Here is a 72,089-nt window from a genome sequence, read left to right as displayed (position 1 = left end):
TCCCACATATCACATGATTAAGAATGATTGAAAGCATTGCTAACCCACCAAATATACCGAAAAGAAGTCATAGAAGGACTTCATGTTAAAACACTTTGAAAATACTAAGTTTCTTATATAAACTAGGTCCTTAGGTATTTCTCATCAAAACTAAGACTCACATCACATATCGCTATTCGTAGAAGGCACGCCTTAATAAGTTACCTCAAAAACAAGTGAAATGAGAAATTGTGATCGCATCATTTCCCTTATTGCATCACATTTCAAGCATTTATAAGAACGCCGCAAACTTGCCACCCGTCAAAATTGTGAAATGCGATCAAGAATTGGACCCACTCCCAACATACATTAAAAACAAATGTTTTAAGTCTTCCGCTTAATAAAAGGGTTTTTACATAGAAAACCTAACAAATGAGCTATGTCTTAGGAATAATAACAAGCGGATCACACCTCACATCTCGCATAAACATAAGAGATGATAAGAAAAGAAAAAATACATGATGTCATAATGTGATCTGTGATATTGCTTCACAAATTGCAAAATCAATATTATCGCAATTTGAAGTCTCGCCACTGTAGAAGCTCTTTTCCTAACTTATTATGAAGAAATTTATGATCATCAAAGCTAAGAGATAACGAACATTAGTGGGAATTTAGTGAATGTTAATGGCATTTATGTGTGAAAATCCATTTAACGTGATATGATATCTTCTTACTTGCATTCAAATAAAACTGCTTTAATCATATTTACAAGCTGTCTGTATTATTCCATTTCACATTCATTATTATCTCTGTATATCCGATAGTTTTTGTTCTTCTCCACTTTTAGGAACAATCCATAGAACAAATCTTTGGGAGCAATGGTGAAGAAAGACAAGGCAGTCGCGTCTGAGAAATAAAAAATGACTCCTCTATTTTCGGATACTACATGCAGCAGAGATGGAGGAACCTCTATGTGCAAAACCATGTATAATATCTTAGAAGAAGAGCAACCAAGACTTCTCGAAACAAAGATCACAGTTGACGGTCGTGATTCCTCAGATGCCTCCATTTTGAGACAACATGCTCATTTTTGCATCGCATAGTTGCGCGCCCAAAGATAATCCCTTATACATATATGGTTAAATGGGTTATTGATGAGGCCAATATCTCAGACAAAGAATTCAGGACCAAAAGTCAACAGGTTATGGGATCTTTTCCACCAGACAACCTACGGCTTATGTACCACTTACCAGAGCCACAAGTCATCTACAAGAAACATTTCCTTGAGAATTTTTTCAAAGAGAATGAAGACCCAGCAGACTACACCCAAACCTAATCAAATAATGATGGAAAAATCAAAAAGGACAAAAATGGTATGTACTCTACTATGTCTATTTCTCCCCCTCATAGTTTTGCATCAGCCATGCTATGTAGGATGTTTGGCAAGCCCGATACAACTAAATTTTCCAAAGAATGGTTGCCATTAATAGATGCAGCTGTAAATGCAACTAAAATGAATTGGGTCCAAGTTTTGTCTGATAATTTAGCAAAGGAAATAATTGATTATCGGAGGAAAAGGAGTGTCTCAACGAGGGTTTACCCTCCATTTTTTATGAGTTCATATGTAATGGATGCAATTTGTTTTGGTTCAAAATTTCCTATGATGGGATGGAAGTGGACTATCCAAGATCCACTTCCCATTCATATATACCATTAAGACATGTGGGAGTCTCAATTTCAACCACATTTTTACAAAAAATTTCATGGAGTCATGCTTCCTATCCACAAATAGATTTACAACCGAGATGCCCCCAGGTTTTCCAAGGAAGTCAAGGTAGATATCCTCCCAGTGGACAGATGGTTTGGAGAGGAAACATTCACATATATTAGAGTATTTTGCAGCATTACCCTGCCACATGTCCTCCCATAGTATGTTCTTGACAAACTGATGGCCAAAGAGATAGCCTATCAAACAGCTAGTGAGGGTGGGCTGAGCAAAGCATTAAAGGAAGCAAAAAAGGCCATTTGGCCTATATTCTCTTTAGTGTGGAGCATTTGCACTACAAGATGTGGGCCATGCATTTAAAGAAGCAGATATCATTTTATCTCTACAATTACCTAAATTCCTAGGAAGGCAGTATGACCCATTCGGCACTACCAAAGACTTTACTACCATGGTAAAAGTGAAGGTATTCAATCACAAGGAAGATCCATTTGATGACATCTTCCTACAAAAAGAATCATTCACAGAAGTGAAACACATGTCATCACTACTTTTTTACCAAGAAGAGCGTGAGGCCTTTCATCAATATAGAGAAAAGATATTGTTAAAGGTCTGATTGGACCAATTGAGCATAGAACCAATAAGGGAGCAGACTCCCAGCGTAAGCCTAGAAGGAAGCTCCAGAGGAAACTCTAGAGATGATTCCCAAGCAGAATCCCAAGAGAAATCTACCAGGGAGTCAGAGCACTAAGAACAGAAATCACAAAATGGGAGAAGCTAGAGTAAGGAGTCAGAAAGAGATATAGCCCAATAATAGAAAAGACAGTTGAGCAAACTTGAGTTAAAAAACAGGCTGAAATTCATTCCACCTCCACATAGCCAATAAAACCCCTAGTGATTGACTTAGAAAAGGAATGGGAGTACTTTAATAAAAATATCCATGTAGAGAAACAAACGACAAAGCTACAGACTCCACAGTATAGAGAAACTCATGAAATTGCAGTAGAGAAAACCGTAAATACTCAAGAGGTAGAGCACATTCCTGTCACTCCTACCTCTGAAATTGTTTTGAGGATTGAGGAGATTCCTCCTTTAGATGTATTCTACAGTCCTGCCCACAAAGTCATTTTTAAAAGAAGAGGAAGTTGGATGCTACAACTGCTACTACTCCCGATAATGAAACGATGGATATTCTCTGGAAAGACTCACACATCGACCCGTCCACAAACTTTACTAGGTTGTCAGAGTTTGTAGGATCCTATGCTACAATGACTATCGATAAAGCAATAGAGGTTCAAATGTTGCTAAAGGAAAGGGAAAATAAAATCTTGATGTTAGAACCACAGCTACAACAAGAAAAATTGAACCAGCAAGCAGAATCACAGTTATCTAAGCTCCAACAATAATTCGAGAAGATGCAAATAAAACATCAAGCTAGCTTAGCAGAGAAGGAAGAGAAGATACAAGGAATAACTCATCTGCATAAAGATGATCCAAAAATTGACTAGTTTATTACTAAAGTGCTTAGCCTTAACTCCCAACTGATGCACCAAAAGGAACAATTACGCCAGAAGATATCACAGTAGAATTCCTATTGTGAGACAAGTGAAAAATTGACAAGTCAAGTCATTGAGATGAGACTCGAATATGATGAAATCTTCAAGAGAGTTTACGACTTCATTACCTGGCAGAATTCAAAAGATGGGAGAAAGGTCAACTTTCCTAAACTGGAGGAATCACACAAGGAAATTTTATTTGCAAACTAGGATGCTATGCTTAGATAGGTAGAAAATGCAAGAATAGACACAGAAGCAATGAAAAACAGTGTTATCGAGAACGTCAATGAAAATTTACATAGCGCCAACCTTGTAGCAAAGTCCATTCCAAGTTTTCTTCCAAATGTTAAACAACCTGAACAACAATGGAGGCATGCAACAGAGGAGAAAGGAGAAGCAATTAAGAAAATGACCAGGTTAAATTGGGAAGCATACTAGTGACATTTAGTGAAACCTCACAACCAGTGGATGACCCTATGATGTCTAACCCCTTCCACAGAGAAAATGGTGACAGCACTGTCCGACACCATGTTCACTGGGCAGTTGGAATCTCAATTCAGTGGACCATCACAGCTTAAGCTCATGATGGACATTTATGATCCTAAGGATCAAACGCAAAGCAATTAGTCCCCATGTTCATTTCTACATTTGATTTATTTTGCATAATTTGACGAAGGTTATTTAAACCTCCTCAAATATTTTTGTAATAATCTATTTTTTATTTTGTAGTTTAGTATTTAAACCCCTCTCATGCATTTAGAGAGGGGTCTAGAAATTTTATCAAAAACAATCTTCAAAACATGCACTTCTATCCCTTTGAGGAAGTTCTGGTGAAATGAACGGAACAAGATTTATTTTTATCTTATCTAGCATCTTCTACTAAAATTACACCTTTGTACTCTTAGATGGTGTTGGACTGATTAGAAGTAGATCAATATTGTTGAATCACATGAGTAGGACTTATTACAAATGGTAATTTTATCTCATAATTTTGTTTTAGTTATGTATTAAGCAATAATTTCTCTTCATGTTGTTTATGTATGAAAGTTTGAATCTTTGTTATCATTTATTGCACTTTTCTATGGTGATGGCCTAAGTTTTATGCTGAATACATGAATAATTTCTTATGCGATATATCTTTCACAATCGTTTTGGCTAACTATTTATCTGAAATGACTATTGTTAAATGATTTCATTTATTATTGCAATTGAATGATATTTATTACCAATTGCTTTCAGACATTGTTGTAGGTCGCATACTTCAAATTTATTTCTAGGTATAGTCATAGCTAGATAGTTTTTAAATTAGGATATATACATGTGATTATTAGTTTATAAGATATTACTTTTAGCTTAAACATTACTCCAAATATCACATATCACCCCCATAAGGACTATCATAAATTAGATTGGGAAACTCTTCCCATTATCCCCAGTTGGAGCCAAAACACCAAACAGAAAAGGAACTGCCAACCAAGGGCCAGACCAGGTGGTTTCCCCCATGTTGTAAGAAATGATTTTCGAGGCTTCAACAGGTTCGTACAAACTTGGAGGCGACAATGTTGTATACACAAGTAGATGTGATGGGTCCTCTCTTTGTCACTGCTAAGCTAGCGATAGACCACTCATGGTTTTTCAAACTAGACTTTTATTTATTCTAAAGAAGCTTGATTACTAGTGAGAAAAAAAAAAATTGCACTAAAGGAAATCGTGTCTACTGTAGCAAGGAAAAGACTGAAATCAAATGCTAAACACACCATTCATCTAACTAACTTCTAAGAGTTTTTGCTTCAAGAGAATGCTAAGTTAACGTATGTGCAGTCCTACTGTCCTAGGCATGTAATTTGGAACATCCAAACATTGTACTGTTGTGCATGTAAATGAACAAAATAACTATTTTTTCCTTTTTGTCTTTTTGTGTGAAAATGTTAATGCTAACTTATCTTGGGGGTGTGGCAGGTGGATTAGGAATGATGGTGAATGGTTAGATGGCTTGGGAGGCAAGTAGAGGTCTTCTCTTAGCTCCCTAGGGGAATTTTCTAGAATTCGGCCTCAAAACAACCCACTACAGTTCAACCTACAAGATGTCCTAATGTGTCCTACAGGATGTTCTAATGCTCCTACAGGATCGCCTGTATTCCTACAAGACACAACTGAGAGAAAGAGGATGGATTTGGAAGGTTATGTAAGGCTTAGGGAAGGTGAATAGTGGGTGAATTGAGGCAAGGGAGTGCCCAAGACTCCTTCAGATCTCAATACAGAGTTGTGAGATTGTTGGATTTTCTCAATAAGCTTGAAGAAGTATTCTTATGGAATGATGGATTTGGTGAGGGATTTAGTTAAAGAAAGTGATAACCATGGATGGATGAGGTTAGGATGGGGTTTCTAGTGATGAAATCTCTCTGCACTGCTGCAACTCCTGCACTACATCAATCACTAACATTTTATCCATGAATCATGTTAAATAAGAAAGCTTCTCAATTAACCAAGGAAAAACAAAATTTTATTATCTAGTTACCCGTGCTTGGGAAAACTTGCAGAATAATGTGAAAACTTTATGAGGTCTAATGCACTGTTGAAGACATTAGAAATGAAAATTAAATCCTACTCTTAAAAACTAGTAAAATGCTGGCCTAAATAACAAAAAACCCTAAATTCCATGAGAAATCAGAATTATGTTGTTTTAGGGCTGCATAGGAGTTCTTTCCTCAAACCATGGACCTTGAAGGGAGGAGTGAGGCCATATCCACCCACTAACAACTTTTGGATATTCCTTTACCTTCATAAGCTACTACTACAACAATGCACAAATGGAAGCAAACTAATCAAATCCACAACTACTTGTAATGAAATAATGCTAAAGACAATTCGATCATTAATCTATGAAATCAACTAAGCCTACAAAAACAAGAAGAGGAGCCTTTGCTACTAGGGTTAGTCCCTAACCCAAGAGCTTCAAACCTTTAAGTCAACTCAGTGCTGGATCAAGGAAATGCTCATTCTCATTATCAAATCAAAAAATTACATACCAATGTCTTCCACAAGTCTTGAACTCAAAAAATGCTTAGTGCTTTTACATAAAAAAATTGAATCCTAATGAGGCTTTAGGTATTCTTATTTATACAACTGAAGTTTCTAATGACTTCCTTAAATCTAGAGAGGCTCAGCTCCCAAACTCAAGATGAACTAGCTCTTTAACTATCACTGGCTCGATTGCATATTGATCTTCCTGGCTCGACTGCTTGCAACTTCGAGCTAGTGTGATTTGATGGAGGAATATTTGAATGAGTGAGGAGTAAATGAGGAGGATATATCTCCTACATACTCTCCTCCTTGTCTCATTTGAGTTTCTTCCCTTATTTAGCCAAAATTTCCATGATTTGCTCTCAAAAACCTGCAATCAATGCACATTAGTCCACTAGGCATAATATCTCACTTTTAGTCATCTCATTAAGAAAAAAATAATCAAAATATGTAAGAAATTATGAGAAGAGTTGATTTAAATAAGCTAGGATGTGTATTAAGGTCCATATAGTTACCCAATGATGAGGCTCATTAGTATTTGACCCTTCTTTTTTATTTTTAATATATAGCCTTTTATCTTTATTTGAGCAGAGGTGGTATTTTGCATTTCTCAAGGGATCACGCCAATAAACCTATATTTTGTAATGACTGTGAACTAGAAAAGAAATTCATGGAGCTATTTTGTGACACAAATAACAAGACATGTAAAACTATTTCACGTTTATATTTTAGTAGATTGAAGAGAAATTATTACCATTGTGTATCCTACAACATAAGATGTTTTCATATTTCTCATCTTTGGGTGCACATTTCTATTTTTTTTTTTTTAGTTTCTTCTTTTCAAGTTTTGTAAATGCATCTTAAATTTCATGACTAGACATGATAGAAATAAATCTAGAATGATACATTATTCCAAACAAGTAATCTTTAGTATTAGTCTCTAGATATTTTAGGAGTTATGGTTGCTTATACTTATCTTGACAATTTGTTCCAATATTGTATTTGTAATGTTTATTTTGATTAGAAGAACTGTAACTTGTTTCCAATATTGATTTTTATACAATATATATCATATGTTTATTGTATATATTATCCAACACCATGGGAGAACTTCAAAAGTTGTGTCCAAGGAAAGTACCTGCAACATTCTCATTTCTATCCTCATAGGGTGATGAGAATATTATTTCCTAGTTCTTATATTATTATTTGTCATGGTAATAAATGTTAATTGAATGATGTTGGACTTTGTAAATATTTCGTTTTGAAACATTATAATGGTGTGTAGGGATTGCATCGATTTTATAAGACAATTCAAGCTACTAGTTCCTTTTCTATTGCCTTACAATGTTTTCTTTGCAACATATGGTGAAATTGTTAGTCTACCATATATTAACACAACTTTCCAAATAATGAAATCATGAAGAAAGTGACAACATATTGATTCATCTAGTCAATTTAAAGGTATCTATGTGTTGAAATCCTCAACAAACCTTAAATTTTAGGTGTTTGGTTTTTCTAATTCTATTTTATTTTTCTTTGTGACTTAAGATTATAATCTAGCCAACGATTTTAAACGATTTTATGTTTTTAACTTATTTGTTTAGTAAATTTTGCTTCTTAGATTGTGTTTGAATGTTTACAATTTATTGGTTATTTGATATTTGCCTTCAATATAGTTGGATGATTAGTGTAGTTTGTATGATTATTGAATTTGTTTTTATTATTTTGTGTTTACATGTTTTGTTTGGAACTGGTATGTTATTGTCTATTATGATAGTTTAATTGAAATGTTTTAGTTTGATAGTTATGGACGATTCATGAGTTTTTTCATTCAATAACATGTATATTTTGTAGATGAAATAGTCAATGTGTTTATGTTTAGAATGAAATGCATAGAAATCAAACAATAAATGAATGTTCATTCAATTGAGGGGTCTTTCCTGACTATTGTGTACATAAATAATTGTTAATGTTGTTATTACTAATTGCTTCATCATTAATAATTGATGCACATATTATTAAATCAATATTATTGTAGGTTGTGTGATGACAAAGTTAATATATATTTTCCATTTCACTAGTTAATGCTTATGGGACAATGTGAGTCAATAGTCAATATAATTGATGCATTGACATGTTTTTGCAACATTTTCAATGGTAAAAATGGATTTGGAGGTTTATGAACATGGGTAAGTTGGGGATAAGGAGTTATAAGAATTATAAAGGTGATCCTAATCAGTAGTTGCCTTGCTAAGTGTGATAGTAATATACTAAAGCATGCATTCATATCATAAAACTAATAGGAGACTACAGGGAAATTTAATTGCTTGAATCTTGAAGTTATATTCAATTTGTAAATCTAGGGTTGTAAAATTAGAATTAGTACATTATATGTGCATAACTAGTGCATAAAGTATTCTCAAACTAAGAAATAACTTCTATAATCTGATGCTTCTAAGATATGCATTTGATATAAAACTCAATTACTTTGTAAATTGACAGACAATAGAATTTTTTTTGGACCCTTGAGTCAATTCTAACAAGGAAACTTGATTGGTACCAACCATGATCCTTCATTTGGTGATAATGGAAACTACAAGTATGAAATTCATGATGTCTTAAGAGGCACTCTTTTTCTTCAACCTCAACGTCTATCTTTCATAGGGGAAATCCACTCTTTGCAATTAAAAGATAAAGTTAATCAGGAAGAAACTGAATTATATAGGAGTATATGGAACCATTGGTTTTATGTTGACAAAGACACTTGATTGGTGCTAACCACAATCCTTAACACTATGATTCATGATTTCTTGTGAAGCACCTTTGTTCATCAACCTATATGCCTCATAATAATAGGGACGACACACTTTAAAATGAAAGACATGGAACAATTTAAGAACTAAAAATGATACTAATTTTAAATTATGATCTACAAAATGGAAATGCAATTCTATTGAGCTATTATAACTAAAAATAAAACGAACTTGCAATGCAAACTTGGTATGGAGCTTTTCATACTGGTTTGCATTGCAAATAAAACTTATAATATAAGTACTTCACTATGCATTGTAACTTAGAACATCATTGTTATTGTTAAGAAGTGAACTACATGTTCTGATTATAGTCATTAGAAATGATTCATAGTTACTTCCTATCAAGTTATAATGCATATTGGTATATAATCTCCCTAACAAGGTAATTTAATAGTTCATGCATATATTATACGTCCCATAGATGAATGTGGCATCATATTTCTAATAAATAAAAGGAAGAATAGTCACCATATTTCTATTACCTAGTTTCTACAATAAGTGATATAAAATGACCAAATCACTCATGCCAAATCTTGCTCAAGTTATCACTATGAGCAATTAAAACTAAAGGAAAATGTGATGACCCAAAATTTTCAAACTTGTACAACCTAGTAAAGACATGGAACAATTTAAGAACTAAAAAATATAGTAATTTGAAATTATAATCTACAAAATGGAAATGCAATTCTATTGAGCTATTATAACTAAAAAGAAAATGAACTTGCAGTGAAATCTAGGTATGGGGCTCTACCTACTGTTGGAAATAATACTGAGAGGGGGGGTGAATCAGTATTATCAGATCAATAAAACTTTTCAAATACTCTGAAACATATACGCGACTTCAGTTAAGTGAACCAGCATGTACACGCTACTGTGTCTAAGGAAACCAGCGTATAACCAGAAAACTTATGATTCAGTTAGTTTATCTTCAGTAAATGCATCAGGACATTATTGACCATATTAAAAGTAAACAGATGCAGTATAACAGATCATCACACAAAAGCCACACACATGAACACCATGATATAAGGTGGAAACCCAATGTGGGTGAAAACCACCTGCTGCAAGTTGTCTCTATCTTTCTTTAATAAGAGCTTCAGTTTACAATCTTTTGTACTGGTGCAGATTTATACCAGTACGCAGGCTACAACCTACAGAGGGCTACAACCCTCTCTTGTTCTCCAAACTTCCTTGGAAGGGAGCTCCAACCCCCTTTGCTCTTGTACTAGCTAAGATACTAGTACGTAGGTGCAGGCCTACAATCTTCTTTCCTTCAGGTACCACTTTTCATACATTTTCAGACTGGATATTCCTGAAGCACAACATTACAATCTGAAGACCACAATTCATTCAACTTTCATAGCAGATTACAAAACAACCAATACTTGCATCAACAATCTCTGAATCACTGAACCACTGATACCCTGTCAAACCCAGTCACCAGAACACAGAGCAGACTACAGAACACTGCAATAACAGTCAGACCCAACTGCAAACCCAAAAATCAAGCTTCAAAAGATATACGCTACTTCAATGAGAGAAACCCGCATATACATGCTCTTTTAACGAAGACAACCTGCGTACAGATCTAAAAATAAATTCTCTCAACTTGCAGCTGTACCAGACATTAGTTAGATCCAGAACATAACATTGCGTCAGTATGCAGATCTAGAGATACGAATAATCACCCATATCATAATAGAGCAATTCAAACCATTAGATCCCGATCTGTCCTTAGACCTAGTCTTCCATCAACCGATGTGATCTCTCCTTAGCTTAGATCAAGCAACCCAGAACCTGCATATGAGATCTCTTTCTTTATCAGATATTCAAGACTTTTTCAGTATCATTGCCTAATGATCTTCTTCTCCTTATATAGCCTTAGGCCTTGCTCAATACCAAGGGCCAAACCATAGAAATCCAATACCATCAGCTTCAAAACTAGAGATCAACACGTCTGTCAAGATACTTTGGTCCAAAGACATAGGCTCAAGTACCGAGGACTAACTACCACGGACCAAAGGGAAGCTTCTCGACATGCACGCCCTTTTCTGTTCATGAATCTGCGTGTATACGCGACTTTATATATATCGAACCTGCGTATCCGCGACTTAGTCTATATAGTACCTGCGTGTATACGCAACTTTTGCTTAATGAACCTGCGTATATGAAAATTCTCTTCATACTTGTAGTCTGGACTGAGATCTGTCATCAAAGAGAGTTGCCATCAAGGACAACACCTGGATCGTAGCTCCACACCTGTGCCAAAATGCCAACAATCTCCCCCTTTGGACTTGATGGCAACCCCAAGATCCGTAGAATCATTCTCCCCCTTTTTCATCAAGGGCAAAGGGCTGTGCTCCCCCTGAGTACATGCTGATATTTCTGCTTGGCTGTGCTGAAACATGCTCCCCCTGACTGTAGGCAATATCTGCAAAAGATGATCTTCAAAAGAACCAAGACTTATACACCATAAGGGACCTTCCTATCACCAAAAGACTCAATGCATACATCCATACTCCCAACTAAGAGGGGATACATCAGAACCAACCAATTATATTACATTATTCATCCCAGGCATAGTGGGGAAACCAACAAAGGCCGTTACATGACCTTGACACCATAAAAGAGATATCACAGAAGAGATACATGACATAGAGACAACAAATCTAGACCAAGACTCATGAAAGTCACAAGCAGCATCTGATATACATCTTTTAGATCAGCAACCAAGATTTCCTTCTGAGCTCCTTCTCCTGAAACCAACAACAGTTGTGTACTAGAACCAAAAGCATCTAAATGCCAACAATGCTTTATGAGACTTTAAGCTGCCCCCCCTGAACCTGTGCCTGCTGCACCCGCTGAAACTGTGCCTGAAGAATTCTGTCATACCCATCTCAAACCTTCTCCAACCGGAGTCTGCCCTTGCTGTTCAGACCTCCATATACGCGATTTCTCCTGCATAAAACGGCGTATGCACGCGGATATGCTTTCGGCAGAACGCGTACACCACACATGCTACTTTCCCAACATAAATCGGCGTATATACGCGGATATTCTTTACGTAACTTGCGTATACCAACTTTTCTGTAGAACAGACAAGCTTCAACAACAGGATGAAGCATCAACTACTCCTAGCTTTTGTCTGAGATATTCAAAAGTTTCCCTGGGCAGTGGTTTTGTGAGAATATCAGCAACTTGTTCCTTAGAAGGAACATACTCCAGCTTGACCTTCTGCTCAAGCACTTGTTCCCAAAGAAAATGGTACTTGATTGGTATGTGCTTGGTCTTTGAGTGCATGACTGGATTCTTTGAAATGCTGATTGCACTTGTATTATCACATAAGATAGAGACTGGTGGAGTGCACATGATTTGAAAATCCTGCAAGGTCTGCATCATCCAAAGAAGTTGTGTGCAACAAGATGCCGCAGCCACATATTCTGCTTCAGCTGTAGATAAGGCAATCGAACTCTGTTTCTTGCTGAACCAAGATACTAATCTGGAACCCATGAAGAAAGCACCACCAATTGTGCTTTTCCTATCATCCACACTTCCGGCCCAATCTGCATCTGTGTAAGCATGAAGAGTGAGATCTGTATCTCTAGGATACCATAAGCCATAGTTTTGGGTCCCTTGAAGATACTTGAAGATTCTTTTGACTGCCTGAAGATGAGTTTCCTTTGGGTTGGCTTGAAATCTTCCAACAATTCCTACTGCATGCATAATATCTGGTCGGGTACCTGTCAAATAAAGCAAACTCCCAATCATGGATCTATAAGTTGGTTGGTGAACTGCTGCTGATTCATCATTTGCACTGAGGCTGCATCCTATAACCATGGGGGTACAAACTGGCTTTGAATCTTCCATGCCATACTTCTTCAAGATCTGCTTGAGGTACTTGGTTTGAGACAAGAAAATACCTCCTTCATTTTGTTGGATTTGCAATCCAAGAAAGTATGTCAATTCTCCAAGTAATGACATTTCAAATTCTTTCTGCATAACAGAGGCAAAGTTTTGACTCATAGCCTCTTCATTGTTGCCAAAGATAATATCATCTACATACACAACAAGTATTAGCAATTTGTTATTTTCAACTTTCATATAGAGATTGCTATCTGCTGATCCTTTTGAAAAACCTTGTTGGTGAAGATATTTGTCCAACCGATAGTACCAAGCCCTTGGAGCTTGTTTGAGACCATAGAGAGCCTTTTTCAATCTGCATACAAGGTTTGGATCATTCCCAAGAATGAAACCATCTGGCTGCTCAATATATACTTCTTCTTCTAAGTCTCCATTCAGAAAGGTTGATTTCACGTCCATTTGAAAAACCTTGAAGTTTTGAAAGCTTGAGAGAGCAAGGAACATTCGGATGGCCTCAAGTCTTGCAACGGGAGCAAAGGTCTCTTCAAAATCTATTCCTTCTTGCTGCGCATATCCTTTACAAACAAGTCTGGCCTTGTTTCTAATTACTTCTCCATTTTCATTCAATTTATTTTTGAAGACCCATTTAGTCCCTATGACATTTTTATCTTTTGGTCTAGGAACCAATTCCCAAGTATTGTTCTTTTCGATCTGCTCAAGTTCTTCATCCATTGCTTTGACCCAACATTCATCTTTGCATGCCTCTTTCACATTTTGTGGTTCAGTGGAAGAGAGTAATGCCAAATAGCTTGAAGCTTCTGCAATTCTTCTTCTTGTTTGTATTCCTGCTTCTTTCTGCCCCACAATCTGAGATTCTGGATGATTCTTTTGAACATATCTGGATGGAGTCTTCTCTTCTATTCTTGTCTGCTCCTCTAGTTCTTCTTGATGCTCTTCTTCTTCTTGAGGTTCTCCTTGAGGTTCTTCTTCTTCATCATTCTGCCTTTGAGGGTAGCCTTCATCTTCTTCAATGTCTTCATGATGAACTTGCCTAGGAATATATCCCTTCTCATCGACCACTACATCAATGCTGTCAACAATTCTGCCAAGTCTTTTGTTGTAGCACTTGTATGCTTTGCTATGTGGAGAATAACCAAGAAGAATGCCTTCATCTGCTCTTGGTTCAAGTTTTCCAAGTTGCTCATCAGTATTCTTAATATAACATTTGCTCCCAAAGATTTTGAAATGCTTCACCGAAGGGGTCTCACCACTCCAGAGCTCATGAGGTGTTTGAGTGTTGTTTACTCGGACATTTGTTTTGTTAAGAATAATAACCGCAGCATGTGCAGCCTCACCCCAGAAAGTTGCGGGAGTACCTGATTCATCAAGCATAGCACGAGCCATTTGTTGAATTGTTCTGTTCATTCTTTCCACAACCCCATTTTGCTGAGGAGTTCTAGCTGTAGAGAATTCTCTTCTTATCCCATGTTCTTCACAGAAATCGAAGAATTCGTTTGAGGTAAACTCCCCACCTCTGTCAGATCTGAGGCACTTAATTTTGTGTCCTGATTCATTTTCAACCAAAGCTTTGAAGGATTTGAATTTTTCGAATGCTTCATCTTTGTGCTTCATAAGCCCTAACTAGACAAACCTGGAGAAATCGTCAATGAATAATATCAAGTATTCTTCTCCTCGAGGTGTTCTTTTTCTGAATGGACCACATGTATCTGTATGTACTAACTCAAGAGGCATGCTAGCTGATCCTTCCTTCTCTGGAAAATTAGTTCTGGTTTGCTTTCCAAACTGACAATATTTGCATATAGTGTTGTCTGGAATTTTGATATCTGGAAGACCACGAACTGCCTGATATTTGCATGCTTTCCTTATTTGTGAAAAGCTTAGATGCCCCAACCTCCGATGCCATAGCCAGTGTTCATCATCCTTGCTCAAATAGCATTGTTGTGGTCCTTCTTCAAATATGTATAGATTATTTGGAGTCCTTCTTCCTTTGATCATTGTTTTACCTGTATCAAGGTCACGAACACAACATCCATTTGATCTAAATATTACCTCTGTTCTTTGATCACACATCTGACTGACACTCAGAAGATTATGCTTCAATCCATCAACATACAAAACATTTCCAGCTTTGACCTTCTCTTTTAATGGAGCAACACCTTTTCCTTTTATGGCTGCAGAGATGTCGTTTCCAAAAGAAACTTTCTTCCCCTTTTCTAATGTGGTATATGACTCAAGTTTTTCTTTGTCCCCTGTCATATGCTTCGAACATCCGCTGTCAATGTACCATAGACTTTCTTGACCTTCTGCATAAAAGGCTATCCCACATCTTTCTGGTTGCGGTTCCTTTATTCTCCATGTTCTGACATTTGAGGTTTGTTCCTTCTGAGTTGTCTTCCGGAACCTGCTCCTGCATTCAGAGTCTTCATCACCAAAGTTATTACAAATAGAGCATTCAACTTCATTTTCAAGAACTGAAAAGTTGTTATAAGTCCTTTTCATGATTCCAGTCATTCTCCCTTGCTTTTGAGCTTCTCTAGTCATGATTGTCTTGTAGGCAACACATTGAGCTGCTTTGTGACCGAAGTTATGGCAAGAAAAGCATTGGCCATTGAAGAAACTTCTGCGATAATCAGATCTATCATCCAACCGATTGTAGCTTCTATTCACATTCATTCTTGGAGCAAATTGGGAAGATTTTACCTGAGGCTGATTGTAGCTTTTGTTTGTCCTTAAGGCAGTTTGTCCCCGAGTTTCTTGATGGTCTTTATTTGAGGTAAACTGTCCCTGATTCACCTGATGACTTTTATTTGGCCTTTGCTCGCTTCTCCTTGCTGCATCAAGATAGCTTTTAGAGGTAGATGCTTGAGATGTTTCTCCATTATATCCAAGACCTGTCTTGATCAGAGGAGATCGCTGCACATTGATAATCTCATCCAAGGTTTCAGATCCTTTAACAAATTTAAGATTAATCGCTTTTGTTTTCTCAATCTCCTTTCTAAGACAAACAATCTCACATTCCAATTTTTCAAGATGTTTTTCCTTTTCATCAATTTGAAATTGTAGAGTATCAATAATCATATTCTTTTCTTCTATACATCTCTTGAGTCCAGTAATTTCATCATAAAGGTCATCCACATTTACAGCATCCATATAATCATCATCTTCAAATGCCATTAACAACTTATATTCATTACCTCGTTCATCTTCATCACTGTTTGATAGACCATCGCTATCTTCATGAGTGTAGTAGCTTTTCTTATTTGCACTCTGTTTCTTGTTCCATCTAGCAGGTTCCTTTCCCTTGTCATTCTTATCTTTGTGAGGACATTTGGCAGCATAATGACCTACTCTTCCACAAGCAAAACATTTAAAAGGTAACTTACCTCTGAACCTTCCAGAACCCCTTTGAAGATTTCTGACGAAATTTGATTCTTCTTCTTCATCTTCTGGCATGTGACTTGTCTCATAATAATCTTCTTTTCTTGAAGCCTTGAAAGCAGCCTCTCTTCTGTCTGATGGACCTCCTTTTCTCATTTCATAAGCAGTTAGAATTCCGTGAAGCTGAGACATAGTAAGAATTCGTAGATTTTCCTTTTCTTCTATTGCAGACACTTTAGATTCAAATTTGGGGGACAATGATCTTAGAACCTTTTCAACCACAATCGCCTCTCTTATTTCTTCACCCAAATTTTTCATGCAATTAACAATCTCATCTACCCTAAGGAAATAGTTAGCCACACTTTCATCATTATACATTCTGAGAGTCTCATACTTAATCCTGAGAGTTTGAAGTTTAGCACGCTTTACCTGTTCGTCTCCTTCATAGCTCATGATAATTTTGTCCCATATTTCTTTTGCGGATTTATAGTGCATTACCTTCATGAATTCCGATTGGGATATACATCCTAATAGAGTACTGACTGCTTTCGCATTTGTTTCATACTTCTTTTTCTCGGCTGGATCTGTAGGGGTAGTTGAAGGAAAAGTGTAGCCTGTCTCTACGATGTCCCAAACTTCTGTACCAAGACATTGAAGATAGGCAGTAACTCTTACCTTCCAATAATTGAAGTTTGACCCATCAAAAACCGGTGGCCTGATTGATGCTTCTTTCTTGTAGTTGCTCATGATGAATGATCTTCCTTCAAGCGATCAAGCTTCTCTGAAGGACCGGCTCTGATACCAATTGTTGGAAATAATACTGAGAGGGGGGGTGAATCAGTATTATCAGATCAATTAAACTTTTCAAATACTCTGAAACATATACGCGACTTCAGTTAAGTGAACCAGCGTGTACACGCTACTGTGTCTAAGGAAACCAACGTATAACCAGAAAACTTATGATTCAGTTAGTTTATCTTCAGTAAATGCATCAGGACATTATTGACCATATTAAAAGTAAACAGATGCAGTATAACAGATCATCACACAAAATCCACACACATGAACACCATGATATAAGGTGGAAACCCAATGTGGGTGAAAACCACCTGCTGCAAGTTGTCTCTATCTTTCTTTAATAAGAGCTTCAGTTTACAATCTTTTGTACTGGTGCAAATTTATACCAGTACGCAGGCTACAACCTGCAGAGGGCTACAACCCTCTCTCGTTCTCCAAACTTCCTTGGAAGGGAGCTCCAACCCCCTTTTCTCTTGTACTAGCTAAGATACTAGTACATAGGTGCATGCCTACAATCTTCTTTCCTTCAGGTACCACTTTTCATACATTTTCAGACTGGATATTCCTGAAGCACAACATTACAATCTGAAGACCACAATTCATTCAACTTTCATAGCAGATTACAAAAAAACCAATACTTGCATCAACAATCTCTGAATCACTGAACCACTGATACCTTGTCAAACCCAGTCACCAGAACACAGAGCAGACTACGGAACACTGCAATAACAGTCAGACCCAACTGCAAACCCAAAAATCAAGCTTCAAAAGATATACGCTACTTCAATGAGAGAAACCCGCGTATACACGCTCTTTTAACGAAGACAACCTGCGTACAGATCTAAAAATAAATTCTCTCAACTTGCAGCTGTACCAGACATTAGTTAGATCCAGAACATAACATTGCGTCAGTATGCAGATCTAGAGATACGAATAATCACCCATATCATAATAGAGCATTTCAAACCATTAGATCCCGATCTGTCCTTAGATCTAGTCTTCCATCAACCGATGTGATCTCTCCTTAGCTTAGATCAAGCAACCCAGAACCTGCATACGAGATCTCTTTCTTTATCAAATATTCAAGACTTTTTCAGTATCATTGCCTAATGATCTTCTTCTCCTTATATAGCCTTAGGCCTTGCTCAATACCAAGGGCCAAACCATAGAAATCCAATACCATCAGCTTCAAAACTAGAGATCAACATCTCTGTCGAGATACTTTGGTCTAAAGACATAGGCTCAAGTACCGAGGACTAACTACCACGGACCAAAGGGAAGCTTCTCGACATGCACGCCCTTTTTGTTCATGAATCTGCGTGTATACACGACTTTATATATATCGAACCTGCGTATCCGCGACTTAGTCTATATAGTACCTGCGTGTATACGCAACTTTTGCTTAATGAACCTGCGTATATGAAAATTCTCTTCATACTTGTAGTCTGGACTGAGATCTGTCATCAAAGAGAGTTGCCATCAAGGACAACACCTGGATCGTAGTGCCACACCTGTGCCAAAATGCCAACACCTACTAGTTTGCATCACAAATAAAACTTATAATATAATTACTTCACTATGCATTGTAACTTAGACCATCATTGTTAATATTAAGAAGTGAACTATAGGTTTAGATTATAGTCATTAGCAATGATTCATAGTTACTTCCTATCAAGTTATAATGCACTTTGGTATACAATCTCCCTAACAATTTGATTTAATACTTCATACATACACTATACCATGGATGAATGTGGAATCATCTTTGTAATAAATCAAAGCAATAATATTCACCATATTTTAAATACATAGTTGCTGCATCGAGTGACAATAAATAAATGACGAAATCACTCATTCCAAAGCTTGCTGAAGTTATCACTATGAGTAGTTAAAACTAAAAGAAAATGTGATGACCCAAAGTTTTCAAACTTGTACAAATTAGTAATATCATTAGCCATTCTATTTGAAATAACATGATTAGGATCTTATAAATCCTTAATTACAACTAGATGAGGTGAAAAATCTATGGTTCTACCTTCACCTAAATGATCAAGCTAATATATTGATACAAGGTCACAGGAAAATACTTGGAACTCGGAAAATCATTGAAATGACAATGATCTACTTGAAATATTCTATATTGTACAACACTAAGAGATATATTAGCACCAACAAATATTTTTTTGTTGTTACAATTATTAAGAGTAAAAAAATTGCCTTACCATTGCCCATACAATAAGATTCTCTATAATTAATAAGCCTATATTTAGAAGAAGAAGTAGAGGTTACAGTGGAGGAGAAACCATGGGAAGAAGTGTTAGAATAAGAATAAAGAATAATTTTGAGATTATTAATTTCTACTTCCAAGTCCTCCTTCTTTTTAAAACTTTTAGATTCCACATGTTCTTCTTTCCCACATGTCTATCAATCTTCTTACTCTTTGATTTTGGTACTTTGTCATCATTAGGAGTAGAAGTAAGCTAAAAGGTTTAGGACACATTATTTTTAGGATATTCCTTCTTTGGATGCTTGATTTTATCTCTCTATTAGGCTACTAGGGCCTTATTAGATTTACTTATAGTGAAATTTTTGCAATATGCAATACCTTGCCTTGTTAGATGTGCCTATAATGAAATTGGGTGAACTTGGTTATCAAGTTGCACCTATCCATATTTCTTTGTGCTATTCATTTCCAACTTATACTTTTTAATTTCTCATTAAGTCTAATAATTAAGGTTAGTTAAGTCACACTTTAAGTTATTGTTGTAACACCCTCCTGCCACACTTACCCAAGCTTACTGGTCTACTAGAGTATATATGTGGTGAAGAGTTACTATGATATGATACAACTCCCTAAGTACACTTAAGGAAATGGAATTGATGTACCAAAAATTTACTGACCTCCCTCAAGTGTTACAAGACCCCTAGGAGCTAACCAACCACTCCAGGTACCCGATCACTGAGTTAACATAAATTTTCCTTGACACGGGCTCTCAGTCGCTCCTATGACAAGGTAAGCGAGCAGTTGAGACCCCTCAACTTCTCTAATTAGCCTACATCACAATGATTGTAGAATATTTCACTCTATTATGTGCTAGCGACCCTAATATCTGAGCCACTTATCTAGGGCTAGGACCTAGTCCTCTACCTAGAACTTAATGAAACTCTTAGAAATGGTAAATAACAAGGACACAAGGCCTATAATGTAATACTTGAACAAGGACCTAACTTGAACCATGCTAACCATGACAAGAATTTCATCAAACACATCATGAACATGTAATCTACAAGTCATAATTACAGATCTAAACATCGAGGTCTCATACTTATCTGAGAATCGTCAAGAAGGTTTGATGCCCTCTCACAATAGTTGCATCATCATTTACTAGGTCATACATTCACTATTTCATTAACTAACTAAAACATGATGCGAGCCATAACTCAAGTTTTTCATAAAACCATGCTTATAACAAACATATAACCAGGAATCATAACAATGTTAGAAGAACCATCAAAATCATATGATAAAAAATACATTTACTCATGAAATACAGGAGAAAAAACTCTTAATAACATATCCAAGAGCCAACAAAGTCAGCGATTTCCATGTACCACCCAACCATAGATTGTGTTGAACCAAATCTTTCCTTCCACTAATCACCCCCATGCCATATTCCAAGCATGAAAGTGAGTTTTCGTGGAATAAACCAATCAAAATGAAACCATGTCTTCGAGAGGCCAAACCACCTCATGACCAGACATCGCTAACCATCACCAGATTGGTCTCTACCCAAGTTGTCCATGGCTCTAGATCGTTTCTTCCAACTTGACTCCAGGACTAGTAACTCAACCCACAGCTACTGCAAGGCTGAAGTATGTTTGTCCTACTAAGGATACAGGACTACTAAATTAACCCACCAAGGACTCCAAAGCGTTTTTCCAACCAAGACTTCCAAGACCAATAACTAAACTGAAGTTTTTCCAAGTCTTCTAGAGCATTTGTCTAGCTAAGGCTTCAGGAACTAATACCTCAACCCATAGACATAAGTAACATGAGCACCAATCAAACAAGAAAAAGGAGAAACCTAGACACCATGGCTATCTAGGAAATGGAAAGGCTAGGGAAAACCATTTTCAATCTAGACAATCCTCCATGCTAATGACATCTCATAACCAAATAACCACACGCATACAGCATGCATGCCAAAACTAGCAAGAAAATATTATATGCAACTCGGTACCTACAAATAAAACTCATTGTAGTTGTTGAACTTGTTGTCCTCTTGCTCCTCCTTTCTCTTCCTTTTCCTTCTTTCTCCAAATCCAAGGTATGCCACAATGCTCCAAGAGTACTCTAAAAAAACTCTAATCATGCAAGAGTATGAGAGAGGGAGAATAGAATAGAGAGATCTAATCTAAAACTAACAAAAGGTTATGAACTGATCCTCATAAGCCTTTTTATTATCGAGGCCTCTATTTTCCTCATTTTTCTCTATTTTCCTTCAATTTCCTCCTCTCATGCAACCTGTTACCTTTCACCTTCATTTTTTTCTATTTTACATTATTTTCATAAATAAAATGCCAATTAATGCCACTTTTCCTTTGTCATTTCCTTTTCAATTTCCATAGCCATTTATTAATCACAATTGATTCCCATCACTATGTTTTTCCCTAACATTCATATTGGAATGCATGTCCCATGACCTTGGTCTTATTTCTCCTTTATTATCTTTATTAGATGGATTTTTAACCAATGTTGTTACAGAACCCTCCCCCTTGGGGAAACACCGTCATCATTGTTCAATGACACTTATAAACCAACAAACACATGCTACCCATGGAGATTTATAACATAGCTCAATACAACATTTACATCATATCCATTTGCTAAAACATGACCAACATATCAAGAACACCATATTGCTTATTGAAGCTTTATAACATAGCTCGATGTAGTATTTACATACTTAATCAAATATATACATAACCAAACACGACTCAAACATATAACAAAAGACATCCACTCAACTAGTGAATAGAGAAGGATACATAGCCCACGTTTAATCATATATCTCCCATGTAGCTTCATCGGTCCCAAAGTGCTTCCACTGCACTTTAACTTTCTCTATTGCTTGATTCCCAAGCATGAGCATCTTTCACTACAAAATTCACTGAGGTTTCGACTAGAATTCTCATTCTGGATCCACCTACAATATAGACCAATCAATCACATGATCAACATATTTAACATACTTCTTAAGTAATCACACATGGAAAAAATCACAAACTTTCACTGTGAGAGGCAATGCAAGTCGATAGGATACTAGTCCAATCCTCTCCTAAGTACGCCACAATGATTCAAGGGTGCTCCAAGAAAAATCTAAGTGTGAATGACTATGAAATAGAGAGAATAGAATAGAGATATCTAAGCTAAAACTAAAAAAAGGTTGTGAATTGATCCTCATAAGCCTTTCTATTTTTGAGAACTTTGCTTTCTTCATTTTTCTCTATTTTCCTTCAATTTCCTCCTCACATGCAACCTATGACCTTTCACCTTCCTTTTCTAATATTTTCCATTATTTTCCTAAATAAAATGCCAATTAATGCCACTTTTCCTTTTCCATTTCCTTTGCTAATTTCAATAGCCATTTATTAATCGCAATTTATCCATGTCACTATGTGTTTTCCCAACATTCATCTTGGAATATGTGTCCCATGAACTTGGTCTTATTTTTCATTTATTATCTTTATTACATATATTTTTAATGAGGCTATTACAGAACCCTCCCCTTGGGGAAACACTTTCCTTAGTGTTTAATGACACTTATAAACCAATACGCACATGTTGGCCATGGGGATTTATAACATAGCTCAATACAACATTTACATCATATCCATCTGCTCAAACATGACCAACATATCACAAATACTATATTTCTTATTGAAGCTTTATAACATAGCTTGATGCAATATTGACATCCATATGAATATATATACATAACCAAACATGACATCAAACATATTCCAAAAGACATCTGCTCAACTAGCGAATAGAGAAGGATACATAGCTCACATTTGATCAACCATCTCCCATGTAGCTTCATCGGTCCCAAAGTGCTTCCATTACACTTTAACTTGATCTATTGCTCAATTTTGGAGCATGAGCATCATTCCCTACAAAATTCACTAAGGTTCTGACTGCAATTATCCTTTTGGCTCCAACTATAATACAGACCAATCAAATGCATGATCAACATATTTCACATACTTCTTAAGCAATGACACATGGAAAACATCATGGAATTTCATTTCCGGAGGTAGTGCAAATTGATAGGATACTGGTCCAATCCTCTCATGAATCATGAAAGGCTCACAATATTGAGGTATCATCTTGGCACATGATCTAATCCTCAAGGATCTCTTCTTGGGCTTGATGTCCAAGTACACATGTTCCTCAACCTAAAACTCCTTAAACACCCTATTTTGATGTTCATAGATCTTCTACCTCCCTTGTGCTACCTTTGGATTTTTCTTGATAACCTGCATTTCTTGTTCCATGTCTACCAACATATTTGATCCAATCAATGCATTATTAACTGGATCACTCCAATTGATGGGATTATTACAACTCTACCTATAAAGTTTCTGAAATAGATTAATATTAAAATATTCCTGGTACCCATTATTATATGCAAACTCCATCAATGGAAGACACTCTTCCCACTTTCCATGTTTATGCATGACGTACATTCCCAACATGTCCTAAAAGGTCACGTTGACCCTCTCTGTCTGTCCATCTATCTGTGGATGATAAGTTGTACTAAAGTCTAACTTTGGGACCCAAACTTACAAATAACTCTTTCCAAAACCTAGAAGTGAAATTGGCATCTCTGTCTAACACAATCTTCCTTCAAACAACATGCAACCACACTATTTCTATGATGAAGACATGTTCTACGTCACTAGCTAAATTCATAGACTTTACTGGAATGAATTGAGATACCTTAGTCGACCCGTCATCCACAACCATAATGGAATCATGTTGTCTAGATGTCCTCCAATTTCAACTGTGGAATCAGAATCAACTTTTGTAATCCACCTGTATGCTTACAGTCTGCTTTTACCTGTTGACAATCCAAACATCTAGACAGAAACTTCGCCACTTCCTTCTTCAAATTCGACTAATAGTAGAAATTCTTCATCACTGTCAATGTTTTCTGATATCCCGAGTGACCAGAATATGAATTAGCATGAAATTCCCTCAAGATAAGATTCTTGAGCTCACTATTGTCTGACACATAGATCACGTCTCTAAATATGACCAAACCATCTGTTGTGTGACGATAATCCACATCCTACTCACCTATACCCTGCTGTTGTAACATGTGCCTAAGCTTGAGGAAGTGTTTCCATAGAAATGGTCAATCACACATATCAGACTTGCAATAGAAAAAAAAAAGGAAAAAAAAAAAAGAAAGATAATATTCGTAATTGTATAAAATGATTTCCTAGAATTATATGATATATTACTACAAACCTTTAATTTATTAATATCGATTTTGTTACTTTTTGTTTTCATATATCATTATAAAAATAGTTTATTAATTTTTCTTGGAAGATTGTGAAAATCCCAAATGATCAACATGTTGATATGCAAAACATGCTCGTAGGAATGTCCAAAAACGTGTATAAGGAGATGGTCAAATAAATGGACATAATTGCATCACAAGTGGAGCCATCTCAACAACAACATGCTTCAAATGTATGTAATCATGACTGACTTTGTACATATGAAAAAATATTTATCATTAAATATTAATTTTCAAGTATTTTCTTACAGAAAAGAAAATAAGATGGAACTAATTCATCACATAAAGTAGGATGACAAGGAAGAAAAGGGTTGATTTTAAAGTTTGTGAGTAATTGGCAATAATTTTTTATAACAATTCAAGGTTTCATTTTTGTATATTTTCAGTTTTTTACAAAAACTATCCTTGAATGTCTTCAAATAGGTTTTAAAATACAAAAAAGATCCATCAGACGAATTGATTGACATTGGGTTAAATACGGGCTGTGATTATATGCTTACATTATTAAAAATTAATTGTGGAATTTGTAAGTATTTATGTTGTTTTACTTCTCTGACTTTATAAATAATAGAACAAACAAATCCTTTATATTACATCTATGATTTATAATGGGGTTTAAAACATGCAGGAAACAAAGTATGGAACTATGCTAGCAGAAGACTTGTTGCAATAATGCATGAGACTTGGTTTTGATGGCATGTGCAAAGTTTAAGAGTCACTTCTTTCTTTGGTACATTGTTGTTCGATTTATATTGATGTATATTATTTATTTCAATTTTCATTATTCTCAACACTGTGGATACACTCATTACACTTTATTTTTTCATTTGCAAATGGAACAAGATCAAGAAGATGAAAACAATTTATGCAATCAACAAAACGTTCCTCCAAATAGCACAAGTCAAGGAAGTAGCTTGAGTACTGACAATAGTTCCAACGAAGAATGATCATCGATTTGGATACCAATGCAACCTGTTTTATTTTTTGAAATAATTGTTTGTGAAAATCAATCATTTTGTTTAATGTAATCATGGACATAGTGTTCCAATTAAAGACAAGGGTTTACCAATAACAATCCCATTTTGTATGGAAAAGAGCCTCTTATTGATATATAATAAGATATATTTTAATTTATTATATTGTGTTATCCAATGTCATTGTGAAATGTTACACCATTGATTAAATATATGGATGATTAAATATTATAATGAAGAGATGTGAAATATGATAATTAACAAATTAATCCAAACATCATATACAACTACACTAATCAACTATTAATTTATATGAATATTGTTATAAGATATATGCCAATTTTTCAATGAATAGCAAATTTCAAAAATTACAATAATATCATTGTCACAGGTCGATGTCTCTAAAACGGAGAAAATCTCATACAAAAACACCAGTGCATCCATAACATAAAAAAACATCGGTGCTTTAACTTAAATAAAAGCATTGTGATGTCATCTTTTAGAATAATCAGTGTCATTTCAAAAAATGACAGCGCCAGAGCTTTCAGGTCTTCAAGCACTAGTATTGTTTCTAATTAATGCCCCAATGCATTGTAACTCTTAACGCACCAATGATTTCATAGAGCTAACACCCCTATATTCTACAAAATATTATTTCCATTCTTTGTGCACTATTAAAATTAACAGCACCGGACACTTTATATAACAAATGTGTCAGTGCATTTATGTAAACAAGATGTTCTAGTGCTACATGTTTAAGAGAAATCATCAGAACTACAATTATTTTTTGCATGACTCATAGTCTTTCCTTCATCAAAGAATGATCAAGGGTTTTCTTATACATTAGAAGGTCCAGTGCATTGACATGGTATATGTTTCAAGGTCCAGTGCTCTTTGAGATGAACACAATGGGATTTTTTTTGTTGTAAGTAAAAGGGTGGTATACATATCAGGTTCTGGTGCTTTTTCAATTAGATGCCTTGGTGCTTTTAATTATGTATAAATCCCAGTGCATTTCAAGAAGTAGTGCATTGGGGCTTCTGGTTCCATAAAGTGCACGGAAAAAAAACATTGGCTAAAACCTTTGGTTGCCCAGACTTTTTCATTTGTAATGAAGTTCTGTTATAAGCTCCACTAAAACATCTGTTCCCACAAACAAATGCTTTAGAGGATGTTTCTTAGACAATTTTTCTCAATTTTATAACAATAAAAACCTCGGTTATAACCTCTGCTAGAAGTTCTTTTCCTTGTAGTGAGACTAATTCTTTTGAGATTATTTTTCTTCATGAGACTTTACAAGATGGAGCAGTTATCTCTCATAGTTTAGGACTCTTGAGTGGTTGGTGTTTTTAGGGTTTAGATGCCTCTAGGTGCTTTGGGGTTCTAGCAATTGGTTGGAACGGGCATTATATAAATATTTTAAACCCTTGGATTATTATCTCACTATTATGTACTGAATATTCTTAGAAGAGCTAGGAAGATCTATTAATTTTCTAGATTTATATGGACCAAATAAAAATAGGGAAGTCTTCTAGGAGTCTTTCTTCAACAAATATTTCTTAAACTAGCCTTCATTAATCGTTAGACATGATCTAAATTTATCCTTAGGGTATTATAAATTATTGAGTGATAGGACCATAAATGACCCCCCTTGTCTAATTGTTTCTATGATTGTATCTCCATTCACTCTCTTATTGATTTGGATCTAGTGAATATTTGTCCCACATAGAGAAATAAATGATTGGGTTATGATATAATTACCAAAAGGTTGGATTTCTTTCTAGTATCTCAGGTGCTAATGGACCATTTTGTCTTTATAAAACAACGGGTTGGAGTGGGAGTGCACCAGATCATTCTCCTATTTTTCTTGAATTAAAAGGGGCCACTCATAAGCTTTCTTGTCCATTCAAAATGAACTCTAATTTTCTAAATGATGAGTTTTTTGTGGATATGGTTAAAGAAAAATGGATTCCTTTCACAACCCGGTTAGGTGTTTCATCTATAAAACACTATAAATAATGTAAAGCACATAAAACAAAAAACCAAATATCCAAGCTTATGAGTGGCAAATAAAAAAAATATATCCAAGCTTATGTCAAAGCGCATAAGATGGAAAACAATATTTAGTCCTTGAAAGACCAATAAATAAGGGATAATTCATCATTTCCTTCTCTAGGAAAAATGGGTATCCAACATTTTGAAGATATTTTCGAAGCCCAAGAATAATCTACTATTTCATAAATCATTCATACAGTTCTCGCATATCCCCACTTTATTGATGAGGAAGGAAATAAAGATCTCATGGAAAAGTATTTGAAGATGAATTAAAAAAGGTGCTCCATGACTTCCCAAATGATAAGAGTCTCGATCCTGCTAGATAGGGTGTGGAATTTTTCTTGGATCTCTTCAACATTTTTGGGAATGATATTTTAGCTATGGTCGAGGAATCTCAGTTGGAACACAGCATGATTCCTCCTTTAAAATTTGTCTTCATTTCCCTAATTCCTTAATTGATTCACCATATTCATTTCAAGAATTCTGACCCATCTCCTTGTGTAATGTAATCTAAAAGTTAATAACAAAGGTTATTTATCTTCAGCTTACACTGATTCTCTCCTCATCAATTTCAAAGGAACAATTTGGTTTCCTTAAAGGAAAAAAACATTCATGAATCTATTAGGGCGGCTTACAAAGGTTTGCATAGTCTAGAAATGATGAATCTCAAAGCTTACATTGTCAAATTAGATTTATCAAAGGTGTATGATCAAGTAAGTTGGATTTACCTTAGGCTCATTTTAACTCATGTGGAGCGTAGCCCTGATTTCATCACTTGGGTTATGATTTGTATTCAAATAGTCTCCTTTTCTCTCCCAATAAATGGTGCTAACTCTCCATTCTTCCATGCTCATCAGGGGCTTTATCAGGGATTCCCTCTATCTCCCCTTCTATTTTTGCTAGTGGTGGAGGGCCTTGACAAAACTTTTGAGGAAGCCAAACAAAGAGAGGGTTCCATAGATGTTTGGTGACAAGAACAATGACAATTTCTCACCTCTGATTTGCTGATGATATCCTTATATTCTGCAATGGTGCTTGTCAGGAAGTGTTAATGCTAAATGATAACTTTTATTTACTCGAGAACGCTAAATGTATTTCTATAATTTTTCATAAATAATCCCTCCTTATTTCTAATCTATGGGTTGACGAGATCCAACGTATCTCAGATATCCCTGCAATGGAAATTTCTAGTATGGATGATGGCTTCAAACATTTTGGATTCCATTTAAAATCTAATACTTATCAGATGTTGGACTAGCGCTTGTCGATCTCAAAGGTTTAGAAACATATCAAAATATGGTACCTCGGGTGGCTTTCTAGAGTGGGGCGGTTGGTCTTAATTAAATTTGTACTTGAAGCTATTCCTATATACTAGTCCTCCTTGGAATTGATTCCAAAATGTGTTCTAGAGTGTATAAGACACATATGTTATAAATTTATTTGGTTTAGTTATGATGGAGAGGTGGCCCTCCCTTGCGTGGGTTTAGATAAGATTGTTAAACCGAAGGCTTTGGGTGGATGGGGTATCAAGATTATCTTTTTTCTTTCCCAAGACTTAGCCATGAATTGTGTCTAGTGTTTGTTAACCACTTAGAGTTTATGGTATTTGGTTGTTATTGATAAATATATTTCACCCATTTCTGTGGAAAATTAGGTGCATAAATCTAATAAGCGTCAGGGAAACATCTCTCTCATCTCAAGAACTATTTTAAATACTTTTGAAATCATTCACATGGGTCTTGCCTAGATAATTGGCTCTTGTGCTCGGGTTCGGATTGGTCAATATCATTGGTCTAGATGTGATTGAGATTATATACTTCCCCCTATCTTAATTGTATTCCTCAGGGATTAAGGGATCTAAGTGTTGGATCATATTAACAACCTGTCTACTACCTCTATTTGGAGGCATGGACGAAAATATGTTGTGGACTTGGATATCCCAGAGAATTTTTAGGTTACTAGAATAATCATATTCAAGATTTATAGTCTAGTCATGTCTGTTTATTTGAAAGAGAGGATGAAATTTTATGGAATTGGGCTTCAAGTGGTATTTACACACCTAAGATGGGATACATTTTCAATAATTCAAACTGCTTCCTAATTGATCCACAATGGTGGTAGAATACTACATGGAAATCTTGATGCCCACCTAAGGACAAACTTCTCATGTGGCGCATCATTAATAGAAAATTCCCCACATGGGATGTTATTCATAAGTGCTTCACCCATAGTCTTATTTCATGTGCTTTGTGTCAAGCTAATGATGAAACGATCTCACACTTATTCCTATCTTGTCATTTTTGCCAACAAATTTGGGCATGATGTAGATCTGCTAAAGATTATATTGCTCTTTAAAATGGTCGTATAGTTGAAGAAGCTTGGAAGTTGTGGCTTTCTTATCATTCCACACACACTTTTAAAGCTCTTGCTTTGACTATTTATTGGGGGATTTTGATTGCTCATATCAAAATAAATTTTATTCTCCAAGCATTATTATTGTTGAGGTCATAGCGATCTTCAGTCACTTCCCTCAAGAAATAGATGCATGTAGAATATTGGAAATTCAAGTCGAATACCCTAATTGATCTCTTTTGTGGGCCTACTTTGATGGGCGCTTTGGTTGATTCATGTGAAAAAAGTGGGGGAGATTTCATCCTTCATATTTCAAACACACTCTCATTTTTCTCCATGGGTTTTGGTCCTACTTCAAATCATCTTGTTGAACTAATAGCTAAAAAATATTCTTAATTCATTTTCCACTGGGTGGGGGATTTCACACATTTAGTTATTTGGTAGTTCCAAGCTTATATTTAATTGGATGACTAGTTCTAAGTCTTGTACAAACATTCTTATATCTCCTATTCTAGATGATACATTGCAGCTTATAAACTCATTCACATTTTTCTCATGTCATCATATATATAGGGAGCATAATAAAGGGGAATACAAACTCTCCAAAGTAGAATTAGAGCTGGATTGAGAATGTTGGAAAATTACAAAGGTTCTTGGGGGCATTGACACTTCATATTCACAAAATCATTTCTTTGATCATCATAATAGGCTACCAATTTTTCCATCTCTACAGGATTAATTAAGGATCCTAATTTTTTTTATCGATGCAGTGTCTATTATGGTCCCACCTATTGGATATTATTGATGTCGTTTTCTAGATATATTTAATGTTCATGAATTATTGCTCTGATTGCACACTTACTCTAAGATATTTTATTTTTGGGTTCCTTTTCATATCATGAACCCATATTTTGCATGTTTTTTACTTTCTCATGTATTTGGCATGTTCCTGTATCAATCTGTATACACACTCAGGGTGTCTACAAAATATAATTTTCATTTTCATTAATAAAAATTACAGCTTTTGTCTCCAAACAAAAAAAAACCTTAAACTTATTAAGTTATGTTTATTAACTGTATGTTATGAAATATGGAGTAAACATTAGTTGCCTATAGTCTAAAGTTTTTGGAGGTCCTTGCCCTTTACCTACTCCACCTGACATTGATATTGATGCTTTTAACACACTTTTTGTTGGTGGTACAAGGTTCCAATTGGCTAAGCTAACTCAATTTGTGAAGAAATAAGATGATGTACATAAAATTAGGGTTCATGCCAATCAATACCAGCTTCTAAAATATAATGATTACAATGGTAAAATGAATATATATATATATATATATATATATATATATATATATATATATATATATATATATATATATATATATATATATATATATATATATATATATATATATATATATATATATATATATATATATATATATATATATATCATATTTTTATGTTTAATAATGAAATAGATTAAGTTTCTATATGGTCTAAAACACTGAAAAAACCTTAGCTTCCTTTTAGAGGACCTAATTGTCCACCTACTCTAATATTGATGCTTTCAAAATAGTGGTTATTGGTGGTCTGAGGTTCCAATACTCTAAGCTACCTCAATTTGTGAATAAACCAAAAGATGTACTAAAAATTAAAATTCATGTCAATCAATAGCACACAACCACTCTTAGGCTAGTGGAGAGAGGCCTCATCAGATAGTTTATAGGCTTATGGCCCTCACTATTCTCTCTAAATATCTAGGTTGATAAACATTGGGGAGCGATAATTGAATGAATTTTTTTTGCTTCATTTTGTATGAGGGGTTTTTTCCTCTTTCCTCTTTCAAAATATAGTAGATTGAGATATAAATTGGGTCATATTTTATTGGGGCTCAGGTTTTGTATCTAAATCAATGGAGTCCATACCTCAACCAAGAAAATGATGTTCCATCAACTATTCCTATTTGGGTCAAATTTCCATATTTTCCACTTCACTATTGGAATGAGGACACCTTTAGGAACATTGGAAATCTTATGGGTGTTGAAGAAAGTGTAACTAGGTTGAGCCTTCATAAATATAATTTTGATCTTTGTACTTGTAAAAAGAAAAGAAATATTATTATTCCTTGTTACATGGGTTTCATGAGAAAGAGGTTTATGTATTAGTAGCTCCCATTGAGAGCATTAGGAATTCAAAAAGTCAAATAAAATATTAAATATATCTTCTTGATCAGTTATTAAATTTATATGAGTCAACCTAGTGTCTAGATCAGCCCTCTAGGACAAGGAAAATCCTCTCCTGTAATGCAGCCAACAAATCGATATAGAAGACAATCATGTTAGCCTCAAAGTATATACAAATGACATGTTGAATCAATAAAAGAGACATATTAGTTCACATTGAGATGTCATATTATTAGGAGACATAACTGCTATAAATACCTCGCTGAACTTCGCAAAAGTACAGATAGAATTTTGGATTCCTCTGTAATTTTGGAGGTGCAGGAAGGAATAGTATCGGTGATGATTACAGTTAATAATCTCAGACAGGTCTACAATCTCAAATGGGTACAATGATCTCCTCAGTGCAATCTTGGCCTAGTTACAAGGTCACTCTACTACAGTCTCAGTATAGTTGTAGTTGACCTCAATGCAAGGAGAACAAGGCTACAATCCCGGTGAAGATCACAGTACAAACAAAGATACAATCATAATCTTGTAATTCCTGATACAGGAAGGATATTGATGTAGTATATATATCCTCGACACTTCATGTCCTTGGCATTATTGTGAGCATGATAACAGTCATGATCCTAACGAAGATGAAGATTTCGTTACAGCTATATATATAACTCTAAGTGGAGATATCATTGACATTATAATATTCTCAGTAAAGGTGAAGTGATGGTACATCAAGTTATCAATTAAGGCATAGCATTTGCACAACAATGATGAAGGTCTAGATGAAGGAGCATTCATGGTGCAGCAGTGATCTAGATGAAGGAGTAGTCATGGTATAGCAATGATGATGAAGATCTCAACAGTGATAAAGAAGGGGATTGGTGTCTTAGTCTTAGAGTTGTAGGATTTAACCTCGTATAGAAATTACATGCATACGAATTCTAAGAACAGAAAATAAAAAATGTGATAGCATAACACATAAAACACATATACACAGATATTTTCCCTTGGATCCCAATACCAATACTACCAGCTTGATTTTTCATTATTTTCCTTTCAATGTTACAATACATATTTATACATGTTTAAGCATCCAATACCATGGAACAAAAACCATCGCATCCAAAACCATGGACCAAAAACCACCACGTCCAAAACCATGTGCGAAAACCATGCACAAAACCATAGGTAGGCCTACCCCCCTCAAATCCCCTGGACAAGGGGGGCTACCACATGCCGTGTGACCCCCCACTATGCAATCTAAGCAATGAAGGTGGGGAACCTCCCCCCTTCTAACCCCTCGGTTAACTACGTGGGCTAGTCGTCGAAAGAATATAACACAACCCAACATTCTCACACTTGTTGTTTTCTTTCCACAGGGGGCCACAGGAGAGCTTAGTCATTTATCTAGCCCTACAATGCCCATTGTTTCTCTACACCAAGAGAACTTCTGAGAGCTCACAGATTTTGTCAATGCATCTGCAGTATTCTTCAAAGTGTCCACCTTTACCAGCAACACCTTTTTGTCTTCTATCATATCCCTCACAAAGTGATATTGAACATCAATGTGCTTTGTCTTTGAATGGTAAGTAGGGTTCTTTGCCAAGAAAATTTCACTTTGGTTGTCACAGTCTATCCTTATAGCTCCCTGTACTAACCCCATACATGAACACAATCTCTGTAACCAAACTGCTTCCTTGCTTGCATGAGTGGCTGCCATGTATTCTGCCTCTATAGTTGATAGTTCCACTGCAGATTGTTTCTTACTCATCCAGTTGACTACACCTCCAAATATGTTAAACACATACCCACTTGTAGTTCTTCTCTAATCTAAATCTCCAGCCTAGTCTGCATCAACAAATCCATGAATATCCAAAACTCTATCCAATTCTAGTCTTCCTTGGTAGCACAAACCATAATCACTAGTGCCACACAAATACCTGAAAACCTGCTTCACTGTTGTTCAATGCTCCTTCCCTAGTTTTGACATAAAACTGCTAAATACTCCCACTGCATGTACAATGTCTGGTCTAGTACAGACCATTGCATACATTAGGCTACTGACTGCACTTGCATATGGAACATGGGACATGTCCTCTTCCTCTTCTTGTGTCTTGGGACACTGTTCAGCATATAACTTTACACCTACAGGAATAAGAACCTTCATCGGTTTACTATCCTACATATTAAACCTCTACAGTATTGTCTCAACATATTTCCTCTAGTTTAACCAAAGCTTCCTCTTTGCCTGATATCTTTTAATATCCATGCCCAAAATATAGTTTGTAGCACCAAGATCTTTCATGTCAAATTTGAAGGACAATTGGGTCTTCAAATCTTGGATAATTTCTTTGTCATTTCCAACTAGCAACATATCATCCACATATAAGACCAAATAAATAACACGGTCACCAATTAATTTAAAATACACACAATGATATGCCTTGTTTTTGATGAAGCCATGTCCTCATACAAATGTATCAAATTTATGATACCACATCCTTGGTGACTGTTTTAACCCATACAGAGACTTCTTTAACTTGCATACTAGTTATTTCTTACCCTTCACCTCAAAACCTTTAGGTTGCTTGATGTAGACCTTCTCTTCCATATCACGATGAAGAAATGTTGTCCTCACATCCATCTATTCTACCTCAAAATCAAAAGCAACAACAACAGACAGAAGTAATCTAATAGAAGCTACCTTGACAACAGGAGAAAAAATATCACCAAAATCAATTCCCAACACCTAGGAATAACCTTTTGCTACCAACTGAGCTTTGTATTTCTCCACCTTTCCTTCTACATTTGTCTTCTTCTTGAAAACCCATTTGTTGGCAATGGGTTTCCTTCCAGTCAGCAACTCCACCAGATGCCAAGCCTCATTTTTGTGCAAAGATGTAGTTTCATCGACCATGGCTTCTTTCCAGAGTTTTCCATCCTCTGAATCTATTGCTTCCTTCACAGTTCTGGGATCATCATCAGTAATAGATAAAGAAAATTTTGAACAAAAAGCAGATGGACTATACCTTTCTAGTTACCTTCTTTCTTGAATTGATCTTCTCATTCCCGGAGTTTGTGGTAGAAATGTGAAGGCAGACCCATGACCGAGCGACTTATGGTAGCAGTTTTAAGGCGGAGCTAATGGAATCTAGGGTGGAATTGATAATATTTCAGGTCCCATAAATGGTAGTTTGGCAGATATTCCCATGTTTTTGTGTATTTCTCTTTGTAAATAGAGAATGAATATTTTGGGGATTTCAAAGGCACCGATGGTCCCTTCCATTGCAAAACAGGTAGCCACCATCCTTGAAGACATTTAACAATGACTATTTAACATTAAGAGGGGATTTGAGAGGATAGAGGCCAGGAGCCAGAGAGCCCGAAAGGGAAAATGAACAAACCAGCATCGATTGGCTTAAAAGCCATAGAATGACAGAGACAGAGGCAAAAAGTGCTGAGATAGAGAGAAAAAAGAGACACAGAGCGAGAGGGAGAGTCTGTGTACTCAGAGAGACTTGAGGGATTGAAGTAAACTGTTGCTATTTTGTATCTATTGTGTTGAGACTCAAATTGAGCTCACTTTTGTAAAACTCTGCTCTTGAAGACATAATGGAGAGGTCACCACTCAAGGCTAGACTAGGAGACATAGCCCGGGAGTTTTGAGTGAACTCCTTGATTATTTGGCTGTGTTATGTGTGTATGTCTATTATGTTTTTCTAACTTCTCATTGTCCATATTATTCACAATCTTATCAATTCGTTGCATTAAGTGATATAGGAAAATCCATGCACATGAGTCTATAATACCTTAATAATAATCTAAGATATCATTTTAAGATCAAGTGGTATCAAAGCTTTTGGTTTTTGGTTTGTTAAGGTTAAATAAGCTTGTGCTAGACTTTTTTTTGAATGCTAACTAGGTCAAAGCTCAAACTGGGAAAAGGAGAACTTGTTGAGGCCAACCCAAAAAATTGGAAGAGTCTATCCTAAGAGTAGGATGGCTGAAGAAATTTCATTGGAATCAGAATCTTAGTTCATGAATAGTTTTATGGCCATGAGGGCCACAGTGCAAGAGATGTATCGGGAATTTAAGAAGGGTCGAGGTGAAAACACTTCAACACCCAAACAAGTCAAAGGAGCAGAGGAACCTTCTCTAGATGCCCCTCTAGAGGGCAAAGGGAAAGGGAAAATGCCTCCTCCATCATCTCCTCCACCATCTCCTTCATCATCCTCATCTCCTAGCCCTAATAAGAAAAAGAAGAAGACTTCTTTGATTAAATTATATGTAAAGTTTGGTTTGCCAATTTATGATGGAGAATTAAATGCAGAAAAGCTAGATAACTAAATTATATAGATTGATGTATATTCCAAGGTGTAGAACATTGATTCAGAAAGGAGAAAGATTCAGCTGGCTAGCCTTTGCCTTGGAGGAACTGCCCTAGTGTGGTGGGAAGGCAAGACATAAGCTGATTTGAAGAAGCATGGTAAAATTCTTTCTACCTAGAATGAATTTTTTTCTGCCATTAAAAAACAATTCTATCCACTATCTTATATGCAGCAAACAATGATGAGTTGGCAAACTCTTTGCCAATTAAAGGGGAAAAGTGTACAAAGTTATACCTAGGAATTTAGAAAAAGAGCTTTAACTCTAGGCATTTCTCTAGACTCACTTGAAACCTTGTTTAAGTATATAGGTGGTCTACATAGCTACTTGAAGCACACCATTCTCATGTTTAACCCCACTAGCCTAGATGATGTATTAATTCAGGCTACACATCTAGAGGCTAGAGGCAAGAATGTGAACCCATAGATTGGGGGGTCATCAAAACCCTCTACAAGCAAGAACAAGGAAAAGAAGAAGCTGAAATGGAAGGAGAGGAAGACAATGGTGTACAGAAAGACAAACCTTCATGCAGTCACTGCAAGAAGGATGGACACGATGATGCACACTACTAGTCTTTGCATCTGGAGCTGAAACCTAAGAAGTTCAGTTGTAAGAAGAAGAAGACTCCTACTGCTATTCAGAAAGACTTGGGGTCAGACTCATGTGATGAAACAACAATCATAGCCACAGGTATAAAAGGTAAAAATTCTGAAGCATCTACAAGTAATTATGCACAATCTATTGATAATGAAGATAATGAGAGGAAAAGACATAAGATTTTTCATATTATAGTTATTTCCAAGCACCAAAAAATTGATACTCTATTTGATAGCGGATCACAAGTAAACTTGATTTTTGAAACAATTGTAAATAAGTTGGGATTAATAACCACACCTCACATAAAGCCATATCCATTAGGTTGGGTATGTGATAAAGCAAAGCTACAAGTGACAAGACAATGTAAACTTAGGTTTGCTATTGGGTCAACATTTGTAGATGAGGTTGAGTTAGATATAGTTCCCTTGGATATATTTGGTATTGTTTTAGGAAGTCATTACTTGTATGATAGAAAAGCCATTTTCTATAGAGTTGAAAATAAGTATAAATTCGCTAAAGATGGAATAGAATATATTGTAAGAGCTCATAAACTCAAAAATAACTACTCTCTCATAAACTCAGGGTAGATGAAAAGAATTGTAAATTCATGCAAGCAATTTTTACTAATGGTTGTAAAGGAAAAGAACCCTAATAAAACCAATGTATTTGAGGGCTATGATGCTAAACAGAAATCTGATTTAGTCAAAGTTGTTTTAGAATATGATATCCTATTTCAAGAACCTAAAGGTCTGCCACCCAAAAGGGAAATAGTACATGATATTCATTTGCAGCAAGATGCTCCATTACCTAAGATTCGAATGTACAGGTTATCCGCTTTAGAGAATGCAAAGATCAAGAAGCAGGTATAGGAGCTACTTGATAAAGGATTCATAATACCAAGCACATCACCATGTGGATATCCAATCGTGTTATTAAGAAATAAAGATGGTTCGTGGAGGATGTGCATTCATTACAAAGCACTGAATAAAATAACGATCAAGAATCGTTATCCTCTTCCTCGCACTGATGATCTATTAGATCAGCTGAAAGAAGCAATTTACTTTTCCAAGTTAGACTTGTGTAGTGGATATCATCAGGTCAGAGTAGCAGAACAACATGCATAGAAGACTTCTTTAAAAACAAATCAAGAGTTATATGAATGGCCGATTATGCCTTTTGGCTTAACTAATGCTCCCGCCACTTTCATGAGAGTTATGAATGATGTACTCAGACCTTTTATTGATGATTTTGTAATTGTATATTTAGATGACATTCTTATTTTTAGTAAAACATGGGAATAACATTTGGAGCATGTAAAATAGACTTTAGATGTTTTGAAAAGAGAAAATCTCTATGCGAAGTTATCAAAATGTGAATTTGGCAAAAAATCTTTCAATTATTTGGGTCATATTATAGGGTTGGTGAATTGAAGATAGATCCCTCTAAGGTTGAAGTCATTGTGAACTAGCCTAAACCCAAATCTGCTACAAAAGTTAGGAGTTTCCTAGGAGCAACACAATATTGGAGAAATTTTATTGCTAACTTTTCCTTGATTGCAGCTCCCTTACATGCTTTAACAGGATTGAACAAGGTGTTTGAGTGGGGAGGCAAATAGCAGAAAGCCTTCGACACCTTAAAAGAAAAAATTAGTACATCACCAGTACTAGCACTGCCAAATCTTCAATGTCCATTTGAGATTGAAACAAATGCTAGTGACTATGCCATGGGAGCAGTGTTGATGCAACACGGTAAACCCATATGCTATCATTCTGAGACATTTAATTTTGCAGTAGTTAATTATCCCACATTTGATAAAGAATTGTATGCATTAGTATAGAGTGTGAAAAAGTGGAAACATTACCTAATGGGCAAAGAAACAATTATACATATAGATCATCAACCACTACAATATTTGCACTTGCAAACTAAATTGCAACAATCAAGACACTATAGGTGGATGGGTTTTCTATAGTAGTTTCATCTTGTCATTAGATATAAGAAGGGAATACACAATAAGGTTGCATATATGTTATCCAGACCGATCATAAATTCATCTACTATACTTAAGCATAACTCATAAATGCATGAAAGCTACATTGAACAATATGTTCAAGATGTAGATTTTAAAGATGTATATGCAACTTTAAGTCATGGAAAACAAATAGAGGAATTGGATTATTATGTTAAGGACCAACTCTTGTGTCATTTGGGAAAGTTATGCATTCCACAAAATGAAAGAGTTAACATAATCCGAGAAGCACATACTTCTCTTATATCAGGTCATTTTGGTGTAAGTAAAACAATTACACAGCTGCAAAGGTTCTGTTATTGGCCAAGAATGCATGAAACAATTTCTAGATATATTAAAGGGTGCACTATGTGTGCTAAAAGCAAGCCCAGCAATAGAGAAATAGGCTTGTACACTCCACTTCCAGTTCCTTCTCATCCTTGGGAAAGTGTTTCCATGGACTTTGTTGGGGGATTGCCAAAATCTAGAAAAGTTCATGATTATTTATATGTTATTGTGGACAGGTTCACCAAAATGTGTATTGTGGACAAGTTCAGGGGCTATTGCAGCAAGCATCCCAAGCTTTGGGACGAACATTTGTGTTATGTACAACATGCTTACAAACGTGCCAAGCAGTCTTCTACTCAGAGATCTCCTTTTGAGACTTGTTTCGGTTTTACACTAAAGTCTCCCTTGGATTTTGTCTGTGGAAAAGATATAGTAGTTGATGGACACAGTGATGTGGACAAAGCAACCAAGTTCATTGAATAGATCCAATAAGTTCACCAGGCAGTGCAGGAACAACTGGAAGGAAGCCAGACCAAGTACAAGGCAAGGCATGACAAGCATCTTATTGAGCATAGCTTCCAAGTTGGTGATCAAGTCTGGCTCTACATCAACAAAGATAGAATGCAAGGTGAAGATAAGAAGCTAAAAACAATAAGGTATGGGCCTTTCAAGATTCTTGAGAAAATTGGTGAAAACGCTTTTCGTCTTCATTTGCCAGCTTATATGCATATCTATTCAGTCATTAATATAGAGAACTTAAGGCTATATGAACCTTCAACGATTGAATATCTCAAAGAGCAAAGTTAGTTGCATTCTATTGATGATCTATTGCCTGAATATCTCAATGAGATGTAGGAAGACATAGTTCTGGACAGAAAGGTGAGAACTACGCGGAGAGGGGATGTTGAGTACCTCAGAATTAGACTCAAAGGTTCAAAATGAAACACTGCATGATGGATAGAGATTGGACAAGTGAGGAAGATGTATCCTCACCTGATCAATGCCAGTGGGAAGGCGTGATCCAAAATGGATCCTAAAAACCCTCTACGTCTTCAAAAAAATAAAAAAATATCGCAAAGGATGAACCTTCAAAAATGGTGAAAAAAACTATTGGGAGAGAAATACATGAAGAAAAAGGGAAAAAAGAGCCTATCAGAGGTCAAAGGAACAATGCTTAGGAGCCATTAGATCTGGCCGATCAATGGTCCAGATCTAATCAGCATATCGCAATCGGCGGTGGTAGGCAGAGTTAATCGGGTGTCGCCTTGTGGAAATTGCGATGGCGATCAAGCGCGCAGGTCCAACGGTCCAAATCTACCTATGCTATATCACATCATTCGTATGCATATACAAAGGGACTTAACATGCAGCCCAGAGGATTAGCCATATGCGATTGCGATATCGCAATATCGCATTGCAACTTTATAAAGGGGTGATGCCAAGAGGCCAACGACCATGCCATGTGCTGATAGCTGATAAGGTCGATCGACGCAATCGGTGATTAGAAGCCAAATAGGGATATGCAACATGTGATATCACCAGACCCAAAAGGGTTATAAAGGCAATCTTATAGTATTTAAAGTCTGATATGGTGTGAATTGTCGGGTTTTTGCTTTGTATTTGGGATTTTTCATAATAAACCAAAATACAAAGGAACCCACAATCGAGCAACTTGCAATAGCGATTTAAAGGTGGACCTGATGGAATCTAGGGCGTAATTGATAATATTTTAGGTCTGATAAATGATAGTTTGGTGATTTTGTCACGTTTTGTGTATTTCTCTGTGTAAACAGAGAACGACTATTTTGGGGATTTCAAAGGCATCGATGGTCCCTTCCATTACAAAACAGGTGGCCACCATCCCTGAAGATGTTTAACAATGATTGTGTAATGTTCAAAGGGGATTTGTGCAGATCGAGTCCAAGAGCCAGAGAGATTAAAAGGGAAAATGAATAGACCAATGCTGATTGGCTTAAAATCCAAAGAGTGACAGAGACAGAGGCAAGAAGTGCTGAGGCAGAGAGAAAACAGAGACAAAAAGTGAGAGGGAGAGTCTGTGTACTCAGAGAGACTTGAGGGATTCAAGTAAACTCCTGTTGTTTTGTATCTGTTGTGTTGAGACTCAAATTGATCTCACTTTTGTAAAACTCTGCTCTTGAAGACATAATAGAGAGCTCACTACTGAAGGTTGGACCAGGAGACGTAGCCCAGGATTTTTGGGTGAACTCCTTGGTTATTTGGCTGTGTCATGTGTGTATGTCTATTATGTTTTTCTAACTGCTCATTGTCTATATTATTCACAATCTTATCGATCCGTTGCACTAAGTGATATAGGCAAATCCAAGCACATGAGTCTATAATACCTTAATAATAATCTAAGATCTCATTTTCAAATCACATAGACCACTAGATTTTCTGGTCCACTTTAAGGAACCACAGAACTGTTCCGCCCATCAACAACAATGCTACCTTTCAGCTTGTAAAAAGTTCAAATCCAAACTCCCTGCATCAATACCACTGCTCCCCAAACCATCTTGCATTATCTTTCTTGAACACTATTTTTAGACGTACATAATCCAACTTTCTTACAGATAACAGATTTATGGCCATTGCAAGAATATGAAGAACACCCGGAAGTGTTCTAAGCCTTCCACGTTGCAACTTGAACTTTACTTTTCCGCGACCAATGATTCTAGCCTTCCTATCATCCCCCAAGAAGAAATCATCACCATCATATTTCTCATACTCGCAGAACCACTCTCTATGGGGAGTGAAGTGAAAGAATGCACCTGAGTCAATCAACCATGCCTCATGGTCTACATGTGTACTTGAAGAAGCCAAGTACACATCCCCACCTTCATTTGAGGTGGTTTTCACCTCTACAAAAGGAGCATCATAAGATCCCTTTCCTTTATCAGGAGCTTTAGATTTAGAGTCCCTTTTGTAGTGCACTTCCTTTTTACATTTCCAGCACACCACCTTTATAGGTTTTCCTAGAGATTTAGATCTCCCTCTAGATTTAGATCTCCCACTCAATGACTTATTTTTGTTTCTATTTTTGGAAATTCCTCTTATAGACAAGGCATCACCATTCTGGCTCTCCATATTTTTCCATCTCATCTCCTCTGTTAGCAAGGATGAGACTATTTCATCAAACTGCAGGGCAGTTGCATTGCTACCTATTGTAATAACTAGACTATTCCATGAATTTGGTAGATAACACAACAAACCGATGCACTTATCTTCATCTGAAATTTTAATATCAACAGATAATAACTAACTTACCATGGTATTAAATGCGTTCAGATGCTCTATCATCTAGTCTCCATCTTTCATCCTCAGGTTATACAACCTTTTCCATAGAAACAGTTTATTCACAAGAGACATAGATTGGTACAAAGTCCCTAACTTGTCCCACAAAGCCTTAGGTGTAGCTTCCCCTGATACATTCAACAATATTTAATCTAAGACACACAATCACATTGTGCTCTTTGCGTTCTAATCTAACTTCTTTCATTCTTCATCGAACACTCCCGTTGGTTTAGTACTCAGATCTACCACGATCCAGTGATCTTTATCTACCAATATATCTTCCATCTTGAGTTTCCATAACTCAAAACTTTGACCATTAAATTTCTCGATCTCTATCTTTCCACTTCTCACCATCTTCTTTCACCACCAGAATCAATCCCGCAGAGCTCCCACTGAACAAGGTCTACCATAGGCTCAAGCGAAACCCCTCACCAACAAAGGCATCCCCTTGAAGCCAAAATAACTCTGATACCAAATGTAGGTTTTAACCCCGTTCAAAAATTACCTGCATATGAATTCCAAGAAGAGAAAATAAACAAATGCGAGATCATTAAACACATAAAACACATATACACAGATATTTTCCCCCAGATCCCAATACCAAGACTACGTCTTGATTTTTCATTATTTTCCTTTCAATGTTACAATACATATTTATACATGTCGAAGCATCCAATACCATGGACTGAAAATGATCACATCCAAAACCATGGACCGAAAACCATCATGTCCAAAACCATGTCTGAAAACCATGCACAAAACCATAGGTAGGTCTGCCCAGCCTAATATAGGGTCCAAAACAATTTTCCCCAAGGAACTACCCCAGACCTCGTACAAGGGGGCTACTTGCCCCCTTAAAACCCCTTATGACCACCCTGCTACACAATTGGCGCAACGAAGGGGGGGCTCCCACCCCCCTCTAAACCACGGTTAACCACATAGGCTAGTCGTGGAAAGAATATAACACAACCCAACAAGAGTGGCCTAGTAGGTCAACGGTCATGGTCTTGGTATTCGTCAATGGAAATCTCTATAAAAAGAATTTTGTGTAGGTTTTCCTCTCCAAGAGGGAGATATTTTGGCCCTAGAAGAATGCCAACATCTTATGTTCTTGTCTCTGTGTTTTTATAGCTATTTGATGAACTAAAGAATACATGCTCTAATAATAATAAGTGAAGATTGGAATAAGAATAAAATTGAAAACACCTCACATATAGTTATCATGCGAAGAAGAATCACATTAACTACATTTACCCTAGATTATTCAACATGGTATCGGAGCTAAGGTGTTGAATTCAAAGGAAGGGAACAAAAAGAGACATACAAGGATCAATCTTCAAGAAGGGCATCAAAACAAGTTTAAGGGTTTTGTTAAAATTAAAGGATCAAAGTCTACAACAAGCAGTACGCAACAACAAAGTAACTCAACATCAAGAACTTGTGTTTCCACATCACCATCATCAAAATACCACCAAGACTCTCATCAAGATATCTACAAAGCTATGAAACTCAAAGGACCTCAAAATGAACATCTTATCCTCTTGGAAAAAGATTTAAACAATCCTTGCCTATTCTACAAAATAAGGAAAAAGTTAGAACATATTTAAGGCAATAAGGCATTGTCATCCTCAAGGTTATAATCAAGCAAGGATCATTTCCTTATCCGAGAAGAAGATCATCCAAGGAAGCAACAAATCATCCCTATCAAAAGTATCAACATTTTCTATTAATAAAAGGCTTTCTCATTCGAACGAAGATCATTCAAGAAGAAGCCATCATATATCTTCTTCAACCATCATCAAAGCAATCAAGGTGAAGATTTCATCTTCACATGAAAAGTAAGTATATTTTCAATTTAAAAATTTGGCTAAATGACTTCATGAATTGCAAGGACATCTATAGGTTGATGGGTCATCAAGATTCCTTGCATGGAGAAGAGAGATAGTCATAGTCCTGTAAGTAGCTGAAGTCATTAAACATATAAAAATGTCTCCTCTGAATTTATGAAAGGGATACTTATGAAATATCCCCTCATATAGTAATATTGGAGACATCAAAAGAAATGTATATGATAAACTCATTCTCTGAAGGTGCAATGAAGAAGGTCACATTAAATATTCTCTACATGGAAGTAAAGGTATCAAAGGATGTAGGATATCTTCATAAGTCCCATCTACAAGATACATGAAGGAAGATAAGTTATAACCATCATTGTTCTATAATTCACTAACATATAATCAATGTAACAAATATCCATGGGATGAGAAAGCTACCTCATTCGACAATTTATGGTCTATATGCTAAATAGAGGAAGACAAGTTGATGGAAAAAGTATTGAAGGGTAAAGGAATAAATCATGTAAGGGAAGTTGGGTCCTCAAACAAGGAAGAATATGTATATATAAAATTATGAAAGATCATATCACTGGATAGAAGGAGGAAGCTAAAGAAAAGGGCCAAGCAAAGAGGTAGTAACAGATATCTACTATGATTGGGATAGTATCCCTTAGAAATGGGTCCTATCATACACTTCCATTAGAAGATATGACAATGATAATAACATGCATCGTGGCATCATGGAATCATTAGAAACAAGAGCTCATAGCATCACCATAGGAATCATGAAGGAAAAAATTCATGACAGACAAACATGAAGGATATAGATCTTTGGAACTTCGGTGACCATTGAAGGAAAGGAAGGATTCATCTAGGACAAGGCTCATCATACATCAAGTCAAAAATGAAACATCTACCAGATGGGGATATGTAACATCCTCATGATTCTCTGATGGAATCCTGATTGGAGGGTTCACTAATATATAGAAGCAAGTGTTTCATAAAAAACTCCAACATATGGAATTCATGGGATGATGGTTTGATGACATGAAGTAGATCAAGGGATTAAAGATCTTTTCAATCAAGGAAGTCATTGGAAGAAGCCTAGATGACCTAAAGGTAAAATAAGGTCTGTGTGTTTTTGTTTAATACTATAATGGCATTTCATATGGTTGTAGGTAATGAGGATGATTACTTCCATCCTCAGAAGCATGATCAAGAGAAAAAGAATCTCCTCCTCTAAAAGGATGTAGGAAGGCATAAAACAAACTAGATGAAATCAACATAATACGTCGTCATATGAGGTATGAGGTGGTTGACTACAATTAAGAATGTCTAAATGAAATCTCTTGGGAATGGAATGTGTGATGAGGGAAGAGATTGTCAAATTCCAACCCTAATGAAGGCAATCAAATTCCAAAAGACAAAAATACTTAACTAGGAAATCTCCAAGAAAGTTATGAAGACTCTCATTAAAATATGAAGACCCTTGAAAATGGATATCCTTGGGAGATGTGTCAACCTGAATGCATGATGTTGATAACTACAAGAATATTTCATGATGAAGAATCATCTCGTAAGGTATGACTTGATTTAATATGTTTTGATTTGTTGAAAAATCTTTATATATTTTCATGCAGGGCTACTCAAACAAGAGTTGTAAATAGAAGTACAACTAAAATTCATGTGGTGAATAGAAGAAGCATGATGAAGAAGTAGCCATATCACAAAGGTTCGAGATTTGAAGAAGGCCACTTTCCATGAATAAATAAATGACATGATGAATGAAGGAGGAAAGTGATCGATGGTTGTCTCCCTACAAGGAAGACGCTGAACCGAATTTCATGACATCAATAACAGAAGTTGATCAAGTAGCTAAAGGACCCAAGAAGAAGAAGTTGCTGATGTACAGAAGATTCCCTAACCAAGATGGAGATGTGACAAGTTCCTGATTAAAAGGAAGCTTTGAAAGTTTCTAATAAGAGGAAACTTTGGAATATCTTCCTGAGTTGAGAGGGAGAGATAGACACAAAATTCTTGTCCTCAATTTGGAAGAAATAATGGAGGATTGGGTAATCATATGGCATAGCATTCTATTTGAGGATGTGTAGGGCATCCGAGACAAGAGTAGGCAAGTGGACCAATATTCTTTGAGGGCTAGGAACCCAAGATAACAATATTCCTAGAAGGTCTTACTTAGTTAACACCCGAGTGGATATGTACCTTGAGAGACAATGATGAAGGTGTCTATATTCATTGGCCTCACCAACATTGTGCTCTTATCTAATGAGAGACAAATCTATCAGTCAAGGCTTCGTTGTGGAAACAATGTTGGTTACTATGATTCTATACAGATGAGTTACGAATCCAATTCTTCTTATGAGAAATTCTTCATATTAAGAGTGACCAAGTACCATTATGAATACCTCCATAGTTAAGAGGGAATGTTGAAGAAAGTGTAGCTATGTTCGGTCTTCATAAACATAATTTTGATCTTTGTACCTGTAAAAGAAAAGAAATATTATATTCCTTGCTATAAAGGTTTCATGAGAAGGAGGCTTATGTATTAGTAGCTCCCATTGAGAGCATTAGGAAGTCAAAGAGTCAAATAAAATATTAAAGGGATCTTCTTGAACATTTTGTGAAATGTATACTAGTCAATTTTTGTCTAGATCAGCCCTCGAGGACAAGTATAATCCTCTCCTAGAATGGGACCAGAAAATCGATGTAGAGTACATTCATATTGGCCTCAAAGTATATACAAATGAAATTTAGGTTCAATAAAATAGACACATTATGTCAAATTGACATGTCAGATTTTTAGGAGACATAACCACTATAAATACCCCGTTGAACTTCGCAAAAGTATAGATAGGATTTTGGATTGCTTTGTAACTTCAAAGGTGTAGGAAGATACAGTCTCGGTGATGACTAAATTCAAGAATCTCAGATAGGTCCGCAATATTGGATGGTTACACGAAGGTACGTAATCTCGGTCACAAGTACAATGATCTCCTCACTGTAATACAATCTCTATATAGTTATAGTTGACCTCGGTGCAAGGAGAACAGGGATACAAACTCAGTGAACATCATAGTGCGGGAAAAGTTACAATCACAATCTCAGCATTCCTGATACATAAAGGATCTCTGTGTAGTATATATATCCTAGACACACCATGCCCTCATAATTACTATGAGCCTTGTAACAGTCATGGTCCTAACAAAGATGAAGATTTCAATATAGCTATATATATGCCTCTAAGTGGAGATCTCATTGACGTTATAATATTCTCGATCAAGGTGAATCAGTGGTACATAAAGTTCTCAATTAAGGTGTAGCATTGGCACAATAGTGATGAAGGTCTAGATGAAGGAGCAGTCATGGTGTAGTAGTGTTTTAAATGAAGGAGAAGTCATGGTATAGCAATGATGATGATGATCTAAGTAGTGACAAGGAAGAGGATTGGTGTCTTGTCTTGGAGTGGCCTAGTAGGTCAAGGGTCATGGTCTTGGTATTCGTCAATTGGAATCCCTATAAGAAGAATTTTGTGCAGGTTTTCCTCTCCAAGAGGGAGAGGTTCCGGCCCTCGCAGAATGCCAATGTCTTGCGTTCTTGTCTCTTTGTTTTGATAGCTATTTGATGAACTAAAGAAGACACACTCTAATAATAATAAGTGAATATTGGAATAAGAAGAAAATTGAAAACACCTCACAAATACTTATCATGCCAAGAAGAATCACATTAACTACATTTTCCCTAGATTCTTCAACAATGGGTCATTATATCTACTATTATCAACTACCATAAATGTAAGAGTTGTCATGAATATGGGAATTTTCCCTGAAGATGCCCAAAAGAAGAATAAATCTAGATAAATAATGAGGAAGGGGCACAATTGAACGAACCAAGAAGAAGGAGTAACCCCCAATAAAATACATTAAGAAGGACGCAAGAAGGAAATGGATTCTAATCTAAAGTCCCAAAGAACCTCTGCAACAAAATTAGTTGCCAAAGGTGAACAATTCTCCTTTAGGAAGAAAAAAGGGTTTGGCAAGGAACAAATTTTATTGCCTCAATGAGGCAGACAAGGAAGGGGAAATCTCTAATCCACTCCTTCAAGGGATCTATATGGTTATCTCTCAACATGCAGATTATAAGGGTCGAAATGACATGCCTCCCCTCAAAGATTTTTCCACTTAAGGGACACCCGTAATATTTTCATGAATTCATGTCATACTTTTAAAATTATTTACTTCTTTTATGAACTCTGGGAACTAACTACAGTCTAAGTTGAAGACCAAATAAAAGTGGTAACTCAGACTTGGTTAGGTTTTTAAATACTAAAAGAAATTTTTTAATATGTATAACTGAGTAAAGAAACCTCTCCAAACAGTTAGGTCAGTTAGATCTCTTCCCCTTCTTAGAAAAGGGTAGTTCTGAGGAAGACAAATCCTTTATTGGGAAAAGGGTGAAAGAAGCCTGAGGATTGGAGGAAGAGAAGGAGGAGGAAACCTTAACTTGAGAAAGGACGTTGCGCAAGGGAGCGAAATATTGTTGTTCTAAGGAGTTCTTGAGATGGACATGGGCCAGTGGAACCCCTGAACAATCCTTGCAAGTTGGGACTCTAAACTGGACTAGGGGTCTTGAGGTTTGGAGACCAGACAACTCAGGATTGAACCTATACTATTTGGATGAGTGGAAGCTTGGGGGGAGATTGGACGTCACTTCTAGCCTCATGGTTGGGTGGAGAGACTTCCTAAGTTACCGAGGAAAAATAGATAAGTATGATTATAAACTGACAGTTATTAATTTGTCTTCCATGTTTCTAAAGAAATAGTAGTTTGTTGGAGACAAAGAAACTATAAGAGAACTTATGTTGTTGTACATTCTATTAATCCATGCGTATATGTAACAAATAGTAAATAAATACAATGTATGAACATAGTATTTGAGACCAAATCTGAAACAATATTGATTGGTGGGATATTGAGAATAAGTTATGAACATAATCTGTACAATAGAATAATTCTTATGCCTATAAAAAAATCACCCAAGATGTAAGAATGAATAAACATTATTGATATAAAACTCAACGGGCTCTGTTATGAAATAAAAAATTATTTAAATGCGAGAAAAGAGATAACTTCACCCTCTATTTTAAATAGTAACTGAATTTTATTCTCTTTTATTTTTGTTAAAAAATACCAACATATTTAAGAGATTGGTTAGTCTAGTTTGAACATCAGAAAACCTCTGTGGAAACCCCAATCGTGTTTTACATTGTCTTATCCTCGGGCTACAAAGGAGGTTGATAGAAGATTCATTTACCTTGCAACAACGATGAAAAGTTGTATTCAACCAACATGAAATGAATCTAAAATAATTTACCAGCAAGAGAATTTGATGGAAAGCATGCATACATATATGTATAGCTGTAAGGGAAATATCAATAGAGTACTGCTAACTGTAAGTCGAGCTAAAGGAGGGGGTGGTTATGAAAAATACACAACTATTATACCATAGAGAATAGAAAACAATTGCATTGATTAATTAACCACGGAGTCCTTACAACCCTCAGAATTGCGTCGGAGTAAGGGCAACTAGCAACTTATGCACATAAATATATCCTAGGATAGGTCTTCGCAACATTCATAAACACGAGAACAGTATAGAACTTTATAAATACTTCGAAAAGAAACAAAGAAATGTAAATGATGATAAATGTTACCAAATATCATGAAGGCATGGGTAAATTTAGCCAATGCACAGGAAATTCATGTTCAAAGAAGGAAAACATTCATAACTTCCGCTACTCTCGTTAAGGAATAAATACAAAAAGGAAATTGTGTCATTTTGGTAATTAAAACCTGTCTGTAGATTGTACAACATTATATTCTGAGAAGGCATTCTGCACATAACTGCCTTTTTCATAGTTGGGCAGAATTCAAAATCCTTAGGGTTTATAAAATCAAATGAAGAGAAATAACTAAGATTGCACCATTCCTTTACACCGATAATGCGAGTGAGGATGGAACCTGCTCGGAGAAAACTTGGCAGTAAGAGAGAAAAAATTGAGTTATCTCAATCCACTAGCATAGAGGAAGGGAATTCTAGTACCTGTAAATAAACAAACATGGTATCAGAACCCTAAGGACGAGCTGAATTTGTAAAAGAAATCTAAAAAAACTGAGGAAGGGGGTTTACCTATAGATTGAAGCAGATGGCCTTAACAGTCACCTTGTAGTGACAGAGGAAACAAAATTAACATCTCTGCCTCCAAAAACTGCTAAAATAGCTAGAGGCTCACAACTTAAGAGGTAGAAAATACCTGAAACCTGAAGAGAAGCCATAATATTAATATCCTCTTGAACCTTGATGATGACAGTAGAATGACACCAAGCAAGAGGAATGTAACCACAAAATTCATTCTACACATTAACGAGTGGAAGCTGAAAGGTCTGCGCCATGGTGAGATAAGACAAACGAGCTACTTGGAAAGGCCATGGAAGGGTTACAGAGCAATAGCCTCAGTCGGGACGGTGAAATGGTAGAAAGATTTAGTAGACCCAGTCTAGGGTAGTTGCTATACCCTCCCTTTTCTCACCCGGCCATTGGATTAAAAAACTAATGAATGGTGAGGATCCGGGGATCGTCACATAAATTTTATTAATTAACTAGGACGGGATAGCTACAAATTTATTGCATAATATACAAGAAAATTAAATGGATTAAAATGAGAACCCTTAGGTGGAGAGAAACATATACACCCGATTAGAGACATTGAACTTAAGACACATATACAGCTGTTGAGAATTAATGAAGAGAAAGATCAACCTTAATTACACTTCAAATCTTAATTATGTAATATTCTTTGTGGTTATAAGTAATTAAATAATGGTTTTGTTTTTGAAGAATTTTTTTTTAACCAGGTAGGTGTTATAAGTGGTATCAAAGCCCAGTGTTAAACACCATGGCCAAGCAAGGTAAACTAAAAGATTAAAACATTCTTACTATGCATAGAGAGATAGAAAATAAAGAAAGATGTGGAGCAGAACCGAACCTTGAACAAGAGCACATGTGCCTTATATGGAAACCAACCAGAAAATGTGGGTGTAGTTGGGAGAGGAATCTTGACAGGAAAACGCAACATTATTGGAGAAAGTTCAGAAACTGCATGCAAAAAAGACGAACCCGAGGGATGATAATAAAAGGATGTGATATGGAAAAGAAAGGATCCTAAAAATTTTAATAGGTCGACAAAATCACCAGAGACCCAACCTCAGGGTAGGAATGGGGACCACATAGAAACATTTCATCATGCAGAATATAATAAGGAATCGGGAGGGGGACATAATGATGAAGAAAGGAAATTGGATAATGCCTCTATTGGTAGAAAATCTAAGGAGTAGAAAACTGAATTGCAAGGGGAATTTAAAAAAATAAGTCCTCCGGTATGATGGGGAAGTTGAGGAAGTTGTTGAAGCTTGGAAAATTAATATGAATAAATATTTCCAAGTATATGAATATGATAATAATATGAAAGCTTGATTGGCTATTTTTTGGCTACAGGGGAAGGCCACCTTATGGTGGGAGGAGGTCAAACTTGTTCGGGCAATTAATGATCAGGAGGTCACATGGAACAAATTTTAGAAGTATTTCAAACACAAATATTTAACTAAACGTTTCCATGATGACAAACTACCATAGTTTCATGATTTAAGGTTGGGCCCATTTAGTATTGATGAGTTTATCACTAAATTTACATTCTTGCTGAGATACATCCCATATCTTTAGGAGGAGAAAGCTACGATACAACACTTCATCAAGAACTTTCCCACTTTTATGAAGGAGAAACTCGAATTTGATTACGTAAAAACGATGGATGAGGTCATCTAGAAGGCTCGAATTTTCTACCAATAGATGAAACAGAAAGGGGAAGGTAACAAAGGGGGCTAAAAAGAAAAGGTCAAAGGATTTTCCATCCTTTTCGAGGGATGAAACCCCCCAATATTAAAAACATGAATCAGAAAATGCATACAAAAATGGCTGGGATAAATCAGTAGAGAATGAGATAGCAAGTTGAAAACAAACAATCAGAAGTGGCAAGTCAACCAAAAGCTAGTTAGCAACCAAAACCAAATTTATAGTGTTGGGGGTGTGGAGAACATTATTTCAAAAACTACCCTCACCATACTTGTACTGAGCAGGTTGCTAACATTCAAGAAGCTTCCACGGTTGGGGACATAGACAGGAATATCCCAGGGATTAGTGCAACTTTGGACGAGGACCACGCTAAATATCAACTAATGATGACTGAAATGGAAGGTAAATTATCTAAACATTATGTTTTCGTTTTAATTGATCTAAGGCAAGTTTGAGCTACATTAGCCCAAAACTGGTAGAGTTATGTAACTTACACATAATAAGATTTTGCTAGTGGAATTGGTTACTGAGGGCAAACGAAGGGTTGCTTCTAAGGTAGTAAACTACTCGCTTGAGGTAGCCAAATATCAAATCGTAGTTTACTTAAACATTCTTCCTTTGGGTGCATATGACATACTAGTGGGAATGGAGTAGTTAGAGAAAATTTGGTCAATAGTAGACTGTAAAGAGAAAATTGTGAGCTTCCTTGAAGAGAACGGTGAAAGACAAGAAATTCAAGGAATAAAGAAAGTTGTCAAATTGTGACCTATCATTGCTAACCAACTAGGGAAATGCATTCGGAAAGATTGCCAAATTTATGCGGTTCAGGTAGAATATACAAATTCTAAAGATAAAATAATTACTTTGGAGAATGTTCCAATAGTTTAGGAATTTGTGGATGTATTTCCATAGGAAATACTTAGACTTCCACCTAAAAGGAACATTGATTTCACCATAGAGCTGATTTTGGGAGCAAGCCTAGTGTCTAGAACACTATATTGAATGATTGTACTTTAGTTAACAAAAATTAAGATGAAGCTACAAGAACTTCTTAATAAGGGGTAAATATGTCCAAGCTTCTCACCTTGGGGAGCCCCTGTGTTATTTGTGTGAAAAAAGGATGGTAACTATGGTTATGCATGGATTATGGACAGTTGAATAATCTGACTATTAAGAATAAACATCCACTACAAAGGATTGATGATCTCTTTGATCAAGTTAAAGGGGCCAAGGTGTTTTCTAAAATTGACTTAAGATTAGGATATCATCAGATACGAATCAAGGAGGAAGATATTTGTAAGACAACATTTAGGATTCAGTACAAACACCATGAATTAGTAGTGTTACCTATTGGGCTTACAAACCCCCTGCCATATTTATGAGCTTGATGAATGGTATATTTCATCCTTATTTGGAAAAATTTGTCTTAATCTTTATTGATCATATTCTCATATACTCCAAAAATATGGAGGACCATGAGAAGCATATAATAATAGTATTTCAAACCTTGCAGGATAACCAAATATATGCTAAATACAATAAGTGTGATTTCTATAAAGAAAAGATCGAGTATCTGGGATGCATTATATCAGTAGAATGAATTGTAGTTGACCCTGAAAAAATCAAAACCATCATGTAATGGCCTATCCCTAAGAATGTTGCCAATAAACTTCATGGGGTTAGCTGGATACTACTGTCGATTTATTGAAGGATTTTCTAAACTACTTACCAAATTACCTCCCTACAAAAGAAAGGAAATATTTTCAAGTGGATGACATGTGAGCAAATTTTTGAATCCCTAAAGCAGCTATTGACATTGGCCCCTATTTTGAAGGTAGCGAACCTAGACAAAGAGTTCACTATTTGCATAGATGCATGCCAGGAAGGTGTTGCAGAGGTATTGATGCATGATGGAAAAGTCGTAGCTTACAAATCCTATAAACTAAAGGACCATGAGCAACAATAGTATCCTTATGATTTGGAGCTAAATGAAGTAGCGCATGCTTTAAAGCTATGGTGATATTATTTTTTGGGTAAGAAATTTTTGTTAATGACAAATCATAGTAGTTTAACAAAGTTCTTTACTCAATCGCATCTAAATGCTCATCAAGCTAGGTGGACTAACTTTCTAAGTGAATTCTAATTTGATATTAAACATGTTAAAGGAAAGGAGAATTGAGTGGTTGATGCAATTGAGTGGTTGATGCACTAAGTAGGAAATTATTTTGTGTATATGAAATTCAATGCATCCAGGTGGAATTAATTTTTTTAGAGAAAATAGAAGAAGCTATCCATAATGACCCTGAATATAAATTCTTATGACAGCAAGCCAATCAAGCACAGAAAGTTGGGAGAAAATCTAAGTATGGTTTGAACAGTGAAGGATTTCTAACCTTTAAGGGAAAAATATATGTTCCTAACCAAATTTATGTTAAATAATTTATGTTAGATGAGTTTCACAGGAGCCCGTATGCTGCTGAAACTGATTATAAAAAATTGTTTACTGCAATTAAAAATAATTTCTTTTGGCCTTAGATGAGAAGAGACATCACCAAATATCTAGTGAAATGCTTGGAATGTCAGCAAGTTAAGGTAAAACACCAGTGTCTTGCAAGGTTTATTCATCCCCTGCCCATTCCAGAGTGGAAATGGGATATCATTACACTAAATTTTATAACTGGGCTACACAAAACTAGAAAATTGAATGACTCTATCATGGTAGTGGTGGATAACTTAAGTAAAACAGATCACTTTATACCTGTGAAATCCACATATTAAACTGTTGAGGTTAATGATATTTTCATGAAGGAGATATTTCGAATACATGGCATACCAAGGGTGGTGATCTCAGATAGAGATGTAAAATTTTCCACTGCCTTTTGGAAAGCCCTATTTACAGGATTGGGGATTCAAATCTAGTTTAACACTGCATATCATCCCCAAACCGATGGACAAATGGAACGGGTGAATTAGGTGCAAGAGGATATGCTAAGGATGTATGTAATGCAACAAAAAACTAAGTGGGAAGAGTATCTCCACTTAATCGAGTTTTCTTATAATAACGGCTACCATGAATCTCAAAGAATGAGCCCCTTTGCAGTATTATATGGAAGAAAATGCAGAGTGCCTACCAATTGGAATAATCCTAAAGATAAATTGGTATTAGGACTCAACATTCTAGCTAAAATGGAGTATACAATCAAAAGGTGCGTCAAAACCTAAAGGTTGCCCAAGACAGACAAAATATTAATGCAGAAAAGAAGAGGACTTACCAATAATTTCACATGGGAGACCATGTTCACTTGCAGATTAACCCTAAAAGGATCACACTGCAGTGGGGCAGTTGCACTACATTGGCACCCAGATACTGTGGGGTCTTCCAAATTCTGGAAATAATTAGAATGGTGGCTTATCGGTTAACATTACCTTCTCACATTAGGATCCATGATGTCTTCCATGTGTCATTATTAACACAATATGTTTACAATCCTAGACATGTGATTAGTTGGCAAGATATGCAAGTTGAACCAGACAGGGAATTTTTGGTAGAACCTCTGCACATTCTAGAGTAGAGATAAAAAACGCTATAGAGGTGTGCTATCACCCAGGTTAAAGTGCAATGCAAGCATTTTGGCCCAGATGAAGCTCCCTGGGAAGATAAAGAATTCATGTGGCAGGCATATCCAAAGTTGGTTAAACATTTTGAAATAAACATCAGGGAGAGTGTTCCCTCTAGGGGGAAGATCTGACACCTGTAAGATTTTGATGAATTCATCTTATGATTTTAACATTATTTACTTCTTTTATGAACTCTAGGAACTAACTACAGTCTATGTGGAAGACCAAATAAATGTAGTAAATCAGACTTGGTCAAGTTTTTAAATATTAAAAGAAAGTTTTTAATATGTATAACTAAATAAAGAAAACTCTCCAAACAGTTAGGTTAGTTAGATCTCTTCCCCTTCTTAGAAAAGTGTAGTTCCAAGGAAGGCATATACTTTTTTGGTGAAAAAGGTGAAAGGAGCCTCAGGAGCAAAGGAAAAGAAGGAAGAGGAAACCTCAACCTGACACAGGATGTTGTGCAGGTGAGCAGAATATTGTTGTTCTAAGAAGTTCTTGAGCTATACTTGGGCCAATGGAACCCCTGAAGAATCCTTGCAAGTTGGGACTCTAAATTGGACCAGGGGTCTTGGGGTTTGGAGACCAGACAACTCAGGATTGAACCTATAATGTTTGGATGAGTGGAAGCTCGGGGGGAGATTGGACGTGATTTCTAGCCTCATAGTTCGGTGGAGAGACTTCCTAAGTTCCTAAGGAAAAATAGATAAGCATGCTTATAAACTGACAGTTATTAATTTGTCTTCCATGTTTTTACAAAAATAGTAGTTTGTTGGACATAGAGCAACTAGGAGATAACTTATGTTGTTGTACGTTCTATTAACCCACACATATTTGAAACAAATAGTAAATAAATACATTGTATGAATATAGTATTTGAGACCAAATCTGAAACAATATTGACTAGTGGGAATATTGAGAATAAGTTACAAACACAATTTGTAGAATGGAATAATTCATATTCCTATAGAAAAATCACCCAGGATGTAAGAATGAATAAAAATTGTTGATATAAAACTAAACAAGTTCTATTATGAAATAAACAATGATTTAAACACCAAAACCGAGATAAATTAACCTTCTATTTTAAATAGTAACAGTCTTCTATTCTCTCTTTTTTTTTAAAGAAGGGATGACATAGCTAAGAGATTGGTTAATCTGGTTTAAAGGTTGGAAGACCTTTGTGGACAATCCAATTAGGTTTTACTTTGTCTTATCCCTAGGCTTCAAAGGAGACTGGCAAAAGATTCAGTTACCTTGCAACCAGGATGACATATTGTATTCAACCAGCACAAAACGAATCTAAAATAATTTACCAGCAAGAGAATTTAATGGAAAACACACATATGTATAATGATAGTTGTAATGGAAATATGAACATAGTACTGCTAACTACAATTCGAGTCATGGGAGGGGGCGTTTATGAAAAATACACAGCTATTATACCATAGTGAATAGAAAGCAACTGCATTGATTAATCAACCACAGAGTCCTTACAACACTCGGAATTGCATCAGAGTAAGGGAAGTTAGCAAGTTATGCACACAAATATATCCTCGAATAGGCCTTAGCAACATTCGTAAACACAAGAACAATCCAGAACTTTATAAAGACCCCGAAAAATAAATAAAGAGATGTAAGTCATGCTAAATATTGCCAAGTGTCATGAAGGCATGGGTAAAGCTAGCCAGTGCACAGGAAATTCATGTTCAAACAAGGAAGACATTCATCCTCCTGCTACTTCCATTAAGGGATAAATAGAAAAAGGAAACTGTGTCATTTTGGGAATTAAGCCCTATCTATAGACTATAGAAAATTATGTGCCGAGAACGCATTTGGCACAGAACTCTCTATTTCATAGCTGGGGAGAATTCAAAACCCTTTGGGTTTAGAAAATCAATTGAAGAAAAATAACCAAGACTGCACCATTCCTTTATATCGAGAATGTGGGTGAGGATGGAACTTGTTAGGAGCAAGCCTAGCAGCAAGAGAGAAAAAATTGAGTTATCTGTAGCCACCCGCATAGAGGAAGGGAATTCCAGTACTTGTAAATAAACCAACATGGTATCATAATCCTAATGATGAGTCGAATTTGTAAACAAACTCTATAAAAAAAAATACTGAGGAAGGGGGTTTACCTATAGATTGAAGAAGAAGCCCTTAACACTCACCCTATAGTGACAAAGGAATCAAAATTAACATCTCTATCTCCAAAAATTGGGAAAATAGCAAGAGGCTCGTGACTTAAGAGGCAGAAAATACATGGAACCTCAAGAGAAGCCATAACTTTAACATCCTCTTGAACCTTGATGCTGACACTAGAGCTTGAAGGAAAACGACACCAAGCAACAGGAATGGAACCACAAAAGTCATTCTACACATTAACGGGTGGAAGGTGAAAGGTCTGTGCCATGGTGAGATAATATGAACGAGATAGCTGGAAAGGCCATGGACCGGTTGTAGAGCAGCAGCCTCAGCTCGGACGGTGAAATAGCAGAAATATTTGGTAGACCCAAGCTAGGGTTATTGTTATACATGACTTTTCTCACCCGACTGTCAGAATAAAGAACTAATGAACAGTGAGGATGAGGGGATCGTGACATCAATTGTATTAATTAATGAGGACTAGATAGTTACAAAGTTATTGCATACTATACAAGCAAATTAAATGGATTAAAATGAGAACCCTTAAGTAGCGAGCAACATATATACCCTATGAAGCATATTGAAGTTAAGACACGTATACAACTACTGAGAATTGATTAAGAGAAATAAAAACGTTAATTGCACTTCAAACCTTAATTTTGTAATAGTTGTTGTGGTTGTAAGTATTTAAATAATGGTTTTGTTTTTGAAGAATTTTGCAAGCCTTTTGATGTATTTAAACATATAGATATGATAGTTTACATATCAAAGAAATTAGACTTTTTGATGCACTCGAAATTTCAAAAATAGTGTGTAATAATCACTCTTTTGCAAGTCAACAACATAAATTTTTATAAATATAATATTCTCATTTTGATCTTGAAAAAATATATATACATTTTGAAATTTTGTGATTAGATTCATAAATAATTAAATTGATTTTAATGTGATATGTACATAATAATTATATTTGAATAATTTTTGTAATTATTAATAAAATAAGATAAAATTAAAATCGAAATTTTAATTTAAAATTTAATGAATCATAACCCATCTCCTACATGCTAAATTGTAGAGTGCAACTTATATTACTCTAACATGTATTAATTCCCCTAGATTTACTAATATAAATGGTTGGAAAACATTTATAAAAAAGCTAATTTTAATAAAGCGCTTTCACAAATAAATTCGAAAACTTCAATGTTAAAAATTGTTTGACTGAAAAGTGTTTGAAGTCTTTGCTAAGTAAAAATGGCCATGTCATCCATATTTAACCCATATATGAAATAATGGGTGGCTCACCATCAAATCAAATTATGGTCAACCATCCTCGAATAGTCAACATTATAAGAGAGACCATGTGGTGGGATCACTGGAAAAGCTAGAAAAGTTGTAAGTGCTATAGGTACATGTGGTGGGCTAGCCACTCTCTAGGACGATGACAAGTTTCGACTTGAGAGCTCCTTTTAGATGCAGCACTGGATTTACACCCAACTCCGGCACCTCCCAAGTAATATTAACTTTGCTCTCTTTAATCTTTACGTACCTATCCTCTATGCAGAAAAGAAAGAATGTTGGAAAACCCTAACCGATTTCCTTGAAGCCTACTCCCTCAAGAATATAATTCTAGCCGGAGACTTCAATCTAATCCTTGACCCAAAGGAAAAAAGAGGAGGAAACAGTAGCAGGGACCACGTCCCTCTCTTAGTGGAAGACCTTAACCAACAATGGTATTTACTCGACTTTAAGCCAAAAAAGGTCTTTACACATGGACAAATAACAGAGTTGGGGTGGAGCATATTTCAGCCTAGTTGGAAAAATTCCTTCTTTAGAGAACCTTACCTTCTTAGAAGAAGATCATTTCCACAAAAATTCTGCCAAAGTTGACTTCAAATCATAAACCCATCCTTCTTCTACTGGAAGAAGAAGAAAATTTGGGGCCAATACCCTTCCGGTTCAGCCCTTTTTCAGAAAATAGAGAAGGGTTTATGGATACAATCAAGAAGGTCTGGTCCATCCATGTTCTTAGACCACCCAACTATGTTTGAGAGAAAAATCTAAAGGCCAGCAAATCAGCATTCAAACAATGGATAAAAAATCCCATAGACTCCCCTAGTAGTCATAGAAAACAGAACACAAAGGAGTTGTTGGATCTGCAAAGGGGACTGGAGCTGCAAGACATTACCTTCTCGAAAATACAGAGCGAGCAAGAACTCTAAATCAGCACCCTTCGATCATTCTGAGAGGAGGAAGAATCCTTGAGGCTCAAATCACGCAATCTCTGGCTTGTGTCTAGAGACAAAAATTCGTCCTTCTTTCACAAGAAAATTCCAACCCGTCATTCTAGAAATCACATTGCCAAAATCATGTTGCCAAATGGCTTGTTCTCAAATGCACAACTATGATAAAACAGGCTGCAACCTCTCATTTTCAGAAGTTGTACAAAGAAGAAGGTGTGGATGATGATGAGGAAGCATGAGACCTCCTCAAGCACATTCCAAGGTTGGTTAACGAGGAGGATAACTCAACACTCTTGAAGCCCTTCACTGAAGACGAAATCAATAATGTCATATGAAAGATGGAACTAGACAAAGATCTAGGACCCGACGAGTTCTCCCACATTTTTACAGAATCTACTAGGACATCATCAAGTTTGATTTGTACCGAATGATCAAATGCTTCCTCCGAAAAGCCAAAGTTGGAGGAAGCACAAACTCCACTTTCCTAGCACTAATCCCCAAAGAAGAGAACTCGATGGCATTCAACTGCTTCAGGCCAATCTCGCTATGTAATGCGTCCTACAAAATTCTCACCAAGTTACTTGCAAATAGAATAAAGCCGCTACTAGAAAAACTCATCTCTCCCAACCAAGGAGGATTTGTCAAAGGCAGGCGTATCTTGGACAATATGATACTGGTGCAAGAAATCATCCATTCTAGCCATCAATACAAAGAGAAACATATTCTCATCAAGCTGGACACGGTGAATGCCTTTGACCGAGTAAGGCACTCTTTCCTCCTCCAAGTTCTTTCTGCATTTGGTTTCAGCTCTAAATTTATAAAATTGATTAAAGCATGTATTAGAGAACCTTGGATAGCCCCTCTAGTAAATGGCAGGCTGACAAAATACTTCAAAGCTTCGAGGGGGTTTAGGCAAGGCTGCCCTTTATCCCCCTTCCTATACATTATAATGGAAACATCCCTAAGCCGAAAGCTCTCAGCAGTGAAGCTCAATGGGACACTTCCAGGCATCAAGGCGATAAAAAAAACAACCCCAATCAATCATGCCTTGTTCAACGATGAATCTATCCTTATGGGAGGAGCCTCCATTAAAATAGCAAGGGCCTTCAATGGAGTAATCCAAAGCTTCTGTAGAGTCTTTGGAGCTATGGTCAATAAGTGGAAAAGCGCAGTGTATGGCTTGGCAGTAGACTAGCAAACTATTCTCAGGATTGCCCAAGCCCTGGGCTTGACTATGTCTCTTGGGACAAATTCAAGTATCTAGGCCTTCCTTTAACATTGGGAACCAACAAGGCCCCTCATTGGATGGAAATTATCAGCAAAATCAAGGCAAAGATCACTACATGGGATGGGAAGTGGCTTACCATAGCCAGGAAGCTCATTCTTGTTAAGTCAGTTCTCTCATCCCTTCCTATCTTCCAAGCTTCATTCCTTTTAGCTCCAAAAATGATCACTGAACAACTAGCTAATATGATTCGAAATTTCCTATGGTAAGGAGGAAAGGAGAACTAAAAAAAATTCACCTTGTAAGCTGAGACATTGTGAAAAGGCCAATATCTGAAGGCGGACTACAAGTAAGAGATCCCGGGTTGGCCAATCTGGCTTTGGGAGGTAAGATTCTCTGGAAAATCTTCTCAAATCAAAGACATCATGTAAGTCAAGTTCTAATTGAAAAATATTTTGCACGGACTCTCAATAAAGAATATGGGAGAAAGAGCTTCCCACAAAGGAACCACGCTATGGAAGCTGTGTAGGCAAGGTTGGGAGTTCTTTAAAGACCATCTCTACAAAATCCTAGGAAATGGAAAAAGAATTGTCCTATGGGAAGATAAGATCATGGGCCTCCAACACCTAAATCTTGCACCAAAAATTGCAGATTCGCGTAACTGCCTCATCCAAAAAGGTATTCACAAACTTGTTGACATATGCACTTGGGATTCTGGTGGGAATTGGAGTAATTGGGCTCTCCACCAACCCCCTGACTGGATACTCCCTCAACTCCATCTCTTTCTAGCTAAGCTCTCTATTCTGGCTCCTGTGCATCTCCATTCGAGAGACAAATGGGATTGGGGGAAGACCGGAGCTTACTTAGCAAGGCAGGGCTTTGCATCTCTTCAAGAACAATAGCCTCAGATCCACTCTACAAAGCTTTAGCAGCATGTTTAGGACCCATTTGGTCTCCCAAAAATCAATTTCTTCTGCTAGATTCTCATGCGCAGAAGGGTCCTCACTAGAGATAATTTAGAGAAACAGGGAATTATTGGTCCCCATAGATGCCCTCTCTACTGCATGGCTCAGGGAAATGATTGAACATTTATTCATCAATTGCCCCTTCTCTCAAGAAGTCTCGTTGCAAGCAATGTTGGGGCTCAACGCCCAAACTCCATAACATCTTTCAATAGTTAGTCTTTTCGTCTCATGGAAAGAGTGTTATGCTCACACTCTAAAGAGAAAATCAACATGGGCTAAAATTTGGAATGCAATTCCAAAATACATCTACTCGGGAATCTGGTTGGCAAGGAATGAAGCCATCTTCATCAACATATTATAATCCACCAATATAGTGATTGCCAAGGCCAAAGCTTTGCTGCTGGAAACTTATGAAAATAGACCTCAAAAGTCAGAAAATTCTCTCCTCACGAAAGAGCTCAACTAGCTAGGTGAATCTCTGAGACAGGCCAACAATAAAAAGAACCTCTCTGAGCCTTGCCTCCATCCAGAGTGGCGGCTTCAGATCTCTGAGGCAGACTTTCAAAAGCGGTGGAAAAATCAGGGCAAAGTCACCATATTCTTCGACGCAGCCTCCAAAGGAGACCCGGGGATATCAGGTGCAAGAGGAACAATCTACTCCCATGATGGGCACAAAAAGGACAACTTTAGTTGGAGCCTAGGACAAAGCACTAACAACCAGGTCGAGATTCTCGGACTGCTCAAAGCATGTCAACTTGCTACAGGGAACAGAAGGGAAAACCTTCAAGTCTTTGGGGATTCCAAAATCCTCATTAAAATCCAAAACACTGGCGACCAACTCAATAGCTCTGCACTCAATACAACTCTTCAAATAATAAGAGAGATGTTGCGAAACTTCACTTCTTGCTCATTATACCATATCCTCCGAACTCTGAACAACGAAGTTGACATTATGGCAAATAAGGGATGTCTATTACACAAGGTTTTCTGTCAAAGAATGATGAAGCAATAGAAAGGCACCTAATTCCTTAACAATGAAGGATAGCAGAGCATGCACAGGGCAGCCAAGGCAATGTCTCTGTCTCGCACTCCCTACGCAATAGTTCTATCTCCATGAAAGTGCAAACCTTGGGAACGGAACATTCATCCAAATTGCATTTGAATGCTGAAGACCAACGCTGATCCACGACTTTGACACAGGTAGACAAACATTGTTTAAAACTCAATCATCGCAGTCATTGCAAGATATAGACTCATCGATGCTCGAACCGTATAATTCGAACCACACAACTAGCTAGCCATAGTTAATGCGATCACTTAATCATTTAGCTCTCAAACAACGAGATAAAGGAAAGGAATAACAATGTCAGAGGCTACAGTTACCAAGCAGCTGGAAGTCGATTCTGTGCAAGTCACGTTTGTCTCATCCCAACCAAGAAAAACAGAAAGAAAAAAGTCAGGTTTCTAGACTCTAAGCACAAAGCAAGGAACTCTCAAAATCCCAAAAGAATCAAATGCAACAAGGAGACAAACATTGTTTAAAACTCAATCATCGCAGTCATTGCAAGATATAGACTCATCGATGCTCGAACCGTATAATTCGAACCACACAACTAGCTAGCCATAGTTAATGCGATCACTTAATCATTTAGCTCTCAAACAACGAGATAAAGGAAAGGAATAACAATGTCGGAGGCTACAGTTACCAAGCAGCTGGAAGCCGATTCTGTGCAAGTCAAGTTTGTCTCATCCCAACCAAGAAAAACAGAAAGAAAAAAGTCAGGTTTCTAGACTCTAGGCACAAAGCAAGGAACTCTCAAAATCCCAAAAGAATCAAATGCAACAAGGAAATTCCAATGAAAAGGCCAGATTATGAGGATTTTGAAAAGCCAGAAATCTTACAATGGACTGTAATAGAGGTTGTTTGGCTCAGGCCCAACCATATTTCTTAATAAAATTCAATCGTTTCTCTTAAAAAATATAAAAATGGTTAGGATGCTTTTGTCTGATTCCGTGATGTCTGCACCTTGTTTTTTTTGGCAAATTAACAAAGACTGATTCACCGCTGCGGAAGATTCGTTAATTGTAAGCAAAGAGGCTTCTATCTTTGCTGCTGTTCCCTTATCTAGAAATTTGAATTATCGAGGGATGGTCAAGGTAGATAAACAGTTTTACTATTATTACCATCTTTTGTTTTTTTAAAAGGATTAGAGTTAGTAATATTAAATTTTTGAATGAAACACAGCTGAAATTGAACAAGTGAATTCCCAAAAAAATTGTACAAGGAATTGCTGACATGGGAAACAACATTTCTGAAATTTTAGATAGCACAAGAAGCATTATCTCAACACAAAAAGTTGCATGTACAGATCCTCATCATGTATACATTCAACACACCTCATAAAAAAATAGCTGAAGGCAACATCATGGCTGCAATCTGCAGCCAGAGAAAGACTGTTTTGTTTGTAGACGCAATTGGCGTTTGAATTTAGATATGAATTCTTCCACTGTTCTGTTAAAATCCTCATCTATCATGGAAGCCAATTCATTTAACTTTTTCCGGTCTACAAGCTGCATCTGTTCACGAGGTACTGAAGAGCACACAAACTTATCATCTACTTGGCAATTTTCGGTGTAATTAACTATATCCCTGCGTCGCTTTTTTTTCAAACTTGCTGTGACCGTATTTTTTTTTAGCGCCGGCTTCCTCGGCACTGCAAATAAGGTTCCTCTGCTCAGTCAACTGGCGATTGTTGGAATTATGGATTGACATGAAAACGTGATGCTGATCATCATACGATGTAACTCCGTTGGATTTCCTTGGCGAGCCCAAGTGGGTGGTCAGAATAACCGCAACTGTGATAGCATTGCATAACAAGAACATGAAGATGGTTTGACAAGGAATGAAAGGAATTATAAGCTGATACGGCAGTGACAAATTGGTAGGCTGATACCCTAAAGAGTAAAGAATTACACCAACAATTGCCATCATAACAACAGCTAAGCGCTTTATGTGGTTGGGTTCCATATATTCTCTTCTGCTGTTAATAACGGATGTGGCCTCCTCTGCCTTTCTGATGGCCTCCTGAGCAGAGAAATTTATAGAGCAGTGAGCAACACAGAAAGAGCAGTTGAGAGTTGATAAGAAATTGTTGGTGAAATGCAACCGACATGAGCACTTTCCTCGGAAATCATAAAGTGCTTTCTTGGAAATCACGCACCCCGACTAATGATGTCTAGTCGAAGTCATTGTATAGTTGTGTCGTATCCAAATGATGTTCGTATTTTAAAAAATTCTGAAGGAAGGAGGGTCGATGCACAGAAAAAGAAAAATGAATCATTCTTCCGACATTAGACGAAGAGATGCCTTCTTCTTCTCTTGGTTATAATATATTTATCTTGGCGTATGGGTCTCCGGGTTACACGATTAGATTGCATTGTTTTCTGAACAAACTACTTTGGTAATTGTTTGATTTCTAAGGTCAACGGACTAAAACGCCGGGATTGTAACTGATGTCCCGAACAACACTTCGTTACTTGAATGAATTTTAATGTCAACGGAATGACAGCCTGGTGTGATGGACCGCATAAAATGCTTAGACAGAATGAACAAGTTACCAACCCAATTTCTGGAAATAATTAACTTTTACTATAATTATCGAAAAGTAGTAATCGTGGTAAAAATCTTAATAAATTGTTTGTCAAAGGGGCCGAGGTAAGTTTGATCCAACGGAATTTCTAACATTAACAATATTTTTGCATCATAATAATAATATTTTTTGCTGTTACTATGTCTTGGTATGATTTATAAATATTAAGATTGGTTGGAGTTTGCTAAATTCAAAATTTCACGTTTTTAACTTGTACAATAATTTACATGGTGAAATTAGCACAAATCGAGAACATATTGAAACACAACTCTCAAGAGAGTATATTTGCATTTAAAAAGCATTTTTGTTGTTCCAGGTTATTTCGTTAGTTGCAGAAGTTATCCGGTTTTAAGGTTTTGCAGTATGATTAAAAATTATTTATTTTAGGTTAACAATTAATTTCCTTAATATTTAATGAAACAAGTTAATGATGGAAGACCCAAGGTATACCAAAACAAGCTAATGATTGAAAATCCAAGGGTATTTTTTATGAGTGAGAATTTACTCCCGGTTATTTACTCATGAATAATTTTTAGTATGATTTTTCAGAAATTGCTAATCACTAATAAATAATTTTAGATAACATAATTTTTTTTTTTAAATAATTATAATGAACAACCACAAGTAACCATCCCACTAATAATTTAACTAAAAATATAAAATAATCTATCATATATTAATATTAACACAACTTTCTAAATAATACAAACACAGAGAAAATGGCTATCGATTGAGTGATCTAGTTAATTTAAAGGTAGCTATGCAGTGATATCCTCAATAAACTATAGTCTATTGTTTAGATGTTTGGTTTTACTGATTCTATTTTATTTTATTTTGTGTGCCACAAAGTTATAATTCAATTAATAATCTTAAATGATTTTAGAAAACATAAATTATTATAAGTTTTTTATTGATTTGTTTAGTTGATTTTTTTTGTTCGCAATCTATTACTTATTTGATCTTTGCTTTCAATATAGTTATATTATTATAGTGTAATTCGGATGATCATTAAGTTGTTTTTTATTATTTTGTTTCTAAATGTTGTGGTTGGAACCTACATGTTATTGTGTTTTGTAATATCTTGATTGTAATGCTTTAGTTTGATAGTTATGGATTATTTGTTGAAATATAGTTAGATGATTAGTGTAATTTGGATGATCATGAAGTTTTTTAATGTTATTTTGTGTTTAAATATTGTGGTTGGAGCTTACATGTTATTGTGTCCTGTGATAGCTTGATTGTAATGCTTTAGTTTAATAGTTATGGATTATTTGTGAGTTGTTTCATTCAATGGCATGTCTATTTTGTGCATGAAATACTTAAAATCTCTATCCTTTAGAATGAAATCCAAAAAAATCAAATGGTAGATAGGTGTGCATTACAATTGAGGGGTGCTTCCTACCTATTGTGTACATAAATAATTGTTAATATTTTTAGAGTGGAGGCTTTTGTGAGAACAGTAATTTTATTCTAGCATTTTTAGATTGCTCACATCAAAATTTGAATGGTCAAAATTTTGTGCCATCAAGAGTGGTCCTAAGGATGAGCGTCACTTGATGGCTCGAAACATCAACCATAAAAACTTTGGTGTGAGTAATCTTGAAATTCTAGAAGAAAATTGTTAATGTTGTCACTACAAAGTATTTCATCGTCAATAGTTGGTGCACATGTTATTAAATCAAGATGGTTGTAGGTTGTGTGAGGATAGAGTTAATGTATATTTTCCATTTCATTAATGAATGTTTATGGGGCAATGTGAGTTAATATTATTGATGCTTTCACATACTTTTGGAACATGTTCATTGGTAGCAATATATATCAAGGTTGATGAACACGAGGTTGTTGGAAATAAGGAGTTTTAGGAAGTATAAATGTGATGCTATAGATTTTTTCAACAATCAATAGTTTCCCTTGCTAAGTGTGAGTATCTGGAAGAATGCATTCATCTTTGTAAAACTACTAGGAGACTATTAGGAAATTCTATTTCTTAAATTATGTTATATTCAATTTGTCAATCTATGGTTGTAAAGTTAGAAACACTACACTATATGTGTAGAACTAGTATATAAATTATTCTCAAACTGAAAAATAACTTCTATAATATGATGCTTATATGATGTGCATTAGCCATAAAGCTCAATCGAAATGTAAATTGAAAAATACATAGGTTGTTGTGGACCATTGGATCTATGTTAATAAGGACACTTGACTAGTACCCATGATAATCCTTCCTTTGGTGCTAAGGGAAACTACAAGTCTGCAATTTGTTAGACAAATGATTACACTTGGCGAGAGAATTAGTGTAATGGCCAATTTTCATCATCTTAAACAATTATGCAATCAATCGAAACTACAAACATAATCATGCACCACTAAATATCATCATCACATTAACACATGAAAACACCAAATGTATGTGGAGACCCTTGTGGGAGAAATCCACAAATCTCTTAATCTCCTTCAGATTTTTATTACATTAATTTGCAGGAACCAACCTGCTAGAGGAACCAACCCCCAAAAATAAGCTTGGATGCACCAATACCCAATATAGATTTGCAGTGATGCAGGAGCATTACAGCTTCCAAGTAATCAAGATTTTGGGAGACAACGCTCTAAATCAATTTCAATATAAAAAAAAGGGAATTTTATTTCGTTATTGTAAAAAAATTAATTTCTTTATTTCTAAAATAGCTATGGATAGAGATAAGACAAAATAAATACGATTTTATCATGAGAGTCTACCTTGAAAAGTATGAGAGATTCTAGGGATAGGTTGAGTGACTTTAGAGTTTAGAAAAATATGATTTATGGAGTAATTTATGGATGATTTATGGAGTGATTTTAGGATTTAGGAAAATATGATTTACTGAGTGATTTATGGGTGATTTATGGAGTTCTTTTAGGATTTAGAAAATCTATTGCATTTATTAATTCTACTTATTCTAAGCCTATGTGAAATGAGAATGAATGGCCATGCATATGTAGAATCAAGCAATACAGAGTGATGGAGAGAAAGGAGAGTTTTCTGAGTGTATGTGTATGAACATATCTGATTTAATGAAATATAGTTTCATATATCTGTGTGTTTAGGAATTGTCTCTATATGAACAGAAGAATTATAGTTTGTGTGAAATCTAGAATTAGCAGAATCTTAGTGTAACAGTGCTAGTGAAAATTTCATGTAATAAAAGTTAATAAAGGAAAAATAATAGCCATGGTTGATGGGACACTTATTCCAAGCTTAATTTTGGGTGTGACATCTTAGTGTGGCTGTTCATTTTGGTTAATATGGCTAAGGAAATTGGCAAAGGCAATGGCTATGGATTTGGAAAGGAAATGATATTTTGACACATTTATTAATGAAAATAATGGAAATTAGGAGAAAAGGGATATGAAAGGTCACATGTTTCATGTGAGGAGGAAAATGAAGGAAAATAATGGACAATGAAGAAATAGAGGCCTTATTAATAAAAAGGCTTCTGAGGATCAGTGGGTAACCTTTTCTCAGTTTAGTTTTGAAGCTCTCTCATTATTCTCTCCCTCTCTCATATTCATGGAGACTTAGAGTTCTCTTGGAGCACTCTTGGAGGGTGTGGCATACGTAGATTTTTGGAGCAAGAAAGAAAAGGAAGAGCAAGAAAACGCAAATGGGCATCGGGATCAGCAACTACATCAAATTTTTCTTGCAGGTTCTGTGTTGCATGTATGTTTTCCTCGCTAGTTTTGGCATGCATGGCATATCCATGTGGTTTTTTGGTTGTGATTTGTCATTGGCATGGAGGATGGTTGGAATTGATAGTGGATTTCCTACCCTTGCTATTTCCTAGATAACCATGGATATTGTGGGTTTATTTTGATTATTTTCTTTTGTTTGGTTCTCATGTTTCCTTAGCTTGGGTTGAGTTACTAGTCTCGTAGCCTTGGTTGGATGAACGCTCTAGAGCCCTTGGTGGTTTGAGTTACTAATCCTGGAGCCTCGGTTGGACAAATGATCTAGAGCCCAGTAAATGTTATGGGTTGAGTTACTAGTCCTCAAGCCTTGGTTGGACAAATTCTCTAGAGCCCTAGAAGGCTTGGATAGAGGACAAAATCTCTCTCTCTCTCTCTCTCTCTCTCTCTCTCTCATATTCTTGGAGACTTGGAGTTCTCTTGGAGTGCTCTTGGACAGTGTGGCATACATAGATTTTTGGAGTAGGAGGGCAAAGGAAGAGTAGGAAAGCATAATAGGGCATCAGGATTAGTAGCTACATCAGATTTTTCTTGCGGGTACCGAGTTGCATGTATGTTTTCCTCACTAATTTTTTCATGCATGGCATATTCATGTGGTTTGTTGGTTGTGATCTGTCATTGGCATGGAGGATGGCTAGGATTGACAATGGATTAGCTAGCCTTTCAATTTCTTGGATAGCCATTGAGATTGTGGATTTATTTTCATTGTTTATTTTTTTTGGTTCTCATGTTTCCTTAGCTTGGGTTGAGTTACTAATCATGTAGCCTTGGTTGGAAAAATGCTATAGAGCCTTGTAACAACTTGGGTTGAGTTACTAGTCTCGTAGCCTTGGTTGGACATACACTCTGTATCCCTTGCTGGGTTGAGTTACTAGTCCTAGAGCATTGGTTGGACAAACACTTTGGAGCCTAATAAAAGTTGTGGGTTGAGTTACTAGTCCTGGAGGCTTGGTTGGAAAAACACTTTGGAGCCCTAAAATGTTTGGATAGAGACCAACCTAATGATGGTTTTGTGATGTCAGACTGTGAGGTGGAATCATTGTTTGATGGGTTTAGGTGGTTGGCCTTTGGAAGCCCTTGATGGTTTTGGATTGATTTTTTTTATGAGATACCACATTCATGCTTGGAATATGGCACGGGGGTGAATGGTTGAAGAGATATTTGGCTCAGCCATTCTACGGTTCAGTGGAACATGGAAGTCCCATCCTGGGTTTGGATTTTGCATAATCAATATGAGGTTATTTCTCCTTATATTTCTATGAGTATTATACTAGTTTATATGTGGATCATATGGTTGTGATTTCATTTGTATTTCTCTTTCTATTATGTTGTTTATATATATGTTTTATGACAGAAGCTATGTAGGATTTCATCATGTTTTTATTGGTAACTGAATGAACAATGTATCTATGACCTAATGGATGAAATGGTAGTTGATGTTTTGAGGCATCAATGCTACTTAACAATTCTCCTCTAAGTATGAGACCCCTATGCTCATGTCTATTATTTACACCTATAGATTACATATTCATGATATGTTTGAATAAATTTGTGTCATGGCTAGTCAAGGTCCAGTCAAGATCTCATTCAAGTGATTGCATTTAGACTATCATTTCCTTGTTATTTTATTGTTGTAAACATATGGTTCAATTTTGGGTAGTGACCTAGGCTCTGGGCCTAAAAAAGTGGCTCAAATCCCAGGGATGTTGGCACAACACTGAAAAAGGAGTCCTTGGACACTGGCTTGCAGGCCTGTGAGAGTGTCCACATGTTAAGTTGTCTAAAAGCTAAGTGGGACCTAGGGGCTACTTGGCATAAAAGTTGGATTGGTTCGTAAGGATCCTAATGTTGA

The sequence above is a fragment of the Pinus tabuliformis genome, chromosome Q (assembly GCF_031772625.1).
Source record: "Pinus tabuliformis cultivar Carrire ecotype Pingquan chromosome Q, CPIR1, whole genome shotgun sequence".
Classification (NCBI taxonomy): domain Eukaryota; kingdom Viridiplantae; phylum Streptophyta; class Pinopsida; order Pinales; family Pinaceae; genus Pinus; species Pinus tabuliformis.
The sequence above is the reverse complement of the archived record's forward strand: the minus strand, read 5'-3'. Positions refer to the sequence as shown.